At 41.3% G+C, this 72,089-nt stretch overlaps 1 long non-coding RNA gene across 1 annotated transcript; it reads left to right on the forward strand.

Moving 5' to 3' along the window:
• Positions 1-19,948: 19,948 nt before the first annotated feature.
• Positions 19,949-47,179, forward strand: LOC139187130 (uncharacterized). Its single transcript, XR_011570769.1, has 4 exons — positions 19,949-20,023; positions 20,990-21,058; positions 21,922-22,008; positions 46,961-47,179. It is a non-coding gene; the product is annotated as an uncharacterized lncRNA (long non-coding RNA).
• Positions 47,180-72,089: the final 24,910 nt, after the last annotated feature.

Genomic DNA, 72,089 nt, shown 5'->3' on the forward strand with positions numbered 1-72,089 from the left:
TCTTGTTTTATTGATAGTCTCTATCTACTGTGAGCAAGAATCCCTTAGAAGAAATGGAGTAGACCTCATAGTAAACAAAAGAGTCCAAAATGCAGTACTTGAGTGCAATCTCAAAAATGACAGAATGATCTGTGTTCATTTCAAAGGCAAGCCATTCAATATCACAGTAATCCAAGTCTATGTCCCAACAAGTAATGCTGAGGAAGCTGAAGTTGAATGGTTCTATGAAGACCTACATGAATTTCTAGAACTAACACCAAAAAAAAAGATGTCCTTTTCATCATAGGGTCTGGAATGCAAAAGTAGGAAGTCAAGAGATACTTGGAGTAACAAGCAAGTTTGGCCTTTGAGTACAAAATAAAGCAGGGTAAAGGCTAACAGAGTTTTGCCAACAGCACGCACTGGTCATAGCAAATGCTCTTTCAGCAACACAAAAGAAGATTCTACACATGGACACCACCAGATGGTCAATACTGAAATCAGATTGATTACACTTTTTGCAGCTGAAGATGGAGAAGCTCTATAAAGTCAGCAAAAACAAGACTGGAAGCTTACCGTGGCTCAGATCATGAACTCCTTATTGCCAAATCCATACTTAAACTGAAGAAAGTAGGGAAGACCAGTAGACCACTCAGGTATGACCTAGATCAGATCCCTTACAATTATACAGTGGAAGTGACAAATAGATTCAAGGGATTAGATCTGATAGAATGCCTGAAGAACTATGGATGGAGGTTCATAACATTGTACAGGAGGAAGTGATCAAATCATCCCCAAGGAGGGAAAAAATGTAAAAAGGCAAAATGGTTGTTTGAGGAGGCCTTACAAATAGCTGAGAAAAGACAAGAAGCTAAAGGCAAAGGAGACAAGAAAAGATATACCAATCTGAATGCAGAGTTTCAAAGAATAGCAGATAAGAAAGCCTTCCTAAGTGATCAATGCAAAGAAATATAAAAAAACCAACAGAATGGGAAAGACTAGAGATCTTTTCAAGAAAATTAGAGATACCAAAGGAATGTTTCATGCAAAGATGGGCACAATAAAGGACAGAAATGGTATGGACCTAGCAGAAGCAGAAGATATTAAGAAAAGGTGGCAAGAATACACAGAAGAACTATACAGAAAAAGATCTTCTTGACCCGGATAACCATGATGGTATGATCACTACCTAGAGCCAGACATTCTGGAATGTGAAGTCAGATGGGCCTTAGGAAGCATCACTATGAACAAAGTTAGTGGAGGTGATGTAATTCCAGGTGAGCTATTTCAAATCCTAAAAGATGATGCTGAGAAAGTGCTGCACTCAATATGCCAGTGAATTTGGAAAACTCAGCAGTGACCACAGGACTGGAAAAGGTCAGTTTTCGTTCCAATCCCAAAGAAAGGCAATGACAAATAACGTTCAAACTACTGCACAGTTGCACTCATTTCACACAACTAGCAAAGTAATGCTCAAAATTCTCCAAGCTAGGTTTCAAAAGTACGTGAACCAAGAACTTCCAGGTGTTCAAGCTGGACTTAGAAAAGGCAGAGGAACCAGAGGTCAAATTGCCAACATCTGTTGGATCATAGAAAATGAAGAGAATTTCAGAAAAACATCTACTTCTCCTTTATTGATTATACCAAAGCCTTTGACTGTGTGTATCACAATGAATTGTGGAAAACTTTTAAAGTGATGGGAATACCAGACCATCTTACCTGCTTCCTGAGAAACTTGTATGCAGGTCAAGAAGCAACAGTTAGAACCAGACATGGAACAATGGAGTGGTTCAAAACTGGGAAAGAAGTACGTCAAAACTGGATATTGTCACCCTGCTTATTTAACTTCTATGCAGAGTATATCATGGGAAATGTCGGACAAGATGAAGCAGAAGCTGGAATCAAGATTCCCAGGAGAAATATCAATAACTTTAGATATGCAGATGACAACACCTTTATGGGTGTTGAAGTGAAGAGGAATTTCACTTCAGTGAGGAGGAACTAAAGAGCCTCTTGATGAAAGTGAAAGAGGAGAGTCAAAAAGTTGGCTTAAAACTCAACGTTCAAAAATGAAGATCATGGCATCCCATCATTTCATGACAAATAAATGGGGAAACAATGGAAACAGTGACAGACTTTAGACTCTGACTTTATGTCCACTCTTTGAGACCCCATGGACTGTAACCTTCCAGATTCCTCTATCCATGGGGATTCTCGGGCAAGAATACTGGAGTGGGTTTCTGTGCCCTCCTCCAGAGGATCTTCCCAACTGAGGGATCAAACTCAGGTCTCCCGCATTGCAGTCGGGTGGGTTCTTTACAGTCTGAGCCACCAGGGAAGATATATCATACAGAATACTTGATGTGTACTTGAAAAGAATGTGTATTCTGCTTTTTTTGGATGGGATGTCGTATAAATAACAACTAAGTTCAACTGGTCTATTTTGTCATTTAAGACCGTCGTTACTTTAATAATTTTCTTTTTGGATGATCTTTTTGTGTGCCATCAACTCATCATTGATGTCAAAGTGGTATTAAAGTCCCCTATTATTATTGTATTATTATCAGTTTCTCCCTTACGTCTGTTAGTATTTGCTTTATATACTTAGGTGCTCCTGTATCGGGTGTATATGTGTTCAGTTCAGTCGCTCAGTCATGTCCGACTCTTTGCAACTCCATGAATCGCAGCACACCACACCTCCCTGTTCATCACCAACTTCTGGAGGTCACTCAAACTCATGTCTATCGAGTCGGTGATGCCATCCAGCCATCTCACATCCTCTGTCGTCCCCTTCTCCTCCTGCCCTCAATCCCTCCCAGTATCAGGGTATTTTCCAATGAATCAACTCTTCGCGTGAGGTGGCCAAAGTATTGGAGTTTCAGTCTCAGCATCAGTCCTTCCAATGAACACCCAGGACTGGTCTCCTTTAGGATGGACTGGTTGGATCTCCTTGCAGTCCAAGGGACTCTCAAGAATCTTCTCCAACACCACAGTTCAAAAGCATCAATTCTTTGGCGCTCAGCTTTCTTCACAGTCCAACTCTCACATCCATACATGACTACTGGAAAAACCATAGCCTTGACTAGACAGAACTTTGTTGGCAAAGTAATATCTCTGCTTTTGAATATGCTATCTAGGTTGGTTATAACTTTCCTTCCAAGGAGTAAGCATCTTTTAATTTCATGGCTGCAATCACCATCTGCTGTCATTTTGGAGCCCAGAAAAATAAAGTCTGACACTATTTCCCCATCTATTTCCCATGAAATGATGGGACCAGATGCCATGATCTTCGTTTTCTGAATGTTGAGCTTTAAGCCAACTTTTTCACTCTCCTCTTTCACTTTCATCAAGAGGCTTTTTAGTTCCTCTTCACTTTCTGCCATAAGAGTGGTGTCATCTGCATATTTGAGGTTATTGATATTTCTCCCAGCGATCTTGATTCCAGCTGTGCTTCTTCCAGCCCAGTGTTTCTCATGATGTAGTCTGCATAGAAGTTAAATAAGCAGGGTGACAATATACAGCCTTGACTTACTCCTTTTCCTATTTGGAACCAGTCTATCGTTCCATGTCCAGTTCTAACTGTTGATTCCTGACCTGCATATAGGTTCCTCAAGAGGCAGGTCAGGTGGTCTGGTATTCCCATCTCTTTCAGAATTTTCCACAGTTTATTGTGTTCCACACAGTCAAAGGCTTTGTCATAGTCAATAAAGCAGAAATAGATGTTTTTCTGGAACTCTCTTGCTTTTTCTATGATCCAGCGGATGCTGGCAATTTGATCTCTGGTTTTTCTGCCTTTTCTAAAACCAGCTTGAACATCTGGAATTTTACGGTTCATGTATTGCTGAAGCCTGGCTTGGAGAATTTTGAGCATTACTTTACTAGCGTATAAGATGACATTCTTTGGCATTGCCTGTCTTTGGGATTGGAATGAAAACTGACCTTTTCCAGTCCTGTGGCCACTGCTGAGTTTTCCAAATTTGCTGGCATATTGAGTGCAGCACTTTCATAGCATCACCTTCCAGGATTTGAAATACCTCAACTGTTTATGTGTTAATGAGTTTTAAATCCTCTTCTTGTATTTTTCCCTTTATCATTATATAATACTTATCTTTGATTTTGTTTTAAAGCCTGTTTTGTTTGATAAGAGTATCGCTACCCCTGTTTTCTTGCCATTTTCATTTGCTTGAATTATCTCTTTCCCTTTCCTCACTTTCATTCTGTTTGTTTCCTTTACACTTAGATGTGTATCTTATAGGCAGTATAAACAGGAATCTTGTGTTTTTAATCCAAATTACTACTGTGTCTTTTGATTGGAGCATTTAGTTCAGTGACATTTAAAGTAACTATTGATAGTATGTACTTACTGCCATTTTATCACTTTTTTGTAGTTCTCTGTTCCTATCTTTTTCTTTTTTGCTTCTTCCCTTGTGGCTTTAAGATTTTCTTTAGTAGTATGCTTGTGTTCTTTTCTTTTTAGTTTTTGTATATCTGTTGTTGATTTTTGATTTGTGGTTACCGTTGCATCTATATATCTTTACTACAACTATATCTGCTTGTTTTAAACTAGTAATCATTTAAGTTCAAACATATTCCAAAATATCTACATTTTTTACTTGCCTCCCTCACATTTTGTGTTTTTGAAGTCATGTTTTATGTCTTCATGTTTATCCCTTAGTTTTTGTTATAGTTACATTTGCTTTTATAGTTTTTTCATTTTTAATCTTTAACTGGCTTAAGTGATTCAGGTTTGGTCCTTACTATATATTTACTTTCTCTAGTGAGATTTTTCCCTTTCCTATAGAGTCTTTTTTTTTTTTAACCTCTTAGAGAACATTTTTTTTACATTTCTTTCAGTGTAGTTTTCATATTGATTAACTCTTTTCATTTTTATTTATCTGCTGCTGCTAAGTCACTTCAGTCGTGTCCTACTCTGTGTGACCCCATAGACGGCAGCCCACCAGGCTCCCCCGTCCCTGGGATTCTCCAGGCAAGAACACTGGAGTGGGTTGCCATTTCCTTCTCCAATGCATAAAAGTGAAAAGTGAAAGTAAAGTCACTCAGTCATGTCCGACCCTCAGCGACCCCATTGACCGCAGCCTTCCAGGCTCCTCCATCCACAGGATTCTCCAGGCAGGAGTACCGGAGTGGGGTGCCATTTATTTATCTGAGAAGTCCCTTATTTCTTTTGCTATTCTAAATGATAGACTTGCTCAGTAGAGTATCTAGGTTGTAGGTTTTTCCCTTTCAACACTTCAGGTATATCATGCCACTTCCTTCTAGCCTACAAAGTTTCTGCAGAGAAATCTTTTGATAGCCTTATGAAGATGCACTTGTATATACTCTTTGTTTTCCTCTTGCTGCCTTTAAAATTCTGTTTCTTTAACTTTTGCCATTTAAACTATGATACATCTTAGTGTGCTTTTCTTTGAATTCATCTTGTTTGCACCCTCTGTGCTTCCTTTACCTAGATATCTGTTTCTGCCTTCAAGCCTGTGACATTTTCAGCCATAATTTCTTCAAATATATTTTTGATCCCTTTTTTCCCTCTTCTCCTTCTGGGACCACTATAATATGAATATTGGTACATGTAATGTTATCCCAAAGATCTATACCATTATTATTATTATTTGCTATTCTGATTGGGTGAATTCCAATATTCTCTCTTCCAGATCACTTAGGCATTCTTCTGTGTCACTTAGTCTGCTATTCATTCTTTCTAATGTGCTTTACTTTTAGCTATTGAATTCTTCATGAATGATTTTTTTAAATATATTTTCCAGTTCCTTGTTAAAATATTCACTGTGTATATCTGTGCTTTCCCTTTATTCAGTTAACATTTTTATTAACAATGTTTTTAATTCTTTGTCTTATACATAATTTTTTCTGTTTCATATTTCTCTTTTAAGGGTTTTTTTCTGTTCATTTTTCAATTAAGGCTAGGTTCTCTGTCTTATTTTGCCTAACCTTCTTTGCCTCTTAAATTTTAGGCGAAAAAGTTAACTATGATGCTCTTAAAATGGTATACTTATGTTGGAGCATTCTTATACAGAATCCAAGTGCCCAATGCCTTTGGTGGAAGAGCTGGACTTGAAGTCGATGCAAGCATGCCTTTCCTCAGGATGTGCTGGCAGCTACCATTTTGGTAGAGGGTGGATCCAGAGATGGAGGGCAAGAGCTGGAGCCAGCTGAGAAGTGGGACTCACCCTGCTCAGTGGCTGTCATTGCCTAATCAGGGGGAACACCCGCCCCCAGGTTGCTGGAGTAGCAGCTTTGAGGTCTGGGCGCCAGCTGACTCCATTCCCTTTAAGTGTATGCTTTCCATCTCCCTGCACCTGGTCCTTGGCCTTAGCAGGAGGAGAGTACTGAAGCAAGCGCACCTCGTACAGGCTCTCAGCTTGTATCTGCCAAGGACAGTTGTCTGTCCAAGTTGCCTCCAATGCACTGCTTGTGCAGGTAACAGCAATTGTTTTCCTCACTCCAATCAAATGCAGACCTGTGTGCAACTCTCCTTTGCCCCTCGTAGCCAATCACACCACCAAGCCTCTGCCACCCCTGCCCTCTTGTGGAGCCACACTGCAAGGTAGTCAGGGTTGCTTGGATCTTTGATGTGTGTAGGGAGGTGAGCTGTAATGGAACTGCCTCTGTCAGAGATCTGGGCTGCTTCTGATGTGCTTCTTGAATAAGTGCTAACAATGGCCACCACTGCCCACCTTGGCTTTACCCAGGAAAGAGGTAATCTCTGCATCCCAGGGTCTAGTTTTCCCCTTGATCATGGCCACTCCAGATCCAGTGATGCACTGTGATATTAAGTGAGTGGGGCTAGAACGTTTTCTCAGTTAGGTCTGGGATGTGTGCTAGGTCTGTGGTTATAGGAAACCTAGCATCTGCGGGAGCAGACCCCTCTCTTCCCTGCCTTGTAGGGAGGGCTGGCACCTGCTTGCTCCTCCCAAGTGGTGTCCAAGCTTCCCACGGTCCTCATGTTAGTGCCAGCTGTCCTCCAACCAGCAGATGGGCTCATCTTCCCCCACATGACACCCTGGGGCTGGGTCACCCAAACTGTGGCTCGCACCACTCTCTCCCCAGGGTAGGTGTCTGTTCATGTAATCTCTGTTTTCCTCTGAGCCCCCTCCCAGTGGCAAAGGTCCTGACCTATCTACTCTTCTTACAGCCTTGGTGGTACCGGAGTCCTTCCACAGTTTCCAGTTTGTTTTCAGTGAGAATTGCTCCGCAGGTAGATGTATTTTTATGTCTTTTTTAGGGGAAGGTGAGCACCGTGTTCTCTTACTCTGCCATCATCATTGATCTCTGTAAGACAGTTTTAGCTTAAAAGAAGAGATACGAAAGCAGTGCACAGACTTCCAATATATCCTTCACTCAGCTTCCTCTTACATTAACATCTTATATAACCAAAGTGCAATTATCAAAATTAAGTTATTAGTCTCAGTACTAAACTCAACTTTATTAAGATTTCACCAGGGTTGTTTTTTTTTTTTTTTTCCCCCATTAAGGTCTATTTCTAGATCCCTGATCTTATCGAGATCTCACATTGCATTAGTTGTCCTATATCCTTAGTATATTCTCCAATCAGTGACAGTCCTTCAGCCTTTCTTATTCTTTGTTGACTGACACTTTTGAAGAGTACTGTTCAGTTATTTTAATAACAATCTTTTTCTCTCAAAATAAAGTTATTTTCTTTTAAATCAGTAGCATGTCATTGTTTTTCATTTTCTCAGCGGGTGACTGGTTGACACATAGAGCTAAAAGCACCGCTGGATTTTCCTAACTGAAGGAGATTGGATTCCAGAGTCCCAGCTCCTATTATTTATGCACTTTGGTTCCTAAATGTCAAAATAAAAGGAAAGCTAAAAGCCTCAAGATGTCTTCTAAAATTTAAAAGAAAAGGAAGGAAAATGATGTAACCCTCTGCTCCTCTTCCTCGACACAACTATAAAGGGTTAGCTTGAATTAGGACCATGGAAGTCAGAGTGAAACCTCTACATTTTCTCTAATTTCACACATTATGCATAGTTACTGTTAGCACATATGCTTTCAATCATCCCTTGTCTTAAGAACAGTGCAAATGTGGGTGTTAAGAGAATTGAACCTGCCAAAGATATTTGACATCACAATGCCCTTGAAAGAGCTATCAACTCAACCCAGATATATACAGATGTACATCTCAGCAGTTCTATTTTATTAAACTCACAACATTTCCACCCAATTTAAACTCACTCTGATAGCACACGTTGTGATGGATTTGGGTGGTGGTTTCCTTTCCAGTTGGCTCTGAAAATGTCCTATTAAGCCAGACCACAATCAGATGCCAAGTTCATAATTAGCTTTCTCCTTCCACTTGGGTCTCTTTTGTTTTTTGAGCTGACATGCAGGGATGAGGTGAGAATAAGATCTGCTAGAAGAAATGTGACAATGGCTGTGCAAATCCATTTTAAGAACAGTGGCTCTTGTTACTTTAAATGTTAGCTGTGGATTTCCAGCTAAAGGCTGTATTTCTACAACAGTGATTGAAAACCGGTGGCCTCTGGGTCAAATATGGCTCACAGATGTGTTTTATTTGGCTAGTCCAATGTTATGAAAGCATCTGAATTTGTGGCCAACATTTACATATTAAGAGAGTCTACAGAAAATATGGATTTCTGGAATCTTGTGAAATGATGTGTCCACATTGGGCCTACTTTTCCACATGGCAACAGTTGGCTGGGGCTGAAGAGCAGCTGGCCTTTGGAGATGAAGTATGTACCATCTGGTTAACATAATTTCTACCCATCTCACTTCTCCTGTTTATGTAACTTGCCTCATCTCTGTGGGTGTTTGGATTTTCAACACTAGCTTATAATCAAGGATAAAGAGAACTTTGATTATTTAAGCTTCTGGTTCCACCAAGGTGATAAAAAACTGGAGTGAGGAAAGACAATCTGTGACTTAGTCTAGGATCCTTCAGAAGTAGACCTTGAGATAAGGGCTTTGTTCATTGTTCAGTCGCTAAGTTGTGCCCAACATCTTTTGACCCCATCGACTGCAGAACACCAGGCTTCCCTCCTGCACTGTCTCCTGGAGTTTGCTCAAACTCATGCCCATTGAATAGGTGATGTCATCCAACCATCTCATCCTCTGTCAATCCCTGCTTTTCCTGCCCTCAATCTTTCCCAGCACCAGGGTCTTTTCCAATGAGTCGGATCTTCATATCAGGTGGCCAAAGTATTGAAGCTTCAGCTTCAGCATCAGTCCAATATTCAAGGCTGATTTCCTTTAAGACTGTTTGGTTTAATCTCATTGCTGTCCCAGCACCACAATTCGAAAGCTTCAATTCTTCGATGCTCAGCTTTTCTTATGGTCCAACTCTCACATCCATACATGACTATTAGAAAACCATGGCTTGGACTCTATGGATCTTTGTTGGAAAAATGTTGTCTCTTTTGTAGTATTCTAAGTTTGTCATAACTTTTCTTCAAAAGAGTGAGTGTCTTTGAATTTCATGGCTGCAATGACCATCAAGGATTTAAGTGTGAGTGATTTATTTGAGAGATGACCCCAACTGGCAGTATAATAGAGAAGTAATTTAAAGAGAAAGCAACCTATAACAAATGCATTATCAATTAGGTAACTGCTGTGGGAAGGAATTTAATCCTTCTTGTGTCTGGAGGACAGTGTGAAGTATGAATGTTGGAGTTACCCAATCCAAGAGGCAAGAGAGCAGTTATTTCCAGCAATTATTGATAGATGGCTGCTTCCAGACACAGAGAACCCCCAGCATTTCCCAATTTGCCATTCCTATGAGTAGATCATGCTTGGAGGTCAGAGAAAACCCTTAGGCAAAGAAGCAGGTGACAAAAGTTGGAAACTAGTGCCACAGACCCTGAGATGAAAGCCCAAGAGGACGGGTGCAGGGTGGGGGCAGCAGCAGTAGCCACGCCACGCTTCTGAGGCTGACACAAAGTGGCGAGGTAGAGTTGTGATTTTTTCTCATGGAACAGATGGGGCATTTGATATTTGCTGACCAATAACGTAGAGTTTCTCTTCCTCTTGAGAACTGCTCATCCTTTAAACCAGCTCCAAAAGTTCCCCAAATTAGCCTTTGCTCCCTGCTAAGGTAAAAAATGTGGCTCAGTTGAAGTACCCAAAGCATGAGAGTTGTGAGTATAAAGTGTCCTTTGAAGTCTACCTGGGTTTCAGTTCCCTTATTCATATTTATTCCAAAGCAGGACATGTGAGCACTTCCATCGTTAGCCCACAGTCAGAATTCAGATGTGAGTAGAGGCCACATTTGTGGTTTATTGCTAATGATGATGACTCACATGAGAACTGGATGTGACTCAGACATGAGCCTGGTGCACGTGAGCACTTTAGTCATATCAATGTTTCCTTTGGTGAGAATCCTCCTCAAGCACTGTGATGTGTTTACAGGGACTTTAACAAGAACAGCACAAAATTACAAATTGTGTAATTATTTACATGGAGTTTCAAATCACTAATTGATCCAGTCCTGCTGGTATGACAGCTGGCATCACTCAGCTACCCAGTGAAAACTGACAGAATCTCCTGAAGAAAAAGGACAACATCATCAGCAAAATAGGATCAAAACTAATGAGGGGATGTTATAGGAAAACACTCTGCAAAGAATCACTTTCTAGCCATCACAGCACTCAAATATGGTGTTGGGATCTCATAGTCCTTCTGTCGCTGAGGCTTTCAGATAGAGGTAGGACTCCTCACGTTGGTATAGAGAGAATTCTTACCATAACTAAGGCATTGGGTAGGGATATTTGAAGTTTATATTTCAAACAGCTGTGTGTGTGTGTGTGTGTGTGTGTGTGTGTGTGTGTGTGTGTGTGTGTGTGAAGTAGTAGTAATAGTAGTCAGAGAAAGAGAGAGGGGACACAGACACAGCTTTGGAGGAAGGTAGAGAAGAGACTGGAAGTTTCTGGTGTATGAGTTGCCATCCGAAGGCTGGGTCTGGCTGTGACAGTATAGAAAAAGATTCAGGCTAGGATGGGGAGGAAAAAAGGGTTATGACTTAGCATAATAAGGAAGAGCAAAAGACCAGGAACAAAAGCCTGGCTCTGGGACTAGACAGACCTGGGTTCAGATCCCATCTTGCCATCTTTTAGCATGATGTGCTAAATAAAGCACATGAGTTTCACTTCAGAGTCTCCGTTTTTTCATTCATAAAATGAAATAATATTTCCTTCCTCAAGTGGTTATTGACAGAATTAAGTGATATGGAGTTATACACACACACACACACACACACACACACACACACACACACACATATAGCACCTAAGTACAGTAGCAAGGATATAGGTTGTTTGATAAATGATTATTATTGTCAGATTCTTACCATGAACAGTAATTTCCCCTGGGGTCAGTCCTCTTCTTGACTTATCTTGGCTGGATTGCTTCTAAAGATAAAATATCACTATCAAGGTCTTTTAAACTTGGGGAAATCACTTCTCTTCTATAAACTCGATTTTTCCCCTGATAAATGAAAAGACTGGATTAGATGCTTCTAGAACTTTCCTCTCAACCCCACTCCTTGTATTCTATTTCATTATCACTGATAAGCACACCTCACTCTCATTATTGCCCTCACAGGACCCTGGCTCCCTGCTCTCACTACCCCTACAGCATAAGCACATGCGTGCACACACAGACACACACACATGAGCACACATAACCAATTACTTCTGCTACTCCCTTTCTAGATAAATCTGGCATCTCTGGTTGAGTCATGTTTTTCTATGAAATAAATGAGGCATAAAATTCCACTTGGAAGGAAGCCAGGATTCTCTAAGCCTCAGGGGGGAAAGTGTCTCTTGCTGAGGGGGCACCGGTGCTGGGGAGGCTGCTGCAGACATGGGCTTTCCTACTGGCCCGAGGGACCCAGCGAGAGAAGGAGTGCTGCCAAGTTATGGGTTCATTGGAAAGGCCACAACTCCAAAATATCCCAGATTCACAAGAGGAGCAAATCCTATCTCTCCTGTGATCATTCTCATCTAGAGGATTATTGTCATCTCTAAGAACCAGAGGTTATACTTCTTCACAACCCTTAAAATTCATAGTATGTGGCCTCCAGACACACAGTTTTTAAGAAGTCTTAACACACTCCTGTAGGCTTTCTGGTGTGTGTGAGAGAGAGAGAGAGTGTGTGTGTGTTTGAAGGAGAACACTCGACTCATTGCTGTGATCAGTTGGGAAGCTTAGAGTTAACCTTCGCACATCAGCACTCACATAGCAAACCCGGCCTCAGCCTCAGCATTCCTGGGCTGCCATCATCTGTCTTAGGGCTTCAGTGTGCCTCAAGTTCTGTTTCCTGTTTAAGTCTGCCCCGCATCTAACACCTCGTGAGACCCGGTGCAGCTTTGCTGTTTATTAAAGAATGGTTACTATCTAAAGAGGGTGGGTGCCCTTACCACACACCCCCAGGGGAGATGTGGAGATGCAGAGGTAAGGATCAGTTTCATGGAGAAAACCCACGCAGGCACAAACACCAGAAACTGGTATTTAAACCCCAGATTCATAAGGGATCCCATGTTTTCACTAGCTGGCCTTGTCTGTTTCATGTCATCAGCAAACATATGTTCACCATGGAAGCAGCCCCGAGCCCATCTGAATCAGTTGCTATTTCTGTAAGAAGTGGGAGGGGAGGAGAAAGGGAGGAGAGACTGTTGCACGGCAGGCCTGTGAGGTGGTATAAATAGTTGCCGTAGAAAGCTCTGGGTTGTCATTTGCATGAAGGATACCAGGAAGGCCAACGTGGTTCTCTGAGCAGATGCAACTCTTAATCCACCCTCAGAGCACTGCCAGGTACTGGGCCGGTTCTAGGGGAAGAGTGATTTGGTTTGAATCCCAGATGTGCAACACAATCTTGTGCGCCTTTGGAAACAGAAATTGCTTCCATCATCCAGTTTCAGCTCTCCCACTCTGACCACCATCTTCTACCTTTCCAATACCGCACCTCCATCAACACTTCAACTCCGTCAGCTCTTTGACTCCCATCAGGACCTCGGGTTCATTGATCTACTAGTGTTTCACCATCCCCCACCACCTTCATGACTTCGTCTCACTCATTGCCCATCTTAAAATTCCATGGTCATTCAGTCATTATTCCCTTGCAAATATCCTTCATTTCCTTGTTCCTCTCTTTCTTTGACACACTTGTTGGGATAAAGCAAAAATGTAGTTGTATTCTCTTCTTTGCCTTCTCCACGCCTGCAGCTATGGGTTCCCAGGTAGTTCAGTGGTAAAGCCAATGCAGGAAATCCATGTTCAATCCCTGGGTTGTGAAGATCCTCTGGAGAAGGGAATGGCAGTCCATCCAGTATTCTTGCCTGGGAAATCCGATGGACAGAGAAGACTGGTGGGCTACAGTCTATGGGGATGCAGAGAGCCTGACACGACTTAGTAACTGACCACACACACCTTCAACTGGACCATTTTCCCTGGCCCATTCATGATCTACTTTCCTAACTATCTTGCGCTTTTTGTTTTTTTTTTCGCTCTCTTCAAATCTCTTCACCCATCTTTTCTCTCAGTTTCTGGCTTCCTTTCCACTTTTCTGAGAAAATTAAGGAATCAGAAGAAAAGTGCCACAAATTCCCACCTCCACACCCACCCATCTTCCTATATCTGATTTCTGTTACAATGGACAAAATCTCTCCATTCTCAGTTAAGGAAATTCCAGCATGCTGCTATACCATCTTATTGTTCTGACCTCCCACTTTCCTGTATAGGTATAGCTCCATTTATCTCTTAACCTTTACACAAAATTCTTTAAGATACTGACCTGGGCAATAATCACCATTTCCAAAAGTTTTTTTCTTTTTTTTTAATTCTTTCTTTTACTCATTTTAATCAAGTTTTTGCTCCAATGAAAACACTCTTATTAAGGCCACTGGCAATTCCCATCCTGCTAAATGCAGTAGAAGGCCCTCAGCTGATATTTACAGAGTGAATGAATGAAACATTCTAAGCCTCATTTTCTTCATGTGTAAAATGAGATAATAACACATAGTTTTATGGTATTGTTATGAATATTAATCAACATTCTATAAGCAAAAGATTTAGCAAAGTAAGTGCTAAGTTAAATATTGAGCAAAGGAAGTTTTGCTACATTTAGAGAGAAAATATTTACCTGCAAAGCCTGTGAAGCTTCCCCCAATACTTAACCTATAAGGAAAGGTGTTGATCATATAAGGTAGCTACCTCTGGCCCAGATGGTAAGGTTTCTTCCAGTTCCAGCAAAGAGGACAGATTTCATTTTTATAACTTGGTTATTAAATGTTTCATTGATATACTGAAAGATGAGAATTTATATTGTTTTTTAATGAGATGGTAGAACTTCTTTCCAGAGAGGGCAAAGTTAAGATCTGGGTAAATGAGATATCAGTACATTGAGTTTGTTCAAATAATGCATATCAGAATATAAAGAATATGTGTGAAACCATCAGAGAATAAGTGACTCCTGAGAGAGAGAGAGGAAGAAAGAGAGAGAGGTGGGAAAAAGGGGAGGGAGGGAGGCAGTAAAAAGAAGTGGCTAAGAACTGAGCTATAGCTCTTTGGTTGGAAACACTGGAAAGATGGTCTGGCCAAACCACAGATAAATAGGTGAGCCATGGAAAGGATTCTAGGGGATGCAGCATTTCTCTGTAAGACTCCCATCATATCCTTTTGGAGGGAATATACATTTCTGAAAACTTTGAGGGCAATTTGGCAATGTGTGTGTGTGTGTGTGTGTTTACTATTAAATGCTTTTTAATTTTTAATTATGATCAGGAAAAGATGGCAGAGTACTTTTAATTGGAGGACAATTTTTAATTGGAGGATAATTGCTTTACAATGTTGTGTTGGTTTTATTTCACTATTCATGGGGCTAGACAAAACAATCAATGGAAAGGAATAAAGATCCCTGAAAAAGGCTTATGCATATTGTTGTTGTTCAGTTGCTCAGCTGTGTCTGACTCCTTGTGACCCCATGGACTGTAACACGTCAGGTTTCCCTGTCCTTCACCAACTCCTGGAGTTTGCACAAATTCATGTCCATTAAGTCCATGATGCCATCCAACCATCTCATCCTCAATTGTCTCCTTCTCCTCCTGCCTTCTATCTTTCCCAGCATCAGGGTCTTTTCTAATGAGTCAGCTCTTCGCATCAGGTGGCCAAAGTATTGGAGCTTCAGCATTAGTCCTTCCAATGAATATTCAGGACTGATTTCCTTTAGGAATGTGTGTTTTAAAATTTGAAGCAAAACTGTCCTTTGATCTAATCACTCCATTTGTAGAAACTTATGCTAAAGAATGCCAACAAAAGTCTGTATAGTCAAAGCTATGGTTTTTCCAGTAGTCATGTATGGATGTGAGAGTTGGACTAGAAAGAAAGTTGAGCATGAAGAACTGATGCTTTTGAACTGTGGTGCTGGAGAAGACTCTTGAGAGTCCCTTGGATTGCAAGGAGATCTAACCAGTTAATCCTAAAGGAAATCAGTCCTCAATATTCACTGGAAGGACTGATGCTGGACCTGAAGCTCCCATATTTTGGTCACCTGATATGAAGAACTGACTCATTGGAAAAGAACTTGATTCTGGTGAAGCCTGAAGGCAGGAGGAGAAGGGGACGACAGAGAGTGAGATGGTTGGATGAGATCACTGACTCAATGGACATGAGTTGAGCAAGCTCTGGGAGTCAATGATGGACAGGGAAGTCTGGAGTGCTACAGTCCATGGGGTCACAAAGAGTTGGACACGACTGAGTGATTGAACTAACTGATGCTAAAAATGTTAATGGATGTTCATAGAGATTTAGTTACAAGACAGTTCCCTGTAACACAAGTCCATCGTATATTAAACAAAAAAGTCTAAATGTCCACCAATAAGAAATTGGTTAAATAAATTGTATAATGTATCTATATAATGGCATTCAGTGCAACCATTACAGAATGTACCAGAAATTATATTCTTACATTGAAATATGTTCACAATATACTAATATTGTTAAGTTAAAAATCAGGTTATAAAATAATATGTAAAGAACAAGTTATACTTTTGTAAATGTATAGGGAGCAAAGTTTGAAAGAATGTACAGCTAAATATTCATAGTTGTGGAATGGCAATGATTTTCATTTTCTTCTTTTTATTATGTTTTACAATTTTTCTACAAGTATGTATTATTTACATAATAAAAGTTAAATGCAGGGATGTCCCTGGTGATCCAATGGCTAAGACTTCTCACTCCCAATGCAGGGGGCCCAGGTTAGACCTCTGGACAGGGAACTAGATCTCATATGCTGCAATTAAGACCCGCCACAACCAAACAAATAAATAATTTTTTTTAAAAAAATTAGGGGACTTCCCTACTGGTCCAATGGTAAAGAATCTTCCTTGCAGTGCAGGGGCCGCAGGTTCCAACCCTAGTCAAGGAACTGAGATCCCACATGCCACGGAGCAACTAAGCCTGCATGCCACAACTACGAAGACTGCACACTCTGGAGTTGACACGTCAAAGCCCAAGGCACATAAACAAATAAATATTTTTAAAAGTTAAATACAGAAAGCAAAGTTAGTCCACCATTTAGTTTAGAATTCACCATTTTTCCCCTTTCTCTTGGTCCATAGTGACCATATACAAATAAAGTTGGAAAATAGTGACATACACATTAATAAATGTACACCAGGAGGTAAGATATTTGAGAAGAATATCTCTCCATTCATTCATTAAATAGTTATAAGTATGACCCGTGGCCTGGACACTGTACCATTATCCAGCCAAGAATGAGAGTGATGTGTACTCCCCTGCTCCATGTAATTTTTCATCCACTGGAGAAAACAGATGTTAGGTAACTAATTATGTAAGTACAAGGATTGTTACAGAAGTTCAAAATGGGAAGGAAATCAAAAAAAGAGGGGATATATGTAAATGTATAGTTGATTCACTTTGCTGTACAGCAGAAAATACATTTGTAAAGCAACTATACTCCAATAAAATCTAAAAAACAAAAATAACTTCAGGTGTGATGGGAGCACGCAAAGTCTTGAATCCAGTCTCAGTTCAGTTCAGTTGCTCAGCCGTGTCCAACTCTTTGCGACCCCATGAATTGTAGCATGCCAGGCCTCCCTGTCCATCACCAACTCCTGGAGTTCACTCAAACTCACGTCCATCAAGTCGGTGATGCCATCCAGCCATCTCATCCTCTGTCGTCCCCTTCTCCTCCTGCCCCCAATCCCTCTCAGCATCAGGGTCTTTTCCAATGAGTCAACACGTCACATGAGGTGGCCAAAGTATTGGAGTTTCAGCTTTTTTTTTTTTTATTTAACTTTACAAAGGAGTTTCAGCTTTAACATCATTCCTTTCAAAGAACACCCAGGACCGATCTCCTTTAGAATGGACTGGTTGGATCTCCTTGCAGTCCAAGGGACTCTCAGGAGTCTTTTCCAACACCACAGTTCAAAAACATCAATTCTTTGGTGCTCAGCTTTCTTCATAGTCCAACTCTCACATCCATAAATGACCACTGGAAAAACCATAGCCTTGACTAGATGAACCTTTGTTGGCAAAGTAATGTCTCTGCTTTTGAATATGCTATCTAGGTTGGTCATAACTTTCCTTCCAAGGAGTAAGTGTCTTTCAATTTCATGGCTGCAATCACCATCTGCAGTGATTTTGGAGCCCCCAAAATAGTCTGACACTGTTTCCCCTGTTTCCCCATCTATGTCCCATGAAGTGATGGGACCAGATGCCATGATCTTCGTTTTCTGAATGTTGAGCCTTAAGCCAACTTTTTCACTCTCCTCTTTCACTTTCATCAAGAGGCTTTTGAGTTCCTCTTCACTTTCTGCCATAAGGGTAGTGTCATCTGCATATCTGAGGTTATTCATATTTCTCTTGGCAATCTTGATCCCAGCTTGTGCTTCTTCCAGCCCAGCGTTTCTCATGATATACTCTGCATAGAAGTTAAATAAGCAGGGTAACAATATACAGCCTTGACATACTCCTTTTCCTATTTGGAACCAGTCTGTTGTTCCATGTCCAGTTCTAACTGTTGCTTCCTGACCTGCATACAAATTTCTCAAGAGGCATATCAGGTGGTCTGGTATTCCCATCTCTTTCAGAATTTTCCACAGTTTGTTGTGATCCACACAGTCAAAGGCTTTGGCATAGTCAATAAAGCAGAAATAGATGTTTTTCTGGCATTCTCTTGCTTTTTCCATGATCCAGCAGATGTTGGCAATTTGGCCTCTGGTTCCTCTGCCTTTTCTAAAACCAGCTTGAGCATCTGGAAGTTCATGGTTCACGTATTGCTGAAGCCGGGCTTGGAGAATTTTGAGCATTGCTTTACTAGCGTGTGAGTCTAGGTGCATGCAAAAAGGTTCCTCTGGGTGAGTAATATTGAAGCTAAGACCTGAGGCTTAGTAAACTTGGCCACACATAGAGGAGGGAAGAGAATTCAGTGCAGAGGGAGGGAAGAAAGTTCTCAGCAGATAAATGAGCATGTGCAAAAGGCCCCTGAGTCAACAATAAAATAATACATTTGAGACAATGAAAGAACATGAGGGCCCTGAGAACCCTTGGGGAATGGGGAGAGACAGGTGTGCCTCTGGGCAGAGTTCCTGGAGCTTTAGCACTAGAAACAGCGTTCTTGATGGGAAAGCTGACCATGCCCATGTGAATGGAATGAATGAGCCACATCTAAACCAGATGGACACTGCAGAGTTTCAGAGGGTGTTGGCCCTAATGTTCTTTAATACCACACCTGCATGACCTCACTTCACTTTGCCCACCATTCTACGAGGTGAGTCCTCTTACCACCCCAGTTTTACATATGAAGAAACTAATGCTTGGAGAGGTTAAGTGTCCCAAATTAAAAGACAAGTGAATAACAGAAAGGGAGTTCAAACCCAAGAAAGTCCATGTTGGCCCCTAAATGGGTAGAGTGAGGGAAAGGAAATTTAGGACTGGACGTGTACCATCAGTCTCTAGATGCAGATGTGCAGGGGAAATTCCATTTCTTTCATTCCTTGCACAAAGTTTGAAGCCTTTGGTTTAATGAGCTGGTAAGAAACTTGAACTCAGCCTTATCAAAATCTCCTGCTCTTGCTGGGGCTGTGGTCTGGCTGTGGGGTTTCAGGCAGAACCATGGTTCTGGGGCATCCCCTCTCTGTGGTGCCTGCTGCTGAGTCCTCTCTCCTGGGCCTCCTCAGTCCCAAGACATGGGGTACAGGAGCCCTTCGTGAGGCTGGGGGTCTCAGGCCTGGAACTTGGTCTTCCTGGTGCCACATGCTGAGGTCCTGACCCAACCTATAGGGGCTGCAAGGACCTACAGCCCTCGCTTCCCTCCCGACCCCTTGCTCTTCTAGGCTGAGGGGGTCTCTCCTCCATGCCATCCTCAGAGACCCTAGACTCTGGCTCCCAGACTCTGGCCTGCTTCCTGGATTATGCCTTTGGAAAGAAATCTATAAAGAAAAATGCCTCGATAGACAGGTCAGAGGCAGCTTGACTCCCAAGTTATTCCCAGAAAGTCACTTCATATCCTTGGGATGATTTCCTTCTCAGAAGCCCTTCTGTGGGTTTCCTCTGAGCCCTCTGAGCACATCCTCTATGAGGACCTGCACCCTGACCTCCAGGTCCCATTGTCTTTCCCGGTTTCAGATCCATTGGAAGGAACATACCAGCACTGAGCTTGGCCTGATTTCTGCCTACCTGATCTCCATTGTGAGTGTCTCTGGGAAATTGCCAGTGTGCTTTGGCTCCACATTGGTCTACTTCTGGTCTCTAGAGTTATAATGACCTTGCAGACTCAGTTATGAACCAGGAGTCAGGAGTCCTGGTTCTAGCTGTGTGACCTTATACAAGTTACTTCATGTCTGGTTTTACTCTCAGCGTTTGCAAAATGATCTGGCTGGATGACTGTTGATGATTCAACAAAGGCCCTCTGGTACTGCATCAACCTGAGGGGCCAGGAAGATTGAGAGTGGCTACAAGAGAAGCTGACATGGAAATTGGTCGAAGGAGTGAGTAGCTGGCCTTGGTTAAGGTAAGGTAGGGGCAAGTTAGAGAAGATTCCCAGAGGGGGAAGACGCAGGTCTTTAAAGATGTACAGGAGGTTTTGAGAGATAAGCGAGGCAGGCATTTGGGAAGCAGGAATGAACAAAGGCTTAGAGGTGTCACCAGGTGGGTGTGGGTGGGGGCCTGTGAGTGTCCGTGTGGCAGGAGACAAGGCTAGTGTAATCAAGGAGAAGACACAGAATGTGAGCCTGGAGCGTGAGCGAGATCAGATGGTGAGGGGCTATGTGTGACTAAGGAGCTGGGACTGTGTTCTAAGGACAAGCAGAACTGTGGAAGGCTTTAAGTCAGAGAACTAGTAGATTCAAATGTTTAGAAAGTTCACCCTGATAGCAGTGTTGAGGATATTAGGGAGGGCCAGACAGGAAACAGGGAGTCCAGTGAGAAGGTGCCGTTATAATCCCAAGAAAGAGTGAGGTGTAAGAGGGGGAGGTTAGAGGATAATCCAACATGGAATGTGCAGACAGAGTGGTCCAGACTCGGTGACTGACTGACTGAATCCAGGAAGCAGGGATGCCTGGCCTGGCCAACTGGGTAGACTCACTGAGATCAGGAGGAAAGGCAGGCTTAGATGGGGAAATCATGGATTCCACATTGGCCATGTACAGTTTGAGTTGCTATTCACATGCTAAAGGGAATTTTCCAACAGGCAGTTAGGTATAACATTTCTAATGCTCAGGAAGTAGGTCTGGGTGAAAGATGTGCTTGAGAGCTATTGCTTATTAGCACTCACTGAAATCATGGGTGTGGATGGGACCACCAGTGAGGAAATGTAGATGAAAGGGAAAAAGAGGACCAAGGCTGGATGTTAGGGCACCAGCACTTAAGACACACATGGGAAAGAAGGAGGCAGCAGGAGAGAAACCAGAAACAACAGCCAGAGAAGGGAAGACAAAAATCGAGTTGCTTTTCTATTTCATATCTTCCTTTCTTACAGGTGAAGGACCGGGTGGAACATCACATTTGGTCATTTGGGAAGGAGAAGAATCTCTTTGACTATATCCAGGTAGAAATGGAGTGGGTGGGAGGTGACATGTGAAAGTGGGGGGTGGGGATTAGATTCCCAGTGTGAATTGGGAAGTAAAGGGAAAATACTATGTAATCCCTCACCCTACTGCAAAGAGACATGTGCAACACTTCACACCTAGACCTGTACTGAAATGTCTGCCATTTAGCATGTGACATAGGTGAAATCATCATTAATCCCGGGGACACAGAATCATCTCTTTTTAGCAGACTTACCTTGAGGCCATTTCAAATATATGTCTGGAAGGGAAAAAGTTGGAATTAGCCAGATATTTTTTGGCTCAGTAGAGTCAGAAGCAAAGTATTTTTAGTGATGAGCCAGAGAGCACCACAAACATGCCAGCAGTAGTCACCCTCCAGGCGGGGTGCATGCTCAGCTCTGCCCTGCATACATGCCAGGGACACTGGCAGCATGCCAGCTGCAGAGAAGGGTGGCGTTTACTTGAGCTTTTGTTTCTGTGCTTTAGAGTCTAGAGGTTCAAGGAGTGCTAGGCTAAGTCCCCGTGCCCATCTGGCAGAGGCTGTGGGCAGCTGGCAACACTCAGCACACAGTAGGTGCTTGGTAAATCTGACAGGGTGAAGGGAAAGATGAGGACCTGATTAGCCCCCCTCATTGGGTAAGTTCGACCTCACTGGGATGTTTGACGACATAGAGTCTCCAGTCAGAGAGCATGACAGGAGTGTGGAGTATCGCTGTTTTCCACAGCCCAGGTAGGGGTGGGACCAAGCAGGATGGTGTCAGGATGGCAGGACATTAGATGCTTTTTGCTTTAGCACTTCCTCAGAAAGCAATGTGTCTGGACAGGCCCAGGCGGAGTAAATGTGTTCTCAATTCTCCTTCAGTGGCTCCAGACCAATTGCATGATGGTGTTTGGCTGGGAATGATTTTCAGAAAAGCATAATGGACATCATTTATATACCTGAATCAGGGTAAGCTCACTAAAGTGTTGTTTTTGTTTTTGTTTTTTTTTTTCTGCTGTTGGAATTTGAGCATCTTCATTCGGTAACACTGCTTACTCTATCCTTCTCACATCTTGGCTGAAGCCTGACTTCAGAATAAGATAGTGCATGCATTCACCACTGATTGGCTGGGTGATCTCAAACAGGGTACTTAATCCCTCTGAGCCTCTATGTCTTGAGCTGAAAAGTAGAGAGAAGGCCATGACCAGTTGACAGAATTACCGTGGCGATAAATGAGAGTGTGAGAAGTACCTAAGCAGAGCTTTGGTCACAGAGGGAGCTCCCGATGAGGGATGGTTCCTCCGGCTGAACAAATAACAGAGAAATGAATGATTGCTTCTCATGCTTTCAAATTGCTGCAGTATGCACACGCACCTGTGCACAGGGCTTCGGACACAAGAGGGCACACCTCACTCTGTCTGAGGGGGTGGAAGGGCCTCAGGCTGGAGGTGACAAGTGAGCAGAGAACTGATGGGTGTGGGGCAGAGGTGGGGCAAGTGGAAAGAAGCAGAAAGCACTTTTAGGCAAAGGGAGCACCACCCAGAACAGGCAGGCAACTTGAAAGTACTTTACAGACTCTGTATGTAAAGGGATGTTTTACATGACTGAGATAAAAGTAGGCAGTGGGTGGTGAAGCTGGAAAGGGGGGCGAGACCTCCCGAGATGTGGGGCTGGATCCTGAGCTGGCCACTGGCCTGGCCAGGTCTGTGTTCAGAGAGGGAACTGGCAGGTGCAGAGGATGGAGTGGGGAGAGGCTGGAGACTGGGAGATTTATTACAATTATTTAACTTTGTCACTAGCAGCAACAGTTACTTTTTATGGAGCACCTGTAATCTTTCAGGCAGAGCATTTACACAGCTTTCCTGTTTCATCCCTGACCCCCTGCTCTGTGTGATAGACACATTTATTCCCAACTACAACTGAGACAGCTAGATGCAAAGAGGTTAAGGAACTTGCCAGGTCACATGATGAGTAATTTCTGAAGCTGGAATTCTACCTCAGGTGTGTGTCCGACTCCCAGGCCTGTGCCATCCTGCTGCCCCTGGTCAATGAACAGGTGGAGAAGAGAGTCCTACCCTTGAGACCCAGGTCAGTGGTGGGGTCTCTGCTGCCCTTTGAGAGCTCTGATGACAAGGGCCTTCCTGCCTGATCCTCAACCACATTCTTGGCTACAGGGACCTACCCACCTGGGGTGGCCTTGCCACCTCACTCTCTACCCATTCCATAAACACACACACACACACACACACAGTCACAGTATTTTGACCTGAGATACTGTTTTTGCTTAAACTACGTCCTAATTTGGCCTCACTTCTTGGATACTATGCTTTTTCTGAATCTTCCCTCAGTGTCTGCTGTTTGGACTGTCCCCTCTCTACCTGCTCCAGCTTAGTAAAGACCCAGATTTTTGGTCCTCAGCCCTCTTAGTCTGACTGTCCTGAAATAATGGTCAGGCTATACCCATTCCAGTTCCAAGATGTGAAACAACTGTTGTGTATTTAGTTCACCTCAAGTTTAAAGGAGAGGTCACAAAACTGAGAGTCAGAATGTCTTGGTTCAAATGCCAGCTCTGCCACTTCCTAGCAGTGTACCTTGAGCAGTTTCCAGAATTTCCATGAATGTGCTAAATAGAGCAAGCAACAAAAACCTATTCTTGTGTATGTAAACAAAAGAATAGAATTCATGGGGAGGACACAAATCACTCACAGAAGCAAGTAGTCAAATCACCTGGCCTTGGGAAGGACAGGAAGCAAGAGCCCTCTAGGGGTCACAGAAGCAGTGACCTACGGGCTCTCCCGGGCTGGCCAATAGGACCTGCTTCCTGTGTTGTGATGATCATCTAGATTCTGGGCTCCAGGGGATTGCTTGCCTTGGGTCAGTTGCCCATGTTCCTTGATGTCATTATGACTGACAAAACACTAGAATAATAAGGCAGGAAGCCGGAATATTTTCCCTGAGGAACAGCAGAATACTACTGCCAGCAGGGTAGTACTTCCAGCTCAGAAGGAAAGAAATCTGAGCATGCGTGAACAATCACTGTCCTCTACTCTGAGACTCAGCTGCCATGTAAAAAGGGCCAAGGTGTGATGTGGGAATGTTGTGCCTATTCAAAAGATTGCTGTTTTCAGGATCACATCAACTGAGAATAATCCTTCCAACTACAAGACAATATACAGTGTAGAGGCTGATTTTTTTCTTCCACATTAAAAAACAGAGATAGATTTTAAGGCACTCTCATCTTAAAATATTAAAGGACACTGTACTCTCTTCCCCTCCTTGAAGTTAATTAAAAGCTGCAAAAAAAAAAAAAAAAAGAGAAATCACCATCTTTGAAAAAATTAGAGAAAAAACACCTGTAAGTCCCCAAACAAAAACACTCAATAAAAATATAATTTTTCAAGCAAAAACATATCTTTAAATATAGTGGGCAGAATACCGAGTTCTCAAATGGTAGTTGGCACAAAGTTTCATCCAATGATGGCTGGCACACATTTTCAATGCCTGTGAGTGTGAGAGGGCCCCAGGAGCATCCCTGACTCCATTCCCTATTCCAGGACAGCAGAAGAGACAGGGAAAGATGCACTACAGATGTGTAACCTCTCAAAGACATCTACTGGAAGGGTGGCAGGAAGAGGAGAGAAAGCAGCAATAGCAGGTTTGTTCTTGTTGTTATCAAGACAAATCACCCGTTACATAGAAGGCTTCATTGTAAATACATCATCCTTATCTTAATGTTACCCTAAAGGAACAACACCTAAAGCTGAATACATGTATCCTAGGCAGAGGAGGCAGCATATTAAGAAAGAAGGCATTGTGAAACAATGCACCCAAATTGCAGTTGCCAACCAGCCCATTCCTCTGCTTTCTGCCCCTTTCAGCATCATTCTGTAGTAAATGGCTCTCCCAGATGGATTGGTGCCCTTCAGTAATGAATAATTACCAGAAACAATCCAGCATGAGATCTATACTTCAGTTCAGTCGCTCAGTCGTGTCCGACTCTTTACGACCCCATGAATCACAGCACGCCAGGCCTCCCTGTCCATCACCAACACCCAGAGTTCACTCAAACTCATGTCCATCAAGTCGGTGATGCCATCCAGCCATCCCTTTGTTGAAAGGACTGATGCTGAAGCTGAAGTTCCAATACTTTGGCCATCTGATGCGAAGAGCCAACTCATTGGAAAAGAACCTGATGCTGGGAAAGATTGAGGGCAGCGGGAGAAGAGGGCAGCAGAGGATGAGATGGTTAGATAGCATCACTGACTCAAGGGACATAAATCTAATCAAACTTCAGTAGACAGTGAGGGACAGGGCAGCCTGGCGTGCTGTAGTCCATGGGGTCACAGAGGATCAGACACGACTTAAGAATTAAAGAACATCAACAATTATGGAAAAAGAGAATTAGTCAATAATAAGCAGGTAAAGTTCAGAAGAGAGGTTCAAGAAGGAAATAAAGCCATCACCAAAATGAAATGAAATTTTAATTACAATATACCACTTTCACCTATCAGACCGAGAGAGATTCAATCATCAGATAGTCCACACTGTTACCAGAGTTATAAGTGGATAGATAACAGTTCTAAACGAATAGGTAGCAGATTCCCACAGTACGTGAAGTGGGAATGTCAGAGGCCAAATTTGGCATTATTAACATTAGAACGCTACAGGCACAAAAATAGTCTTGCGGCATTCTTTTTAACAGTAAAAATTTGCAAGGAACCTAAATGTGGACCAAAAGGAGACTGGCTGAAGTTTGATAAATTCGAACAAAATAATTTGACATAGTTATTAAAAGAATAAGGTGCTTATGAGCAAATATCTCTTAAATTGTTAATCAGGTTTAGAAGAGGAGCTGCAGAATAGCATATATAAAATAAATTCATTTGTGTAAAATGAAAAAGGATATATATTATATCCATTTTTATGTTTAAATGCATGCACATGCATACAAGTTTCTGGAGGATTACACAAGAAACCGTTACTTATAAAACAGATAATAAATGGGAAACTACTTTATAGCTCAGGGAACTCTACTCAGTACTCTGTGGTGATCTAAATAGGAAGGAAATCCAAAAAGGATATGTATATGGATACATATAACTGATTCACTTTGTTGTACAGGAGAAACTAACACAACATTGTACAGCAACTGTACTCCAATAAAAATTAATTTAAAAAATACATACTGCTATATATGCAAAATAAATAACAAGGACCTACTATGTAGCACAGGGAATTATATTCAGTATTTGGAAGGAATGATGCTAAAGCTGAAACTCCAGTCCTTTGGCCACCTCTTGCGAAGAGTTGACTCATTGGAAAAGACTCTGATGCTGGGAGGGATTGGGGGCAGGAGGAGAAGGGGACGACAGAGGATGAGATGGCTGGATGGCATCACCGACTCGATGGACGTGAGTCTGAGTGAACTCCGGGAGTTGGTGATGGACAGGGAGGCCTGGCGTGCTGCGATTCATGGGGTCGCAAAGAGTTGGACACGACTGAGTGACTGATCTGATCTGATCTTATAAGAGAAAAGAATCTGAAAAAGATCAGATATATGTATATATAATTGAATCAGTGTTCTGTACACCTGAAACTTACACAATATAGTAAATCAACTACAGGTCAATTTAACAAAAGAAACTGTTACTAGTGTTCATCTGTGGTGAGTGGGCTTGGGGACTGCGTTGGAAGGAAACCTCTTTTCAATGAATAGACCTTTGTACTTTAAAAAAAAGTACTATGTAATTATCAATTTTTAATTTAAGTAATTACTTAAAAAAGAAACAGAGAGGAAATAGGGGAGGGAAGGGGTGGTGGCTTGTTCTTAGGTCTTGTTCTTCCTCTGGCTTCTGTCCAGTTTCAGTGATCTGAGGAATTGTAAACTTCTCTAGGGATGGAGGAGGGGAAAGAAAATTCCATTGGTATATGAAAGTAGAGTAAGCAATTGTAGAAGGGGGTGGGTGGTGAAGGGGAGTGGCTTGAGATAATCAAAAGTTTAAAGATGTAATCAATATTTGTGAAATGCTTGCAGGTAGCAAAGCCCTTCATATGCATTATCTCCATCATGTCTCTGAGCATTGCTATAAGTTATGTGCTTGTGAGACCCACCTTATAAACAAAGGCCTAAGTGAATATAAGACCTCTCAGAGAAGGCACTGGCGACCCACTCCAGCACTCTTGCCTGGAAACTCCCACAGACGGAGGAGCCTGGTGGGCTGCAGTCCATGGGATCACCAAGAGTTGTACACGACTGAACAACTTCACTTTCACTTTTCACTTTCATGCATTGGGGAAGGAAATGGCGACCCACTCCAGTGTTCTTACCTGGAGAATCCCACGGACGGAGGAGCCTGGTGGGCTGCAGTCCATGGGATCACCAAGAGTTGTACACGACTGAACAACTTCACTTTCACTTTTCACTTTCATGCATTGGGGAAGGAAATGGCGACCCACTCCAGTGTTCTTACCTGGAGAATCCCAGGGACAGAGGGGCCTGGTGGGCTGCCGTCTCTGGGGTTGAGCAGAGTTGGACACAACTGACGTGACCTAGCAGTAGCAAAAACACTCAACTAGTAAATGGCTGAGCTGGGATCGAAACCAGGCCGTGCCCTCCAGAGCTACTGTTCTTTGCCCACACTGCGCTTCCCAGCACGCGAGCTGAGGGTCCTGAGAGGCAACGAGAGGGATTGTATGGATGAGGAAGTCAGAAATTGGGTGGTGAGGCAGTTTCTCTGTATGTTTTCTCAGGACAGGCTCTGAGGAGGGCTGCCAACTCTATGTGTCTGAGAAGACAAAACCAGCCAAGAGTGAAAATTCATCCCACTGAGGAGTTTAAAAAATAATTTCCAGCTGGAAATTGCATTTCATCATTTCATCCTCTAAAGTTCAGCATTCAACTCCCCATGGTTGACTTGACTTTAAAAAAAAAAATGATTCCAGCATCTCAATTCAATACACAGTGAGTCGGAAGTCCTGTGCATCCATGCTGAGAAAGGCTGACTGACTTGGCACGTCCTGGCAAATAAGACAGGAGACTGCACACCCGTCAGGCATCTGAACCCATTTTCATCATTCATTATTACTAAAGAAGATAGATTTGTGCTCGTGTGGAGACAGTGGATAATACTAATCTGCAGTGAGATATTCAGAGACTAGGAGGTTCTTTATCACTAGTTTCCTGGGAAATGGTTTTTCTAAATCTAAGAGCCAACCAGACAAAGAAGAAAGTCCAAAAAAAGAGGAGATATGTGTATCCATATAGCTGATTCACTTTGCTATACAGTAGAACTCAATACAACATTGTAAAGCAACTATATGCCAATAAAAATTTTTAAAAACCAAAAGGAAAAAAAGACAATGACTAAGAGATTTTCTGAGCTCTGTTTCTGCCCAGAGAGCCGCAAACCTGAACAGAGAGGAAATCAGTTAAAAGGGAGCATTGGGTTGGAGTCAGCCAGATTGGGTTTAAGCCCTACCTCTTCCCATTCACAAGTAATATGACCTTTGGCAAGTTCTTTCCTTTCCCTAAGCTTCAATACAGCCCTGAAGTTTGATTTGCTCACTTCCTAGGTTTTATTGTAAGGATCAAACAAAATAGCCTATGTAATCAATAGCAACTTAAACTTATGTGTTCAATCAACTACGTTTACTTTAATCAAAGTAGTAGTTCAGAGGAAATGAAAGACCTTGATTGGGGCAAATCAGTCAGTTCAGTTCAATCGCTTAGTCATGTCTGACTTTTTGCCACCCCATGAACTGCAGCACACCAGGCCTCCCTGTCCATCACCAACTGCTGGAGTCTACCCAAACCCATGTCCATTGAGTCGGTGATGCCATCCAGCCATCTCATCCTCTGTCGTCTCCTTCTCCTGCCTTCAATCTTTCCCAGCATCAGGGTCTTTTCAAATGAGTCAGTTCTTCACATCAGGTGGCCAAAGTATTGGAGTTTCAGCTTCAACATCATTCCTTCCAATGAACACCCAGGACTGATATCCTTTTGGATGTACTGGTTGGATCTCCTTGCAGTCCAAGGGACTCTCAAGAGTCTTCTCCAACACCACAGTTCAAAAGCATCAATTCTTCGGTGCTCAGCCTTCTTCACAGTCCAACTCTCGCATCCATACATGACCACTGGAAAAACCTTAGCCTTGACTAGACGGACCTTTGTTAACAAAGTAATGTCTCTTCTTTTTAATATGCTCTCTAGGTTAGTCATAACTTTCCTCCAAAGGAGTAAGTGTCTTTTAATTTCATGGCTGCAATCTCCATCTGCAGTGATTTTGGAACCCAGAAAAATAAAGTCAGCCATTGTTTCCACATCTATTTTCCATGAAGTGATGGGACTGGATGCCATGATCTTAATTTTCTGAATGTTGAGCTTTAAACCAATTTTTTCACTCTCCTCTTTCACCTTCATCAAGAGGCTCTTTAGTTCTTCTTCACTTTCTGCCATAAGGGTGGTGTCATCTGCATATCTGAGGACACTGATAATTCTGCCAGCAATCTTGATTCCAGCTTGTGTTTCTTCCAGTCCAGCGTTTCTCATGATGTACTCTGCATATAAGTTAAATAAGCAGGGTGACAATATGCAGCCTTGACGTACTCCTTTTCCTATTTGGAACCAGTCTGTTCCATGTCCAGTTCTAACTGTTGCTTCCTGACCTGCATACAGATTTCTCAAGAGACAGGTCAGGTGGTCTGGTATTCCCATCTTTTCAGAATTTTCCAAAGTTTATTGTGATCCACACAGTCAAAGTCTTTGGCATAGTCAATAAAGCAGAAATAGATGTTTATGTTTTTCTGGAACTCCCTGGCTTTTTCGATGATCCAGCAGATGTTGGCAATTTGATCTCTGGTTCCTCTGCCTTTTCTAAAACCAGCTTGAACATCTGGAAGTTCACAGTTCACATACTGCTGAAGCCTGGCTTGGAGAATTTTGAGCATTACTTTACTAGCGTGTGAGATGAGTGCAATTGTGTGGTAGTTTGAGCATTCTTTGGCATTGCAAATAGACCCACTTCTATCCAGGAGACATTCTGATCAGAAAGAGCCTAAAGCAGAAGGTGAGAAGCAGCAGAAGGAAGTAGAACCTGGGATCTCTAAGATAAGCCTTTGCCCCAGAAGCGAAGGTGCAAGGAGGAGCCAGCAGGGCTGGAGCCAGGTCAGGGCGAGAGGCTGACTCACCCTTGGTCACGTGCCAGCTCCAGCAGGGACTATTGACAGAGTAAACTGGTCAAGGAGACAGGCTGAAGTGGATACCATTCTCCCCTGGGGCTGGCCAGAAACACGTCCTAAAGCCTATGATACAGAGTGAAGTAAGTCAGAAAGAGAAAGACAGATATCATATATTAATGCATACATATGGAATCTCGAAAGATGGTACCAACAATCCTACGTGTGGGGCAGTAAAGGAGACACAGACATAAAGAACAGACTTTTGGACTCAGTGGGAGAAGGGGAGCGTGGGAGGAGTTGATAGACTAGCATTGAAACATATACCCTACCATATGTAAAACAGATAGCCAGTGGGAGTTTTATGTATGATACAAGACACCCAAAGCTGGTGCTCTGTGACAACCTGGAGCAGTGGGGTGGAGAGGGAATTGGGAGGGGTGTTCAGGAGGGAGGGGACACATGTGTGCCTATAGCCAATTCATATTGATACATGACAAAACCCATCACAACATTGCATAGTAACTATCCTTCAATTAAAATAAATAAATAAATTTTTAAAGGGAAAAGAAATAAATCATAGGCTCTTGTCAGGGCTCACAATGGCTAGCAGGAGACTGTTGCCAAGGATGTGAAAACTGCAAGCAAAACAAAGAGGCAGCCTGGGGATGGGCTGCTGTGGGGTGGAGAAGAGACTTTTTTTAACCTCACTTTTCACTTTCACGCATTGGAGAAGGAAATGGCAACCCACTCCAGTGTTCTTGCCTGGAGAATCCCAGGGACGGGGGAGCCTATTGGGCTGCCATCTATGGGGTTGCACAGAGTCGGACACGATTGAAACGACTTAGCAGAAGCAGCAGCAGCAGCAGCAGCATGAACCATCCAAGGTTACTGAGGATGAGCTGTTTCTATTAGGAAATCACCTTTCTTGCTGCTGTGATCAGGCCAACTAAGCTATTACTGATATTACAAAACATCCCTGTGATTAGCCAGGATTAGAATGGGTAGAAGCAGGTGGAGGGGCCAATTCTCCATGTACATTAACTTAGATCCTTAGAGAGCCTGGCCCTTACAGAAATGGTTTCCCTGAGTCATGGTCTAATGTTCATCTCTAGGCTCTTATTGTGAGTCTATGAAATAGCCCCAGGAAGGCTATTTCCTACACTATTCATTATGTCATTCAAATTCTTTAATATAAAAAAACAAAATTTCCATTTGGCAAATTCCTTTTAGAATTGACAGAAACAGTAGACAGGGCATAGAGTTTTTGATTAAAGAGACTTTTAATTGGAATGGTAGCTCTTCTATACACTACTGACACTCTTGACAAATGGTGTAGCTTGCTTCTTAAATGGAGATAGTAACTCTACCTGGAGATGCTGTAGGAATCGCAGGTGCTATTTGTTGGATGTTTACAATGTGCAAAGCATTCTGCAAGCGCCTAATAAGCAGCTCAGTGAATTCTCACAGCAAATGTGTGAGTGTGGAATCATCTTCTCCCCAGCTCACAGATAAAGAGATCGCAGCCCTGAGGCAGAAGGTACTTGCCTGGTGTCTCCCAGTCAGCAAGGACAAAGGTGATGCATGTGAAAGTTCTTGCAGTCATTCAGTGGGTGCTGAGCCAATGTCAGCTGCCTTGTCCTGTTTCCTGAAAAACCTGAAATATTACCTTTTCAATGACTGAAAGACCGAGTTCTAATCTTCCCTGTTTTTCCCTCAAGAGCAATTCAAACCAGTAACTCTGATTCAGGAGTATTTAATCCCCACCCAAGTCACTAACGGAGAAGGCAATGGCACCCCGCTCCAGTACTCTTGCCTGGAGAATCCCATGGACGGAGGAGTCTGGTAGGCTACAGTCCATGGGGTCGCGAAGAGTCGGACATGACTGAGCGACTTCACTTTGACTTTTCACTTTCATGCACTGGAGAAGGAAATGGCAACCCACTCCAGTATTCTTGCCTGGAGAATCCCAGGGACAGAGAAGCCTGTTGGGCTGCCGTCTATGGGGTCGCACAGAGTCGGACACGACTGACGCGACTTAGCAGCAGGAAGTCACTAATGGCTTTGAAGTTTCTATTATAATAGCTCTATTATACGTGTATTTATTGAAAGCCATTTTACATTCTTTTTGAAATAGATTATAAATCCAGTGTCCTTAGATGAGTAACTAACTGCAAGATGACTGCATCCCTGAGTATAAAATAAGTCATTTTTTAAGAAATTCAAACATATTAGAATTCCTGAATCCAAATAAGGACTGTCCTTCAAAAGGGAAACATCCAGAGGCTAAAGACATAATTCAGTGATAAATAATTAAAAATGTTAAAATGACTCCTCTTTGGGAATTGCCTTTAGTATCTATGGCATAATTTTCACATCCCCCAAATAATGGCAAATTCATGTTGCAAGTGGGGGGTTTAATTTTTAGAAACATAGCAGTCGTTCAGAACTAAAACTCTAGACAGAGAAGAGTGATTAAACTTGGAAAAGTAGACTGTGGTCCAAAGCCAAATGACTACGTAAAATATGTCACACCTAAGCTTTCTAATGAAGGTTATGAATCAGCTGTAAAGACTTTGTCAAATCCTAATCTGCAGACAGATGCTTCAGAGGAATTTGCCTACAAAGCCACTAAGAAGATGGTCACTTGTGAAGGTGGGGACCACCCTTCCAGCTGCAATGATGACTGGAGGTGGGAAGGTCCCAGTGAGGGAGACCAGGGGTCTCACGTGACTGCTATGAGAAGATGGGCTCAACGTAGCCAGAAAGCATTTGAATTAGGCATCTCAGACAAGGGAACGTGGAGAGGATGATGCTAAAAGTCATCAGACCCCTGCTTTCTCATTTAGTACAGATCAGATTGCTGTGAAGAGAAATACCAGGAACTTTCATTTAAAGGGCCGAGCTTGAGTGAAAGATGTGAAAGAGGAAGGAAGTTCAACCTTGAGGCCACAAGTGCAAAGACAGGAAGAAGAATCTCAGGCTAATCTCAGGAGTCACTGCACCTGAGCTAAATGTCACAGAACCTTCACATATCATGACTCTGAGACACTGCGTTTATCATGCCCAGACCTAGTTGAGCAGTAACCTTCATCGTTCAAAGGACTTTTATATTCCTGTTTCAGTGAACCCTTAAATACCCTTGTGAAATGGATGGGGTGAGTAATGTTATGAAGCCCACTTGATAGTAAAAAGGATGAGACTTAGATAAATTAGTTAACGAATTCTTCAGAGTCACTCAACTTATAACTAAACTGTTACCAGGACCTTGATCTGCTGTCCTCGACTTCTGAATTTAACTAAATTTCTCTTCTCTTTATTGGTAAAGACAAATTTTGAGTTATTTTCTACAAAGAAATGATCATAGTGACTTTAGCAGTCTTGATTAGCATCTCAGAAATTATATCTAAAAATTGCTTCAAAAATTAGGGAAGCCTCTGCCTGACACCTTGTGTCTGAAAATCTAAGAAAACATGCACACCAAAACATTAAATTGTATGTCACCATCTTCCTCTTGAACGAAGCAAAAAAGTCACAAATAACATTCCTAGTGGTTATAAGCTGTACCCCCTTTTCTAAAATACCATCTTCAATAAGCAGTCAGCTAGTCTTCCTAAAATGTACCCTATGGGAGAGATCCCATGAGTCAGACTTGTCAGCCCAATCTAGCTAATTACCCACAAGATGCAGAGCCCAGGGTCAAGCTCAGGCTCTCCCAGCTGCCTTCCGGCTCACCTCACAGCCATCCAAACAAGAGCCCAGTATTTGAGCTCTGGCAGCTTTGATGCTCAAAGCAAGTCATTTTACTCCTAAATCTGAATTTGAGCCAAATTCCTAAAAAATGCAAGGAAAGTTTCAAGTGTGTACTCCTCAAGAAAGAGATTTCTCACTAATTTCTTTATCCTCAACATCAGTGGGATATCTGCAACAAAGCTGGTATTTAGGAAGAACCTGAAATAGATGAAGGGAAAAAAAGGGGGGGGAAAGATGAAAGCAAGGAGACAGGTGGGGAAGGAAAGGCAAAAGGAAGGAGCAGGAGAAGGAGAGTGAGTCAGAAGGAAAACATGCGTCCCGCACCAAGTGCAGCTGGGTCAGTTCAGCAGTCCCTGTTCCTGGACTTCGTGGCAAGGCAAAGAAGTAGCCGCGTCAGCTCCAGCCTACTCTCCAGTTTTCAGCCCTCAAGGATTTTTAATGAAAAACAGTTATACAAACACATGGTCTCTGTTCACAAACACAGCCGAGGAATAAAGAAAAATGAAGACCGGGAGTTGATTCTACCCAAGAGGCATTTCACCAGGAATTCTTGGCTTACTTTCTCTCTGTGAGCTATGCCCACCTCAGGAGACATCATCATGGCAAAACAGAGATCCAAAAAAGGGAAAAAAAGGAAACCCACCAGGCCTTGTGGAGTCCGGTTTCCAGTTGCACTCTGTCTTTTTGGGTCATGTTTACTAAGGAGATGGTGGAGGTCCTGATTCTTCCAGGGACAAGCATATCCTCTCTGTAAGTTCTTCTGCCAATCTGCCCCCATGACTATGTTGATGCTGTCATCCATAGCCAAATAGATCCCAGGAGATACTTTCTCTACTATGGCTTACGCAGATTTTTTTGCCTCACACATTCATTTTGCAATTATTTCTTGATTGTTTGCCATCCGGCAGGCACTGTGCATTATTACTCATCCTTTGCTGTGCAACAGCATCATGGGGGAAAGCAGAAGTCTATGGCTGTGAGTGACGCATCCCAATGACCTTTTGCTCATTTACAATCTCCTTGGACTTCTCCCCAGGTACCTGTGGAGGGCAGCAGAACCCTTGAACCCACTGGAAACAAGTTCTACAATGGCTCCTAATAACTAATATACAAAGTCAAAAGTCTTCCCTGGCTTTCAAGATTTATGTCATTCAGCAGCACAAGCCTAGCCCTCCCTTGCTGCACAGGAATGCCAAGTCCCTCTCAGTCTTCTGGACCTTCTTTTCATGTCAAGATCACTGATATCCCATATGGTGGCTTTGTAAGAATTTAGAAACAAATATTCCTTCCTGTCTTCCCTAGTGGCTCAGAGGTTAAAGCGTCTGCCCGCAATGCGGGAGACCTGGGTTCGATCCCTGGGTCAGGAAGTTCCCCTGGAGAAGGAAATGGCAACCCACTCCAGTACTCTTGCCTGGAGAAGCCCATGGACAGAGGAGCCTGGTGGGCTACAGTCCACAGGGTCGAAAAGAGTTGTGCACGACTGAGCAACCTTACTTACTTACTTACTATTCCTTCATGAAGACTTTTTTTCCATCTGATGCAAGATTGGTCAGAATAGATAATTTTGCTAGAACAAAACATTTAACTCTTATCTTCCAGAAAAGTCTCATAATAGTATACACATGCCCTCCACCATGTGAATGTTCCTCTTTAGATTTTGTGTCTTTGTGTATGTGTGACAGTGCACAGTGGCACTATGCATTGCCTTTCGGTTGAGTGGCTCCATCTCTCATTCTTTCCATACAATTTCTCTGATTCACATCGCAAGTCTTCCACAACTATTTCCCTAATTGCTTATTCATACATTCCACAATTATTACTAGGCCCTGGGAATACAGCTGTAAACATGATGGGTGAGGTCTCTGCTCTCATAGGGAGGGACTATACACAAATATTTGTGAACAAATAATTACAGAAAGGGAAAGGGCAAAAAAGAAGATAAGTGTGATGGGCTTGCATGCAATAGGGGGACTTCATAGGAGGGTTCAGAAAGTTCATTCTGAACAGCTGTTGCTTGAGTGATGAGAAGTCAGTCATGCAAGGATTTGGGGATGAATATTCCCTGGTGGCTCAGGGGACACAGGAGACACAGATTCAATCCCTGAGTCGGGAAGATCCCCTGGAGGAGGGCATGGCAACCCACTCCAGTATTCTTGCCTGGAAAATCCCATGGACAGAGGAGCCTGGCAGGTTTTAGTCCTGGGGGCTGCAAATTGTCAGACGTGACTGAGCATCTGAGCGTGAGCATCCCAGTTAAAAGAAAGAGCAAGGATAAAGGCTGTGGGGCAGGACTATGTTTGGCAAGTTCAGGGCCCAGAAAGGATGACCACTATAGGGAGAGTGGTAAAAGTGATAGGAAATAAAGTCAAGAGGTAGGCAGGGCCTAGGGCATATGAGGTTTCATAGCTGTATGAAGGAGTTTGGATTTTATTCTAGGATTTAAACAGAATTTAAACAAAGTGGTATCATCTGATTTAACTGTTTTAGAAATCCTTCCGTCTGTTCTGTAGAAAATGAATTGTAGGAGCTAGAATGGATCAGGAAAACTAGTTAGGTGTGGAGAAGTCTGTCTAATGTATAAGGATTCTTTCTGACTCTGCCTCACCAGTGGTCCTCACCATGCATATGGTTCTGTGTTCCTAGTTGCAAATGGCAGGCTCCATTTTAAGCAGAAAGGGGATTAATTTTAGATTTTAAGTAACTCCCAGAATATAGAAAGAGGCTGAAGAAGCGGTCTTGAGGTCAAGCTTCTTGGAGGTCTGTCCCAAACCATACAGGAGGACCAAGTGGGGAAGGACACTGCAGTAACTGCTTTGCTGAACTCTGAAAGCTGGAGCTCAACTAACCTGTAGCCTCTGGCAGTGAGGCCACTCCTGTGTCAAGGCAGCCATGGGACACTGCTGTCCTTGCTGTCTCCATTGCACAGGTAGGGGCCCAGTGGTTAGAGGTGGGAATTGGGCTCCACCAGTAACTAAGGTGGAGCAGGCAGTTTCTTCCCAAGACTTTAGAAGGCCTGGGAGTCAGAGGTGGGAGGTCAGCCAGAGCTTGTATAAGCAAGCATAAGTCCATATACCATGAAGATCAAGGCTGGATGCCAAGACTAAGGAAACCACGGGTATGGGACAAGTCTTTGGTCATAACCCTAAGTGGTTGGGCTGAGAATGTGACATCCAATTGACAGGACAAGGCCAAGCTAAGACACTGCCACAGACACATTCTGAACTGGAATGGCCTCTTCTTTACAGATTTTCTGCCCGTGGGTACACAGTTCATTTTTTACTATTTATTTATTTGGCTGCATTGGATCTTAGCTGCAACATGTAGCATCTTCGGTCTTCGGTGCAGCGTATGAGTTCTTCTTCTTTTCTTTTATTTTTTTTTTAAGTTGCTACATGCAGGATCTTTCTTAAAAAAAAGTTGCAGTATGAAAACTCCTAGTTGTGGCATGTAGGATCTAGTTCCTTGACCAGGGATCAAACCCAGGTCACCTGCATGGAGAGTGCAGAGTTTTAGCCACTGGACCACCAGGGACGTCCTGCCTCACACAGTTCTTACTCCCTTCATTCCAATGCAAATATTCTTCAGCCTCACCAGGATCTTCTATGTTGATATGACTCTACTTTCTCCCATTTTGTTTCCTATTCAACACAGACCCTTAGACCATCAGTCTTTACTCATTTACCCACGTTTTTCTTTGAAACACTCATCTCTGGATATTTCCTTCAAGCATACTTAAATTGAAAAGAATCTCAGAGATTCTTTTATCTAGTATCTAGATATCTAGTGTCTAGAATCTAGTATCTCAAATGATGGCTCCCCAACTTTCCTCTGGGGAGTTTCCCCTGCCACCCGTTTGTCTATGAAGCCACAGGGCTCAAGCCTTCAATGTACTACATTCACTCTGACCCCGGAGATAGATTCAGGAATAGATACATGACTCAAGCCAATCAGGCCCAATCAGAGTGGGTGCCAGGGCTTTTGTTGAAAGGATCAGGAATAGTGAGGACTTTCCGGCTGGAGTCAGAATGGTCTGTTTCAAAATGGATCCAACCCACAGGGAACAGAGCTGAGAAACAACAGATCCTAATGACATCATTTGGTTCCTGTACCAGATTTATTGATGACAGCCTTGTATTTGTATTTTCAGTTCTTCAGCTAACAACACAGCCACTATTTAAGCCAATTTGGGTTGGGTTGTTTGTCACTTGCAATCAGATAAATTCATTCTTAATTAAGTCTCCTGGATCATTCTTGCCATTTTGCTTCTCTGCTTTCAGGATGGTTAATGAGTGTACATGTATTCTCAGTCGCTTCAGTCGTGTCCGACTCTGTGTGGCCCTATGGACTGTAGCCCTCCAGGCTCTCTGTCCATGGGATTCTCCAGGCAAGAATACTGGAGTGGGTTGCTACTTCCTCCTCAGAGGGATATTCCCAACCGAGGGATTGAGCTCACATCTCCTGCATTTGCTGTACTGCAGACCAATTCGTTACTGCTGAGCCACTGGGGAAGCCCAGTTAATGAATACCTTGCTCTAAATACGTGATCTCTAATTACTATTCTAAACCCACCTCACAATTCCACCTCACATTCTCAGTAACATAGTCACTTTTGTATAAATGATTGCTCCCAACTTTAACTACTCTCCTCAAGCATCCACATTATTCTTCTCTTTATAACTACCAAAGGGCTTGCCTGCTGACCCAGTAACCAAATTGAAGCTTTCTTTATTTTCCCAGTCTTGCATTTACAAAGGCCACCAGCAACTAATAACAATTGTTGTGGTACTCTATAAATGTTACTTAAAAAAGACTCTCTTTCTCCCTTGTATCTAAGAAGCTGTATTAACTTTATTTTATAACCCAAGACCTAGTATAGCATCTGGAATATCATGACATCTGGTCCCATCACTTCATGGTAAATAGATGGGGAAAAAATGGAAACAGTGATAGATTTTATTTTATTGGGCTCCTAAATCACTGAGGAGTGTGACTGCAGCCATGAAATTAAAAGATGCTTTCTCGGAAGAAAAACTATGACAAATCTAGACAGCATATTAGGAAGCAGAGACATCCCTTTGCCAACAAAAGTCCATATAGTCAAAGCAATGGTTTTTTTCAGTAGTCCTGTACAGATGTGGGAGTTGGACCATAAAGAAGGCTGAGCACCGAAGAATTGATACTTTTGAACTGTGGTGCTGGAGAAGACTCTTGATAGTCCCTTGGACAGCAAAGAAATCAAATCAGTCAATTCTAGTCAATTCTAAAGGAAATCAACCCTGAATATTCATTGGAAGGACTGATCCTGAAGCTGAAGCTCCAATACTCTGGTCACATGATGTGAAGACTGACTCATTGGAAAAGACCCTGGTGCTGGGAAAGATTGAAGGCAAAAGGAGAAGAGGGCAGCAGAGGATGAGATGGTTAGGTAGCATCACCAGCTCAATGGGCATGAATGTGAGCAAACCCGGAAAGATAGTGAAGAACAGGGAAGCCTGGTGTGTTTCATGACTGCAACACACCAGGGAAAGAAAGGAAATGGGGCCTCAAAGAGTTGGACACAACTGAGCAACTGAACTGGACTTTGAAACTATGACATCGTTATGGCTGAAAATGATGGAAAGAAAGGAAACATAGGGCAGTTTCAATTGCTGTGTGCTGCAATATATATACCTGGAAATGTGGGAAGAAGGTCTCTGATGGGGAATGGGGCTCAGTTGAATCACTTTGGTTTAAAGGATAGCAAGGCACAGAAGTGGAGTCAGTATTACTCCCGCTTTAGGAAGGAGGGAACGGAAACTGCCCTGGCTGAGAGAACCCGTGGCCGTGGTGAACTCTGGTTACAGCTACCAATTACTAACTGCTCTGCAGAACTGGACAGCCCCTACCAAACCTTTGCAGGAACTGCTGACACATCGCTTCATTTCTAAGGTTTTTACATCTACATATGCCTTCGATCTTACAACAATTAAACAAAAAGGGTACTTTCATTTACTTTACTTCAATTGGAGGTTATTTCCCAAAATGTTAATGAAAAAAGCAAACAGAAACAACCCAAACTTTGCAGGACTGGGGAATGTAGTTTTTACCGGAGGTGTCGACTTTGGGAATGTGAGGATAGATGTATTTTAGAGGGTTTTGGGGAATTTTCAACCATAATGATGTCATAGTTTCAAAGTCCAGTTCAGTTGCTCAGTCGTGTCCAACTCTTTGAGGCCCCATGGACTGCAGCACTCCAGGCTTCCCTGTCCATCACCAAATCCTGGAGTTTACTCAAATTCATGTCCATCGAGACAGTGATATCATCCAACCATCTCATCCTCTGTCACCCCCTACTCTTCCTGCCTTCAATCTTCCCCAGAATCAGGGTCTTTTCCAATGAGTCAGTTCTTTGCATCAGGTGGCCAAAGCATTGGAGCTTCAGCTTCAGCATAAGTCCTTCCAAAGAGTATTCAGGACTGATTTCCTTTAGGATTGACTGGCTTGATCTCCCTGCAGTCCAAGGGACTCTCTAGAGTCTTCTCTAACACCACAGCTAAAAAGCATCAATTCTGTTAAGCTTTCTTTATGGTCCAACTCTCACATCCATATATGATCACTGGAAAAACCATAGCTTTGACTACATGGACCTTTGTCAGCAAAGTAATGTCTCTGCTTTTAATATGCTGTCTAGGTTGGTCACAGTTTTATTCCAAGGAGCAAGTGTCTTTTAATTTCATGGCTGCAGTCACAATCTGCAGAGATTTTGAAGCCCAAGAATATAAAGTCTGTCCCTGTTTTCATTGTTTCCCCATATATTTTCCATGAAGTGATGGGACTAGATGCCATGATCTTAGTTTTTTGAATGTTGAGTTTTAAGCCATCTTTTTGACTCTCCTCTTTCACCTTCATCAAGAGGCTGTTTGGTTCCTCTTCACTTTCTGCCATAAGGGTGGTGTCATCTGCATATCTGAGGTTATTGATATTTCTCCTGGCAGTCTTGATTCCAGCTTGTGCTTCATCCAGTCTGGTACTTTGCATGATGTGTTCTGCATTGAAGTTAAATAAGCGGGGTGACATATACATCCTTGATGTACTCCTTTCCCAGTTTGGAACCATTCGGATGTCAGCACATGGCAGAGCAGACAACAGCCTTTGTTGTAAGGTTCTACAGAGTGGAATCTCACCTCTCCTGGAAAAACAGAAAGCAGGGGAATATTCATGTTCCTGCAGGCACACTCTGTGGCCATTCACCCTGCCCACCTTCTCTTCACTGCTTATAAAATTAGACCAGCCCTCCCTTGCAGTGTGGACAGTACAGATTGCCACATGATGGAGGACACCCATGTAGGCTGTGAGAAATTCATGCCAGCCTCCTCCGGAACAACTGTAACAACTAATATTCAAACTCACTGAACACATGAAAAACAGAACAGACCACTCACTTCTGAAGAGGGAAATACCAATAACCAAACTCAATGCTAATTTCACATGAATAAATAATAGTGACTATGTACCATTTTCATAATGGTCCTCCCAGGAGAAAGTTATTCCTCCAAGGTGGCTTGTGCTGAATCTTAAAAAGTTTCCTGGTATTTTATCCTTTAGACACAGTTGTTCCTTCTTTTTGCTGACAAAAACCTATGACATACTTAAAAATAGAGCAAGGCATAGTTTTTTTTCTGATCAAAGACTAAAATTCATTGCATTTGCATTTATTGCATTCACAAACAACAGACATAAATTTGTTTTGAATATGTCAATAGTGCCTGAAATACTCATATAGATTTAAAGTAAACAACAATACTCTATGAAAAATGTAAAAAACCAAAATTATTTTCCACACTATGAAACTAAATATGCTTGAAAAGAAAAAGAGAATGTTATAAATGGTGCTGCTGTGAACATTGGGGTGCATTTGTCTTTTCAAGTTGGAGTTTTCATTTTTTCTGGATGTATGCCCAGAAATAGGATTTCTGGATCATATGCTAGCTCTATTTTTAGTTTTTTGAGAAACCCCCATGCTGTTTCCAATGGAGGCCTTCACCAATTTACACTTCCACCAACAGTGTATGGGGTTCCCTTTTCTCAACACCCTCTCCAGAACTTATTATTAGTGTTCATAGTGAGTGTGTACTCCGTCATGTCCAACTCTTTGTGATCCCATGGACTGTAGCCTGCCAGACTTCTCTATCCATGGGATTCTCCAGGCAAGAGTACTGGAGTGGGTTGCCACTTCATACTTCAGGGGATATTCCTGACCCAGGAATCAAATTCACATTTCCTGTGTCTCCTGCATTGATTGGCAGGTGGATTCTTTACTGCTGAGCCACCCAGGAAGCCCATTAGTGTTCATAGCAGCACTATTTACAATAATCAAGATATAAAAGTAAACTAAGTGTTCATCAACAAATGAATGGATAAATAAATGATAAATGGTAGATGAATTGATGTGGTACGTATTTACAATGGAATATTCTTGGCCATAAGAAAGAATGAATCTATGTTGCTGTTTGCAGCAACATAGATGAACCTAGAGATTATCATACTAAGTGAAGTAAGAGAGAAATAAAAATCTATATGGTATCACTTTTATGTGGCATCTAAAAAAATAATACAAATGAATTTACTTACAAAACAGAAATAGATTCACAGATGTAGAAGATACACTTATGGTTACCAAAGGGGAAAGGTTTAGAAGGAGATTTAAAAAAAAAGAAAAAAAATATGTTTATCTGTTCATGTTACGAAGAAAAAAATATCCTTTGGAACTGAAAACAAATTTTTAAAAAACTGACTCAGGAAAAGGAGGAAGAACAAGAACTATGCAAACACCATTTGGTGATACTACTTCAAGCATATAACCTTAGAAACAACTTTCAGCTTAGTAATTTTATTACATGCCAACTAAATGCCTGGGATTATGCCAGGCCCCAAGACTAGAGAGATGACTAAGACAGGACCTTTGCTCTCAATAAGCTTCTACAAGACTCCCCCTTTCTTCCTACTCCTGGGTCTCATTAAAGCCAGTAACCACTCCTTCCTCTATTCCCTCCTATATCCTGTCATATTTCCATTTTAGCTTCAATAATTTTTTTTTTTTTTTTTTTGGCAACTGTGGTTAGCTTTTCTTATCAGGCTAAAGAGCTCTTCTCTAGTTTGAAATTTACCAGGATATTCCTTGCCTGGTGATGTATGTCATTCTATTTATATCCCAAATCTTTCTCTGTTTCTCCATCTGACTTCCTCTAGTCATGACCACTTTTTTCCTAAATCTGAATGCCCTCCCCGATCAGAATTCACCTTCTTTGTCTCCTTTCCACCATATCTATGAACATAAAGCTAATGTACTCAGTGGCCTGGTTTTCTTTTTTCCATTCCCAAAGCCCACCCTTTCCTTCTGTGCTACCAAAGTTTGGAATTACTGCATGCTCCACATCTCCCAGACTTCTATTCTCTTGTTTCAGAGTCTCCTCCCTGCAGTCAGCAGAAGGGAGAAATTACCCACCACCTGGATCCAAGAGAAATACCCTTTCCTTGCCAAATGAGTTGAAAAGCAAATACCTCCAAACAAAATCAAATCATTTTAGGGGCAGGATTTAACCAAGGGGGAGCACCCATTCTTCATTCCTGCTCCTAAAATCAGGCATATAACTCAGGAGGCATAGACTTTCCCTGTCTCTGTTGTATCACCTGAGTGCCCTAAGCCCTCACTTCCCCATGACTACAGTGAGAATATAGCAATTAAACAAAGATACTCTCACTCTCAATCTTCAAGAAAGTTGAGGTACTTGAGATTCTTCCCATATAGCTGTGAGAAGACACAAGCTTTGGCTAACACATGCCTGCCCTGCCCTTCCCTTTTCTGTTCTGCTCTGAACCACAGTAATGCTGATTTTCATTGCTGTCATTAATAGAGGAGCAGTTATGCTGATGGCTTATGGCATCCCTGTCAGGGCCTCTGCCTTGGCCATCGACTGTCCAGGGCAGGTCTCCGTACCCAAGGCCCTGGTGCTCCGTTTCTGACATGCATGACACTTGCTGAAGTCGGGAGAGAGAGCTGATTCTGATCAACATCCACCCTGCGTCTGTTTACTCTTCCCTACCCATCCTCCTACCACTTCAGGGACACGTATGTCAGCAACAAGAGAGCTGTCTCCTGTTTCTGCTCGCACTGTTCTGCTGATATCTTGGGCTCTCAATAGCCCATGGAGATTCTAGCAAACCAATCTTTCTGGTTGTTTTTTACTTTAATTGCAGCTCCCTAAACCTAGGACTCATATGTGAATCGATAGTTGATGGATCATTGACAACTGAGTGATAAACACTTGAATTTAAAACTTCTATTCCATTTCTGCACTTCTCCAGCCCACCCTTTAGCTAAACCCTTTCTGCTAGATTCTCTTTTTCCTTAGAGTGAATTCTGCATCTCACATAAACAGAACTTTGGCAGACCTGTCCTGCCATTCCTCCCAACCATGTCTAAAGGAAATACTAAAAGTCCATTAAAAAGTGCAGGGGAGAACCTAGCTATGGATGAGTGACCGGGAATCAGCACATGAGTCCAGAAAAAAGACATCCTCTGATAACATCTTTCAGATGCATTTGGCCTAACAGTGATTCTCAACTGATGAGCTGCTTCAGAAGAAAATAAGTTAGAAAAGTCACTAATGAGAACCCTGTTTGTTCTTCCAGCTGTTTGTTTCTTCTGAATAAGAGCTTTATGCCTTAATTACAGCTCGTAGTGACTGCCAGTGACTATTATTGCACAATTTCTTAGAATTCACCCTCCTGTGATTGTAAACAGTCAATATTTCCACAGAACCAAAGTTCTCAGTGTTGGTTAGAGGCTTATTTAAAGTTAATAACTGAGCTTCACGACGGCACCACAAGCTCAATATGCAATCTGACTTCCTAGTGCCTATTCTTTCAGGTAGATATTTGCAAGAGAGACAAACCCTTACATAATTTGCAGATCCTTAGGAGTTCTGGGATTCTTCCAAGGTGCTTACCTACTATGTTCATTCACATACCGCTTTCTCTCTTTCCTAGGAGAATTTATTTCCCCTGAAGATTTTCTCAAAAGATGTATTTCTTTCTTATGGGGAGTCCTGTTGCTTATGTAAACCATCTTCACTTTTCTTTGGTCAAGCTGTGTAAAGCAGGCTGTATCTGTTTCTAATTGTTTTCTTACTCTTGGCTTTGAACTCCATACACTTTCAGCTGGTGCACTCTTTAAATCCCTTCTGCCCTAGGAGTGCAGCATTGCTAATGCAAACCATGACCAGCCCTTTGGGCCAGTTTTTATCTGCTCGGGAATATCTTGATCAAAGATTGCAATTCTTATATCCCACTTGTGTAACCTTGGATATAATTTGATTTGATTCTATTAGACCAAGTTCATGGTAGACTGTCTTCTTTTCTTTGCTAACCTGATTTTATTACATTTTTCATGTGCCAGTGGTTCCCAACAGCACCACACCTAACCTTTCCTCTGAGGACATCTCTTTGGTAATTTATCATAAAATTGCACATGGACTTTGCTTGGGTATCTTTGTTCAGCTTTCTCCTTATCATGATTACTACCCCAATCTGCAGACATCCAAATCAAGAGAACGAATAGAAGGGGAAAACCCACAGAACTAGGAATTAAGAGTCTTTTATAAATATTGTTTATGAGAAAAAGTTAAAGGTAAATTTAATTCTCCCCCCAAAATTTTATTTGAATGTAGGTAGGTGTGAGGACTCTTCAAGTTTTATATTTCAACCATATAAAGGCTTTTAATTTCTCTGGGCTTTAGCTTCCTTCTGTGGAAAATCAGAATGGTACTATCTTCCCTAAGATCTCTTAGGATTAGAATTATAAGAGATGATTGCATGAAGATAATTTCAAAATGTATAGAACACCACTCACATGTAATTTGATAATATTGTCACTAAAAGGACAGAAATAACATTGCTAGGAGAAAAAGTTTATTTTCTCATTACATGATTTCCACTTAATTCTCAGGATCAGACTTCTGATAAACAGAATAGACAATTCCTGTGTGGTGAAATTCTGAGAGACTTGGACAGCATCTCAGACTGAAAAGATGTGTTGGCCACCTGCTCATCGATATTTGAAATTCAATCAATCACCAAGGACACATTTGTTAGAGATGAGGCTGGCAAAGAGGAACTTTTGAAAGAGAGAAACTGACATGGATTCAAAACTATGATGTTAATTAAAAACCAGTTCTAGAACACATCCTAGGAGCAGGTTTTGATGTTAAGGAGTGGGCTGATCCTTGCTTGGTATACCAGTCTTCTAAAGAATATGTATCCTGGCTTTCTCTGGGCAGTTTCTCACCTCCTGGTCATTAGTTCATTATTAAAATGGCAGAGAAAGGTGGTAAAACACAATTATCTCCCATGATCAGAGTTGACCATTGGCCCAAATAAGTACCCCCATCCAATACCTCCAGTACATCCAATACAGGGGATGTAGGTCCACAAGCTGGGTGGGGATATTCAAAGTGCTCTTGCCAAGATCACTGTGAATCACAGAATGCCAGAAACAGAAAGTCATTTGAGAGACTATAATGAAGGACTCAGCAACACAGATATCTACAGGGGTTACATAGGTAATATAGAGATGTAAATCAGGTGGTATAAAGTAACAGGGAGTGATAGGGTCTGTGGCAAAACAAAGAGAGAATGTCATGTGTCTTATAGCATTTAAATTCCCATTTAATTAAAAGTTGTGTTGATCAAACCAACCATCTCCACAGAGTGATGTGTTTGTCCCCAGCTGCCAGTCCTGACCCAACTCGCTTGTGATAAAGGTGACCCAATGGCAGTCACATGAGCACATGAGGCATGAGTTACCATGGTTGAGCCTGATGGGTAAACTTCAAACTTATACCCCTCCCAGGGAACCCCGGTTGTTCCTGGGGTGCTTCACAACTTTCTGTCTTTAGAAAGCCTGTGCTGTCTGCTCTGCTCTTAACCTCTTTCTCACTTCTCTATCTCCTCATAGACTGCTGACCTCAAACCTGGTGAAGAAATATTACTATGGCTAATGCGGAACCTACTCTTGTGGAAACACCATTGTCTGTTCCAAGGAAGTTACCCTAGTGCCCTCAACGCCACCATTTCCCAGGCTGCAGAGAGAGGAGGATACTTCTCTATCCAACTCAATGCTGCACTTTAGCAAATGGACCCCAAAGCCACACTGGGTGAGCCCAGAATAGCAGAAGGCCTCCTATGAAAACAGCCCCATTGCCTTCTTTTCTCTGCGTGCATCTCTCATGCTCAACTCTGAAACAAATACACAAACACCATCTATCTCTGTCAGAAAGAGCCACAGTACAGGCACAGTGCAAACAGTGCCAAGAAACATTTTCCCCACCCAGCCCACTACGAAATAAGGGCAAATCTGCAAAGACATTGTTTTGACTAAAACATACACAAGAGTTTACGTTAACTAAAAGAACCCAGCTTCTTTGTTTAAAGCCTCATCATTAAGAAAACTGTCAAGTCAGTGTAGTGAATCAAGATTTGATTTACAACTGTGCAGCTCAAGGGCCTATTTAATTGATCCTGCCAGAGCAGAGGAATAGGCTTCTCTAGGAAGTATTGAGTAATCTTCAGTAAGACAGACAAATTCTGGCAGTTTTCAAGTGAATTGTTTCAGCTTCTACCCATAACACCTTAAAAAAATCTTGAGGTTGAGTTTTAATCAGCATATTTGATATATTTCTATGAAGATATTGAGACTCCAGGAGATGCGTCTGCAAATGATACCACCAACAGAGTGAAAAGACAACCCAAAAAATGAGAGAAGATACTTGCAAATGATATATCTGAGAAAGGATTTCTATCCAGAATATGTAAAGAAATCTTGCAACTCAATGATAAAAATATAACTAACTCAGGAGAACAAGATGGCAGAGGAGTAGGTGGACATGGAGTACATCTCTCTCCGTGAATAGGTCAGGAACACACCTTCAGACACAAGTGCGTGCAGAACACCAGTGGAGAACGGACAGGAGTACCTGACCAGCAGAAAAGAATACGTAGAACCACGTAAAAACCGGTAAGACAAGGAACCAGGGGGGAAAACAGGAGTGTTAGTTGGGCTTCTCTGGTGGCTCAGAGGGTAAAGCATCTGCCTGCAATGCGGGAGACTCAAGTTCGATCCCTGGGTCGGGAAGATCCCTTGGAGAAGGAAATGGTAACCCACTCCAGTACTCTTGCCTGGAAATCCCATGGACAGAGAAGCCTGGTAGGCTACAGTCCATGGGGTCACAAAGAGTCGGACATGACTGAGTGACTTCACTTCACTTTAGTGGGACTGGACCTGCCCTCGGCCAGTGGGGGAACTGAAGCAGAGGTCCAATCCCCACATCAGGGCAATTGTCTGAGTCAGAGGAGAAACATTTAAGGCTGAGAGTGAAACAGGTGATCTGTGGCAGCTTAAGTGGAATGAGATTCAGGCAGCCCTTGCTACAGCCATACATCCCTAGACAGGGATGCAGGTCCCCTGGAAGGCACAGTGGTTGGGAGCTGGAGTTAGGGATTGTGGAGCAATCCCAGGGCAAGGGGTGCTGTTGACTGCAGAAAGATGGATCAAGGGGATGGGAGGGAGGAGATTGTGGTGGGAAATGCCTGTGGAGAAAAGCCAGACAGCCATGGAAGCAAGGCAATACTGCTGAGGCATGCGTAGAGCATGGAGCCATCACCATAGCTCTCTTCCCCCACACACCAACATCGGCAGCTGAACAATAGAGAGGCTGGCCCATCAAATGCCTGAGGCACTGACCTACAGAGTTGGACCCCAGCCAAGGGGACTCCTCAATGTGTCTGATGTGCCAAATAACAGAGAAGGACCACAGGTGAGGGAGCCCTCTAAGTGTCTGAATGGGTGGAGCTATGGACAAAGACTGGCCAAAGAAGCCTTCTGATCACCAGCTACAAGAGGCTTGAAAAAAGACTCTGAGAGGGCTGTAATTCCTGCGATGGAGACAGTCTGTGTCCCTGACACTTGGTTCTGCCAGGGTCCCTGCAAGCCAAGCAGCTACGCCATCTTCATGCTCAACTCTCCCTGGGGCAGAGCTGCCACAAGTAAAGGAAAGTCTTGTGTCTGTGTGTGCAGGGTTGCTTTGGTAGTGTCCAACTCTTTGCAACTCTGTAGACTGTTGCCTGTCAGGCTTCTCTGTCAGGGAAGGGGTTCTCCAGGCAAGAATACTGGAGTGTATTGGCCAATACTGGTTTCCATACCCTTCTAGAGCACTATATTTCCTGCTGCCTTAGCTGCCAACTCCCCTGAGCACCTGGTGCTGCCAGAACCCCTGCAATTCACGCAAATGCACCACCTCCACATCTGGCCCTCACAGGGGCAAACCCAAGTCCTCCAGGGCAGCCTCAGGAGCAAACCCCAGTGGACAACCCACATGCAGAGGTGGAATAAAACCACAATTGAAACCCAGGGGCAGTATGGCTAAGGAAGAAGACCCAAAACCTTCCCAGTAGCTGTATAAGCTGCAGATTAAATTCACACATTTAACTAGGGAGATGCTGTGTCTATGGAATATATAAAAGGTCATTGAGACCGCCCACAAAAGAAAACGCACTGCTTCCAATAGCTGTGGACATTGGAGGCAAGAACATACATGAGTAGGAGCGGATTAAAATCTGAGCTTCCCCTGCAGCAGGTCCAGAGATAAGCACAGTGTTGGAGGACATCCTAGGGAGGTGAGGTGGACTGTGACTCCCAGGGAGGGAAAGGACTGTGACAGCAGTGACTCAAGAAAAACATTTATTATTCTTATGTTTTGACTTGTTCTGTAGATTCTTTTGGATTATTTTCTTTTTTTTTTTTTCCTTTTCTCCCCGCTCTGTTGTAGTTGTTGGTTTTATTGGCACTATGAAATCTTAAGCTTTTGAGTTTTTTGTTGTTGTTGTTAATCAGTCACATTTTTATTGTTGTTAAAAACTCTGCCTCTATGTTGGGCTTTTGCAGTTCTGTGGAGTTCTCCTTTTTTTTTCTTTATTTCTTTCTTCCATTTTTTTTTTCTTAACTCTTTTTAAAATATTTAATTTTTAATTTTCTCAAGCTTATTATATTTTTGTACATTTATTCCTTTGTTTGCCTTTCCTACTGTTCTTTTTCCCTTGCAGTTAATCTTTAATGTATATAAATCTTCTTCATCTACCTTTATTTAAATTTTCATACCTATTCTTTCTTTCTTTTCTTTCTTTCCTTTCCACTCAACATATTTGTTAGTTTTGTTTTCATTCTTTATTCCTCACTTGGCACCTTGCTCTAGTTTTGTTTTACAGTTTGTGCTTTAGTTAGTTTTATTCTTAACTGGTAAAGATAATTTTTTATTTCCTTTTTTTGCCAGGTCAATCTATTTACTTTTTGTTGTTGTTGTTGTTGGACTGTTTTGACTTTGCTCGTGGATGTATATATGTATATTCCATTATTTTAATTCTTGTTTGCCTGATTCTGTAGCTGTCATTTCTCTGAAGTTCATCTTTGGTTTCTCATTTTTGGATATTTGTTTTAGTCTCACTTAATGCCATAACAAACCACTTGCAGAATCTTTGTTCCTGACCAGAGATCAAGCCCTGAGCCTTTGGAGTGGGAGCACTGACTCCAAGACCCTAGACTACCAGACAACTCGCCCTCTAAGTTATCAACTAGTGAGAATTCACAGAAAGGAAACCACTTGAATACAAGACTCAGCATCACCCAACCACCAGTAGCACTCTGCAGGATGCCTCATCTAAGCCACAAACGAAATAAAAATCCAATCATCAGCAGACAGGATTACCCCCTCATTAAGCCTTGCCCATCAGAGGAAAAACAAACAAATAAACAAAAACTCAACACAAATCTTACCCTGTAAAATATTTACCCAAACCACTGTACCAAGATTAGGAGGGCAGAAACCAAAAGGAAAAAAGAATTCAATTTTGAAGCCTGGGCAAAGGAGACCTCAAACAAAATAATTTAAAAAAAAAAAAAAGAAAGAAAGAAAAGGCAGAGAAATACTACACAAATGAAGGAGAAAACTTAGAAACACAGAAGTCCAAACAGATGAAGAAGAAATAGGCAAAGTACCTGAAAAAGGATTCAGAATAATGATAATAGATGATCAGAAACCTTGAAAACAAAATGGAAAAATGTGAGAATCAATTACCAAAGACCTACAAGAATTAAAGAATAAACACACAGAGACAAAAAACACGATTACTAAAATTAGAAATACTCTAGAAGGAATCAATAGCAGAATATCTGAAGCAGAAGAATGAATCAGTAAGCTGGAAGATAAAATGGTGGAAATAACTCCTGAAGATCAGAGTAAACTAAAAAGAATGAAAAAAACTGAGGATAGTCTCAGAGACCTCTTGGACAATATTGAACTCACCAACATTCAAATTATAGGGGTCCCGAAGAAGAAGAAGAGAAAAAGAAAGTGTATGAGAAATTTTTTGAGGAGATTATAGTTGAACATTTCCCCAATATGGAAAAGGAAATAGTCAATCAAGTCCAAGAGGCACAAAGAGTCCCATACAGGATAAACCCAAGGAGAAACACACCAAGACACATATTAATCAAACTGACAAAGACTAAACACAAAGGAAGAATATTAAAAAAGCAAGGGAGAAGCAACAAGTAACATACAAGGAAAACCCTATATGCTTAACAGCTGATCTTTCAGCAGAAACTCTGCAGACCAGAAGGGAATGGCAGGATATATTTAAAGTACGGAAAGGGAAAAATCTACAACCAAGATTATTGTACTCAGCAAGGATTTCATTCAAAATTGATGGAGAAATAAACAGCTTTTCAGACAAGTAAAAGTTAAGAGAATTCAGTACCACCAAACCAGCTTTACAACAAATGTTAAAGGGACTTATATAGTCAAGAAATACAAGAGATGAACAAATATCTCCAAAATCAATCCCCAACAATTAAGAAAATGGAAATAGGAACATATATATCAATAATTATTTTAAATGTAAATGGATTAAATGCTCCAACCGAAAGACACAGACTGGCCAAATGGATACAAAAACAAGACCCATATATATGCTGTCTACAAGAAACCCACTTCAGACCTCAAGACACATATAGACTGAAAGTGAGAGGATTGAAAAATATATTCCATGCAAATAGGAAGCAAAAGAAAGCTGGAGTAGCAATCCTCATATCAGACAAAATAGATATGCAATAAAGAATATTACAAGAGATAAGGAAGGACACTATGTAATGGTCAATGTGTCAATCCAAGAGGAAGACATAACAACTGTAAGTATCTATGCACCCAACATAGGAGCACCTCAATACATAAGACAAACACTAACAGACATAAAAGAGGAAATTGATAGTAACACAATTATAGTAGGAGACTTTAACACCCCATTCACACCAATGGACAGAGCATTAAAACATAATTAATAAGGAAACATAAGTCTTAAATGAAGCATTAGATGAGATGGATCTCATTGATTTCTTCAGGACATTCCATCCAAATTCAGAAGAATACCCCTTCTTCTCAAGTGCATATGGAACATTCTCCAGGATAGACCACATCTTGGGTCATAAATCAAACCTCAATAAATTTAAGGAAATTGAAATCATATCAAGCATCTTCCCTGACCATAACACTATGAGACTAGATATCAATTACAAAAAAAAAAAAAAATCTGTAAGAAACACAAACACGTGGAGATTAAACAATGTGTTTCTAAATAACCAATAGGATACTGAAGAAACCAAAAGGGAAATCAAAACATTTCTAGAAATAGTGACAATGCAAACAGAACAACTCAAACCCTGTGGGTTTCAGCAAAAGCAGTTCTAAGAGAGAAGTTTATAGCAATACAATCCTACCTCAAGGAACAATAAAAGCATCAAATAGACAACCTAACTTTACACCTAAAGCAACTGGAAAAAGAATAACAACAACAAAAAAAATTAGTAGAAGGAAAGAAATCATAAAGTTCCAAGCAGAAATAAATGAAAAAGAAATGAAAGAAACAATAGTAAATATTAATAAAACCAAAAGCTGGCTCTTTGAGAAGATAAACAAAATTGACAAACTTTTTGCCAGACTCATCAAGAAAAAAAAAGAAAAGAATCATATCAACAAAATTAGAAATGAAAAAGGTGAGGTTACAACAGACAATGCAGAAATACAAAGGATTATAAGAGTCTGTTATAAACAATTATATGGCAATAAAATGGATAACCTGAAAGAAATGGACAGATTCTTAGAAAAGTTCAGTCATCCAAGACTGAACCAGGAAGAAACAGAAATTATGAACAACCCAATTATAAGCACTGAAATTGAAGCTGTGATCAAAAATCTCCCAAAAAACAAAAGCCCAAGACTAGATGGCTTCACAGGAGAGTTCTATCAAACATTTACAGAAGAGCTAATGCCTATCTTTCTAAAACTCTTTCAAAAAATTGCAGAGGAAGCAATATTTCCAAACTCATTCTATGAGGCCACCATCACCCTGATAACAAAGCCAGACAAAGACAACACAAAAAAATAAAACTATAGGCCAATATCACTGATGAGCATAGATGCAAAAATCCTCAACAAAATTTTAGCAAACAGAATCCAGCAACACATCAAAAAGCTCATACACCATGATTAAGTTGTGTTTATACCAGGAATGCAAGGATTCTTCAATATATGCAAATCAATCAATGTGATATTAACCAATTGAAAGATTCGGGATGGGGAACACATGTATACCTGTGGCAGATTCATGTTAATGTATGGAAAACCAATACAATATTGTAAAGTAATTAACCTCCAATTAAAATAAATAAATTTATATTAAAAAATAAAATAATAAAAAAAGAACACTTAAAAAAATCGTATGATAATCTCAATCAGATCAGATCAGTCGCTCAGTCATGCCTGACTCTTTGTGACCCCATGAATCGCAGCACGCCAGGCCTCCCTGTCCATCACCATCTCCCGGAGTTCACTGAGACTCACGTCCATCGAGTCAGTGATGCCATCCAGCCATCTCATCCTCTGTCGTCCCCTTCTCCTCCTGCCTCCAATCCCTCCCAGCATCAGAGTCTTTTCCAATGAGTCAACACTTCGCATGAGGTGGCCAAAGTACTGGAGTTTCAGCTTTAGCATCATTCCTTCCAAAGAAATCCCAGGGCTGATCTCTTTCAGAATGGACTGGTTGGATCTCCTTGCAGTCCAAGGGACTCTCAAGAGTCTTCTCCAACACCACAGTTCAAAAGCATCAATTCTTCGGCGCTCAGCCTTCTTCACAGTCCAACTCTCACATCCATACATGACCACAGGAAAAACCATAGCCTTGACTAGATGGACCTTTGTTGGCAAAGTAATGTCTCTGCTTTTGAATATGCTATCTAGGTTGGTCATAACTTTCCTTCCAAGCAGTAAGTGTCTTTTAATTTCATGGCTGCAGTCACCATCTGTAGTGATTTTGGAGCCCAGAAAAATAAAGTCTGACACTGTTTCCCCTGTTTCCCCGTCTATTTCCCATGAAGTGGCGGGACCGGGTGCCATGATCTTCGTTTTCTGAATGTTGAGCTTTAAGCCAACTTTTTCACTCTCCACTTTCACTTTCATCAAGAGACTCTTGAGTTCCTCTTCACTTTCTGCCACAAGGGTGGTGTCATCTGCATATCTGAGGTTATTGATATTTCTCCCGGCAATCTTGATTCCAGTTTGTGTTTCTTCCAGTCCAGCGTTTCTCATGATGTACTCTGCATATAAGTTAAATAAATAGGGTGACAATATAGATACAGTAAAAACCTTTGACAAAATTCAGCACCCATTTATAATTAAAACTCTTAAAAAAATTGGGCCTAAAAAGGAACCTACCTCAACATAGTAAAGGCCATATATGATAAACCTACAGCAAACCTTATTCTCAATGGTGAAAAACTGAAAACATTCCCCCTAAGATGAGGAACAAGACAATGGTGTCCACCTTAACCACTATTTGTCAACATAGTTTTGGAACTCCTAACTACGGCAATCAGAGAAGAAAAAGAAATAAAAGGAATGCAGATTGGGAAAGAAGATGCAGAGCTCTCACTGTTTGCAGATGACATGATACTGCACGTAAAAAACCCTAAAGATAGTATCAGAAAACTACTAGAGTTAATCAATGAATTTAGCAAAGTTTCAGCATACAAAATCAATGCACAGAAATCACTTGCATTTCTATATACTAACAACAAAAAATCAGAAAGAGAATTTAAGGAATTAATCCCATTCACCATTGCAACAATAAGAATTAAATATCTAGGAATAAACTTACCTAAGGAGACAAAAGAACTGTACACAGAAAATTATAAGACATTATAAGATTTTATATAAGATATTATAAAATTATAAAGAAAGAAACCAAAGATGACATAAATAGATGGAGAGATATTCCATGATCCTGGGTAGGAAGAATCAATATTGTGAAAATGACTATACTACCAAACACAATATACAGATTCATTGTGATCCCTATCAAATTACCAATGGCATTTTTCACAGAACTAGAACAAAAAATTTCACAATTCATATGGAAATACAAAAGACCCCGAATAGCCAAAGCAGTATTGAGGAAGAAGAATGGAACTAGAGGAATTAAGCTTCCTGACTTCAGATTATACTACAAAGCTACAGTCATCAAGACAGTATGGTCCTGGCACAAAAACAGAAATATAGACCAATGGAACAAGATAGAAAGGCCAGAAATAAAGCCATACCCCTTTGGGTACCTTATTTTTGGCAAAGGAGGCAAGAATATACAGTGGGGCAAAGACAACCTCTTCAATAATTGGTGCTGGGAAAACTGGACAACTACATGTAAAAGAATGAAATTAGAACACTTCCTAACACCATACACAAAGGTAAACTTACTAAATGTAAGATCAGAAACTATAAAACCCTTAGAGGAAAATGTAGGAAGAATACTCAATGACATAAGTCAAAGCAAGATCCTCTATGACCCACCTCCTAGAGTAATGGAAATAAAAACAAAAGTAAACAAGTGGGACCTGATTAAACTTAAAAGCTTTTGCACAGCAAAGAAAACTATAAGCAAGGTGAAAAGACAACCCTCAGAATTGGAGAAAATAACAGCAAATGAAACAACTGACAAAGGATTAATTTCCAAAATATACAAGCAGCTCATACAACTCAATGCCAGAAAAACAAATAACCCAATCAAAAAGTGGGGGAAAAAACCCAAACAGTCATTTTTCAAAAGAAGACATACAGATGGCTAATAAACACATGAAAAGATGCTCAACACCGCTCTTTATTAAGAAATACAAATCAAAACTACAATGATATATCACCTCATACTGGTCAGGAAGGACCTCATCAAAAAGTCTACAAACAATAAATGATGGGAAGCGTGTGGAGAAAAGAGAACACTCTTGCACTGTTGGTGGGAGTGTAAATTGATACAGCCACTATGGAAGACAGTATGGAGATTCCTTTAAAAAACTAGGAATAAAACCACCATATGACCCAGCAATCCCACTCCTAGGCATATACCCTGAGGAAACCAAAATTGAAAGAGACACATGTATCCCATTGTTCACTCCAGCACTATTTACAATAGTTAGAACATGGAAGCAACCTAGATGCCCATCGACAGATGAATGGATAAAGAACATATGTGGTACATATACACAATGGAATATTACTCAGCCATAAAAAGGAATGCATTTGAGTCAGTTCTAATGATGTAGATGAACCTAGAACCTATTATACAGAGTAAAGTGAGTCAGAAAGAGAAAGATAAATATCATAATCTAACACATATATATGGACTCTAGAAGAATGGTACTGAAGATCTTATTTACAGGGCAGCAATAGAGAAACAGACATAGAGAATAGACTTATGGACATGGGGAGAGGGGAGGAGAGGGTGAGATGTATGGAAAGGGTAACATGGAAACTTACATTACCATGTGTAAAATACATAGCCAAAGGGAATTTGCTGTATGGCTCAGGATACTCAAAACAGGGGCTCTGTATCAACCTAGAGGGGTGGGATGGGCAGGGAGATGAGAGAGATATTCAAAAGGGAGGGGGGATATATGTATACCTATGGAGAAAGCTGAGTGTCGAAAAATTGATGCTTTTGAACTGTGGTGTTGGAGAAGACTCTTGAGAGTCCCTTGGACTGCAAGGAGATCCAACCAGTCCATCCTAAAGGAGATCAGTCCTGGATGTTCATTGGAAGGACTGATGCTGAAGCTGAAACTCCAATACTTTGGCCACCTGATGCAAAGAGCTGAATCATCTGAAAGACCCTAATGCTGGGAGGGATTGGGGGCAGGAGGAAAAGGGGACGACAGAAGATGAGATGGCTAGATGGCATCACCAACTCGATGGACATGAGTATGGGTAGACTTCGGGAGTTGGTGATGGACAGGGAGGCCTGGCATGCTGCGATTCATGGGGCCGCAAAGAGTCAGACATGACTGAGCGACTGAACTGAACTGAACTGAACTAAATGGCTAATTCATATTGGTGAGGTTTGACAGAAAACAGTAAAATTCTACAAAGCAATTATCTTTCAATAAAAAAAATAATTAAAGAGAAAAAGTATAACTAACTCAATTTAAAAATAGACAAAAGATCTGACTAGACTTTATTCCAGTGAAGACAGCCAAATGATCAATAAGCACAGTGGTGAATAGTTTGGCAGTTCCTCAAAATGTTAAACATAGAGTTACCATATGATCCAAAAATTCCACTCAGCTATTTACCCAAAAGAAACAGGAACATAGGTCACACAAAACATGTGCAAGAATATTCACTGAAGCGCTTTTCATAATAGCCAAAAAGTGAAAACAGCCAAAATGCCTATCACCTAATAAACGGATAAATAAAATGAGATACATCCATACCATGGAATATTACTCAGTAATAAAAAGGAATGAAGTACTGATACATTCTACAACATAGATGAACCTTGAAAACAGTCAAAGAAGCCACTCACAGCAGATCATTTATTATATAATTCCATTTATATGAGATATCTAAGATAGGCAAAAGTGAAGTCGCTCAGTCGTGTCCGACTCTTTACAACCCCATGGACTGTAACCTACCAGGCTCCTCCGTCCATGGGATTTTCCAGCCATGGGGTACTGGGGTGGGTTGCCATTTCCTTTTCCAAGATAGAAAAATCCATAGGAAAAGAAAGATTGGTGGCTATCTAGGACTTGGGGAGAGTGAATAGGGAAGAAAAGTACTACTAATGAGTCAGTACTTCTTTGGGGGGCGGTAGTCATACAGCTCTTGTACATATGCTCTATACCACTGAAATGTACACTTAAAATCAGTGAATTGCATGAAATGTGAATTATGTCTCAAAAAGTTGTTTTAAAAATACATATTTTTAAACATGGAGAATGTGACATGTGGGCAATTCAAAGCCACAGAGTACTCAGTGGCATAACCATGTTGGCTCCTACCAATTTGCAATTATAAATAAGTAGCAAGATCTGTAGTAAAATTGGTATAGACAGGGATATGGCTATAGCTCCAAATGTAAACACATCTTTTAACATGTTTTAAATTATTATTACCTTCTATACTGAAATAGTGTGACTCACAGAAAATTTCAGGGATAGTACAGAGAATTCCCATATACCTTTCTCCCAGCTTCTTCTAATGATTATGGTATATGATTAATACCATATCTAATGATTAAGATATGGTATCTTACATTACCATTTACGTTATAAACACAAGTTTTTAAATCATCTCCTAGTGCTTTTCTCCTGTTCTTTGTGACACATTTCTTTGTGTTTGAGAGTCTTCCATCTGTTTTATCCCTGCCTCCAAGTTTGCTTAACAAGACAAAACCTTCTTTACCACCAATACTGCAAACTAAACAAACATTGCTTGAAATTCCTGAGTTTTTCTCCAAAGCTCATAAAAAATTAATATTGCCATCTTATGCCCAGTCTCCTTGGAAATGTCCCTCAGGAAGGCACAGCCCTGTGGCCGGATGCACCACTGGCTGCAGAGCACAGCCTCAGGCTGGGGGCCCAAGTGGAAGAGGGTCTCCTGAGTCCATAACTGACATCTGAGCTGTGCTCACAATCTTCAGAAGTAGGGGGAGAGAGAATAAGTGTGAATGAGACTGTGAAAAGCTGCACTTGACATTCATCCCAAGAGTGGGAAGTGAGAAATGAGGCTGATGAAATGTCAAGTGAGGAAAGAGTAAGTCAGTAACAATGGATGGGCCATGGCAGCTGAACTAGATCCTGGGAGCAAACAGTGAGAGAACGCAATCCTCAAATGGCGGAATGCCAACGTGAGAAAAATGAAGTATTGGCTCAGTGCCAAAGGTAACATCGAACCAATTTCAAACTAAAGTAAAATGCATTAAGTACAGGAAGCACTGCCAGTCAAGTTGATTTGAATAGGAGAATACAGAATATGAGTGGCCTCCTCAAGACTTTTCAGAGTTCTCTTGTCAAGCTCTCCTGGGACCACTGCTCAACCATCATCTCTTAGATACTTTTTAAGTTCAGCTAGAAAGCTGGCAACATAGTGAAAGTGTTAGTCACTCAGTCACGTCCAGCTCTTTATAATGGCGTGGAATGTAGCCCGCCATATTCCTCTGTCCATGGGGATTCTCCAGCCTAGAATATTGGAGTGAGTTGCCATGCCCTCCTCCAGGGGATCTGCCCAACCCAAGGATCAAACTCAGGTCTCTTGCATTGTAGGCAGATTCTTTACCATCTGAGCCACCAGGCAAAATAAAGTAGTGGCTACACCGGGCCTTAGAGCCGCATCTATTTCAGCTTTATTGACTTGAACTAGTTACTTCCCTGCTGTGAATGGCCTCTCACCTGTAAATCGAGAACACTAGCAATAATAGCACCTACCTCACAAAGTGGTTGTGAGGATATACAAGAATAAGCAGGAAGTGCACTCAGCATAACACTAGCTGAAAATGTGCCCAAATAGTGGCTGCCATTAACATAAGCATTGCTTTGCAGTGGAGAACCAAATCTATGCATGGCCCTGGAAGAGCTCAGTCTCTCCAGCTGAGGATATCCCCCATGAACCCATCTTGATTGCTCTCCCACTGTGTCATTGAGACAGGAGAGGTGAGTTCAAGCTTAGAAGCTTTCACTTTTCTACTGGTCTGTCCCCATCCATTTCTGAACTATAAAGGGCAGATGAAAGGTCTTTGAAGGCATTGCAAGTATAATCTACAACAGCCAGGACCTCTGGGAACCAGAAAGAACAGAGACCCTTTCCCTTTACCCCTCCCATGCCATCCCTCTTGGAAATAGCCTCTAGGAAAGGGTTGGAACTGTTTAGATATAATGTTGCAGAGATGGCATTTAAAGTGGCCTCAGGAGAGAGATTCCTGCAAATCACTGTAAGTGCAAATATTTCAACTACAGAGAATGGAATGAGCATGAGGCTGGACTTTTAGTTATGTGGTTCCACATCCCTCTCTGCTATTGCCTTATTTCTGTGTTTCCCTTACAAACAAACAGTACAATTCCATTTATATGAAATACCCTGAATAGATATATCCATAGAGACAGAAGTAGATTGGTGTTTGCCCCAAGGACCAGAGAGAGTGGGGAATAGAGAAAAACGGCTTAATGGGTATTAGGCTTTATTCTGAGGTGATGAAAATAGTTCTGGAACTAGCTAGTGGTGTGGTTTTTTCACAATACTGTGAATGTAGGAAGTGCCATAGAATTTTCACTCTATAAAGGTTAATTTTATATAAATTTTATCTCAATAAATTACTTTTTTAAAAAACCTGTAAAGAGTTATTTCCACATTCTGCTCTAATTGTTCATCTCTCAATTTCTCTGGACCTCATGCAAATCAGGCTTTCACTGTCACCATTTCACCCAAGCTACTATTGTTATGGTCATCATCACCTCCAGGATACTAAACCCCATGGTCACTTGAAGTGACATGTAGCTGCAAGGAAAGCTGAAAAGTGTAGTCTTCATTCAAGGGAGCCACATCCCAACTAAAATCAGTCCATTGCTAAAAAAGAAGGGGGAGATGAATAAGGAAAAACTAGGGGGCTTAAAGCTCAGCATTCAGAAAACTAAGATCGTGGCATCTGGTCCCACCACTTCATGGGAAATAGATGGGAAAACAGTGGAAACAGTGTCAGACTTTATTTTTGGGGGCTCCACAATCACTGCAGATGGTGATTGCAGCCATGAAATTAAAGGACTCTTACTCCTTGGAAGGAAAGTTATGACCAACCTAGATAGCATATTCAAAAGCAGAGAAATTACTTTGCCAACAAAGGTCTGTCTAGTCAAGGCTATGGTTTTTCCAGTAGTCATGTATGGATGTGAGAGTTGAACTGTGAAGAAAGCTGAGCACCGAAGAATTGATGCTTCCCCCCCCACCCCCCGCCCCACCATGAGGAATTTTTTTTTTTTTTTAACTTTAAAATATTGTATTGGTTTTGCCATACATCAACATGAGTCCACCACGGGTGTACACGTGTTCCCCATCCTGAACCCCCCTCCCACCTCCCTCCCCATAACATCCCTCTGGGTCATCCCAGTGCACCAGCCCCAAGCATCCTATATCCTGCATCGAACTTGGACTGGCGATTCGTTTCTTATATGACATTATACATGTTTTAATGCCATGCTCCTAAATCATCCCCACCCCCTCTCCCACAGAGTCCAAAAGACTGTTCTATACATCTGTGTCTCTTTTGCTGTCTTGCATACAGGGTTGTCATTACCATCTTTCTAAATTCCATACATATGCGTTAGTATACTGTACTGGTGTTTTTCTTTCTGGCTTACTTCACTCTGTATAATAGGCTCCAGTTTCATCCACCTCATTAGAACTGATTCAAATGTATTCTTTTTAATGGCTGAGTAATACTCCATTGTGTATATGTACCTCATCTTTCTTATCCATTCATCTGCTGATGGACGTCTAGGTTGCTTCCATGTCCTGGCTAGTATAAACAGTGCTGCGATGAACATTGGGGTACACGTGTCTCTTTCAATTCTGGTTTCCTCAGTGTGTATGCCCAGCAGTGGGATTGCTGGGTCATAAGGCAGTTCTATTTCCAGTTTTTGAAGGAATCTCCACACTGTTCTCCATAGTGGCTGTACTAGTTTGCATTTCCACCAACAGTGTAAGAGAGTTCCCTTTTCTCCACATCCTCTCCAGCATTTATTGCTTGTAGACTTTTGGAGAAGGCAATTGCAACCCACTCCAGTACTCTTGCCTGGAAAATCCCATGGGCTGAGGAGCCTGGTAGGCTTCAGTCCATGGGGTCACTAAGAGTCAGACACGACTGAGCGACTTCACTTTTAATTTTGACTTTCATGCATTGGAGAAGGAAATGGCAACCCACTCCAGTGTTCTTGCCTGGAGAATCTCAGGGACGGGGGAGCCTGGTGGCTGCCGTCTGACTGGCGTGAAATGGTACCTCATTGTGGTTTTGATTTGCATTTCTCTGATAATGTGATGTTGAGCATCTTTTCATGTGTTTGTTAGCCATCTGTATGTCTTCTTTGGAGAAATGTCTATGTAGTTCTTTGGCCCATTTTTTGATTGGGTCTTTTATTTCTCTGGAATTGAGCTGCAGGTGTTGCTTGTATATTTTTGAGATTAGTTGTTTGTCAGTTGCTTCATTTGCTATTATTTTCTCCCATTCTTAAGGCTGTCTTTTCACCTTGCTTAGAGTTTCCTTTGTTGTGCAGAAGTTTTTAATTAGGTCCCATTTGTTTATTTTTGCTTTTATTTCCAATATTCTTGGAGGTGGGTCATAGAGGATCCTGCTGTGATGTATGTTGGAGAGTGTTTTGCCCATGTTCTCCTCTAGGAATTTCATAATTTCTGGTCTTATGTTTAGATCTTTAATCCATTTTGAGTTTATTTTTGTGGATGGTGTTAGAAAGTGTTCTAGTTTCATTCTTTTACAAGTGGTTGACCAGTTTTCCCAGCACCACTTGTTAAAGAGATTGTCTTTTCTCCATTGTATGTCCTTGCCTCCTTTGTCCAAGATAGGGTGTCCATATGTGCATGGATTTATCTCTGGGCTTTCTACAAAGATGCCACAATAAAAGAAAACTACAGGCCAATATCACTGATGAACATAGATGCAAAAATCTTTAATAAAATTCTAGCAATCAGAATCCAACAACACATTAAAAAGATCATACACCATGACCAAGTGGGCTGTATCCCAGGGATGCCAGTATTCTTCAATATCTGCAATCAATCAATGTAATACACCACATTAACAAATTGAAAAATAAAAGCCATATGATTATCTCAATAGATGCAGAGAAAGCCTTTGGTAAAATTCAACATCCATTTATGATTAAAAAAAAAAACTCTCCAGAAAGCAGAAATAGAAGGAACATACCTCAACATAATAAAAGCTATATATGACAAACCCACAGCAAACATTATCCTCAATGGTGAAAAATTGAAAATATTCCCCCTAAAGTCAGGAACAAGACATGGGTGCCCACTCTCACCACTACTATTCAACATAGTTTTGGAAGTTTTGGCCACAGCAATCAGAGCAGAAAAAGAAACAAAAGGAATCCAAATTGGAAAAGAAGAAGTAAAACTCTCACTGTTTGCAGATGACATGATCCTCTACATAGAAAACCCTAAAGACTCCACCAGAAAATTACTAGAGCTAATCAATGAATATAGTAAAGTTGCAGGATATAAAATCAACACACAGAAATCCCTTGCATTCCTATACACTAATAATGAGAAAATAGAAAGAAAAATTAAGGAAACAATTCCATTCACCATTGCAACGAAAAGAATAAAATACTTAGGAATATATCTACCTAAAGAAACTAAAGACCTATATACAGAAAACTATAAAACACCGGTGAAAGAAATCAAAGAGGACACTAATAGATGGAGAAATATACCGTGTTCATAGATCGGATGAATCAATATAGTGAAAATGAGTATACTACCCAAAGCAATCTATAGATTCAATGCAATCCCTATCAAACTACCAAAGGTATTTTTCAGAGAGCTAGAATGAATCATTTCACAATTTGTATGGAAATACAAAAAACCTCCAATAGCCAAAGTAATCTTGAGAAAGAAGAATGGAACTGGAGGAATCAACCTGCCTGACTTCAGGCTCCTACAAAGCCACAGTCATCAAGACAGTATGGTACTGGCACAAAGACAGAATTGATGCTTTTGAACTGTGGTGTTGGAGAAGACTCTTGAGAGTCCCTTGGACTGCAAGGAGATCCAACCAGTCCATTCTAAAGATCAGTCCTGGGTGTTCTTTGGAAGGAATGATGCTAAAGCTGAAACTCCAGTACTTTGGCCACCTCATGCAAAGAGTTGACTCATTGGAAAAGACTCTGATGCTGGGAAGGATTGGGGGCAGGAGGAAAAGGGGATGACAGAGGATGAGATGGCTGGATGGCATCACCGACTCAATGGACGTGAGTTTGAGTGAACTCCGGGAGATGGTGATGGACAGGGAGGCCTGGCGTGCTGCAATTCACGGGGTCACAAAGAGTCGGACATGACTAAGCGACTGAATTGAACTGAACTGAACTGAGCAGTCTCTGCCAGTCTCTTTAACAGTAAACCATTTGAACACTTGGAATTAAATGTGTAGCCTCCAAATTTCAGGGGGAGGATGGTTTGAAAAGAAATGCATTAGATTAATTCAATAGAAGATTAAAAAAATAAAAATTTTGATAAACAGAGAACACAAAGTAAGAGAGAGGAAATAAAAAAACAACCATGAAAACAGAGATTGTTTTCATGTAATTGGTATATTTCATCTAAGCTATCAAGCTTGTGGGCCAAGAATTGTTCATAATATCTTTTTACTATCATTTTAATGCACATGGGATCAATAATGATAACCCCTATTTCATTTCTGATATTAATTTGTGTTTTCTCTATCCTTTTCTTACTTAGCCTGGTTAGAAATTTATCAATTTTATGGATCTTTTCAAATAAATAACTTTGTATTTATTGACTTAATTCTGTTCTTGTTTCCCATTTTTTTGGCTTCAGCTCTTATTTTTACTATTTCTTTTCTTCTGCATATTTGGAATGTTATTTTTTTCTAGTTTCTTAAAATGAATGCTTAAATTATTGCATTTAGATCTGTCTTCTTTTCTAACATATATATTCAATGCTATAAGTTTCATTCTAAGTACTGTTTTTGCTGCATCCTGCAAATTTTAAAGTTTTATTTTCATTGACTTCAAAATATTTTCTAATTTCTCTGACACTTCTTTCTTTGACCCAAGTTATAATTAGATGTGTGTTGTTTAATCTCCAGTATTTTGGAGTTACCCAACTACCTTTCTGTTATTGATTTCTAATTTAATTTCACTGTGGTCCAAGAGCATATTTTGTGATTTTTATGTCTATTTTTTTAAAGTCTGTTGGTATATTTTTAATGGCTCAAATTTTGGTTTATCTTGATGAATGTTCCATGTGAATTTAAGAAGAATGCATATTCTGCTGTTGTGAATTTAATAATCTATAAATGTCATTTATATTCAGTTGATTGATGGTGCTATTTATTTCAACTATATTTCTATTGATTTTATGACTTCTGCATCTGTCATTTACTTACAGAGGGGTCATTGGCATCTCCAACTATACATTTGTCTATTTCTCTTTGCAGTTTTATCAGTTTTTACTTCAAGCTGTTGATCTTCTCTTAGGTGCACATACGTTAAGGATTTTTAGGTCTACTTGGAACATTTACCCTTTTGTCATTATGTAATGCCCCTCTTAGAGAAGGCAATGGCACCCCACCCCAGTACTCTTGCCTGGGAAATCCCATGGACAGAGGAGCCTGAGAGGCTGCAGTCCATGGGATCACGAAGACTCGGACATGACTTCACTTTCACTTTTCACTTTCATGTATTGGAGAAGGAAATGGCAGCCCACTCCAGTGTTCTTGCCTGGAGAATCCCAGGGATGGCAGAGCCTGGTGGGCTGCTGTCTATGGGGTCACACAGAGTCGGACATGACTGAAAAGACTTAGCAGCAGCAGCAGCAATGCCCCTCTTGGGCTTCCCTGGTGGCTCAGATGATAAAGAATCTGCCTGCAATTAGGGAAACCTTGGTTCAATCCCAGGGTCAGGAAGATCCCCTGGAGGAGAGTATGGCAACCCACTCCAGTATTCTTGCCTGGAGAATCCCATGGTCAGAGGAGCCTGGTGGGCTACAGTCCATGAGGTCTCAAAGAGTCAGACCCTGAGTGACTAAGCACAATGCCCCTCTTAATCTCTGATGATTTTCCTTGTTATGTAGTTTGTTTTAAGACAGAGGTTTTTGTATTAGAAACAAAATCAAAATAAAATTATTAATTGTTTTTAAAAGAATATACTAAAGAAAAATTTACACAGAAAGGGTAAAAACAAATGGATGGTATTAAAAAAAATTTTGGTGTGGTAACAAGGTAAAACAGAATTTTAAAATGAAAGTATGAAAATAGAATTAAATAGAATTAATAACATTTTCAAATTTAATTAATAGAATATAATTTTATTATTTTAATATAAGTATCTTTACTTATACTATATTATATTATGCTATACAGTAATAATCATGATACAACAAATATATATATGTATGTACCTACCAACTTAATCTTAAAACACACAGTGTAAAACTTAACCTAATTACAAAAAACTGAATAAATCTACATGTATAGTGGAAGATTTTAATATGCTTTTCTAGAAAGAGCAAGAAAACAAGAAAAATATAAGTATGAATAAATTTTTATAATATAATTAATAGATTTAACTTGATGGATATAGACAGAGGATCCTTACTTTAAATAAAGAATATGTTTTTATTTTTCAAAAAGACACAAATAAATTACAAAAAATGGTTACATATTGGTAATTGCTTTTTTCTGCTCAAAGCATATTCGTCTCTAGAATACTGATTTTCTGATTCCACAATATCTTCTTCTAAATAGAACCAAGAAGCCTAAGTAGAGAGGTAAATCAAGTTCAAACATCTAAAGCTGGTCATATAAGTCAGTTGAAGGGAACACGGACCCATCAATGAAGCCTTGCAAAGAAAGTATCAACCTTTACTGGAGAATCAATATCATTTAGAATGTTTTTCCTTACAGTGAATTAATCAAGAAGCATTAAATGTGTTTTTAAGCATAAACATTCCATAAAGAGAAAAAAAACATAAATCACATATTTCCTTATCATTTTCAGGAAATAAGTCTTCAAGTAACTTTCATCTACAAGAAGAGTCATGTTAACAGTTTAAACATCCATTCCTGAACCATAACCATGGAACTCTATATTCTTATCCAGTTGACAACTTTTCCCCTTCTCTAGCTCCAGCCTGCTTCAGCCAAGAAATTACTAGAGAAGCAGGGGATAGCTGGCTTTTTTCTTCTTCTGCATTTTGTTCTCTGCCTCCCTCCCAGGTTGCCTCTGAGCCTGCAGAGTTGGAAGTTGAATGAAAGAGATGCGGGAAGAGAAGAGATAAAAAGCAGGAAACCTCTCACCTGCACAGACCTAACCTGGAAATGGTGTCCTGGGGTGTGGAGGAATGGCCTGATAACTGCTCCTCCCTTGAGGCAATTTGTGGCTTCCTCAGAGACAATCCAAGTGGGATCCTTGGGTTACAACTGCCAGGAAAAGGAAACTGAGGCTCACAGCAGATAGAAAACTGACGCTTCTCAGCCAGAGACATCATAATTCATTCTTCCTGGGCATCAGGTGCACCACACCCACAGGGGTTGTCCTCTTGGAGGAGACTCAAAGGAGCTCAAAGTTTACCCTGCCCCACACAAGTCAAGAACTGTGGTGTTGGAAAAGACTCTTGAGAGTCCCTTGGACTGCAAGAAGATCCAACCAGTCCATCCTAAAGGAAATCAATCCTGAATATTCATTGGAAGGACTGATGCTGAAGCTGAAACTCCAATACTTTGGCCATCTGATGTAAAGAACCGACTCATTTGAAAAGACCCTGATGCTGGGAGGAGAAAGGGATGACAGAGGATGAGGTGGTTGGATAGCATCACTGACTCAATGGACATGAGTTTGTGCAAACACCGGGAGTTGGTTATGGACAGGGAGGCTCCATGTGCTGCAGTCCATGAGCTTGCAAAGAGTCAGACACAACTGAGCGACTGAACTGAACTGAACTGAACACAAGTCAAACCCGGTCGTTGAGAAGCACTCACCCTCACTCCACTGAGAGTGGAGCACATCCCACTCCCAGAACAGCCCTTTCTCTCATTTTACCTGCGTCAGTCTGATCCAGCTAGAGATTCATCAGAGTCCTTATGCTCCCCAATTCTAACAGGGCTATATCAAGATACTTGAGTTTTTCCCATGGGGCACCCTCTTTCTAGCTTAACAAGAAACAGGTCAGAATCACTCCCCTTCTCCACTACCAAAGGTGGGGTTGAAACAAGGAGGTGAAATACACAGCTTTCTGACATCTATCTACTCGTGCTTCTATTGCATTGGCCTCAAACTTGATTCCTCTAAATGATGGGCCAAGGATACTCCAATGAGTTTTGTGCCACTGTCTTTGAAAGACTTGCATAACTGCTCTAAACCCTGTTTTGGAATCTGGGATAGTTGGTCTATTGTTCCAGGTCTTTGAAGCCAGAAAAAGGGCATTTTAAGCATCTGTTATATGACCAACCATGTTATTAAGCAACAGGTCAAATACATCTAGAAGGGTATCTTTGCCTCATTGAGTCTCCACTTCTAGAAATATACATTAAACATCTGCAAGTTATTCTCACCTTAACCTGAAGGCATCAATGTTGCAGATGGCAGGAAGTTGTGGCAGCAGGGAAGGGACATCATGTGAAGGCAAGAGAAGATCAGTCTTCTCAACTTTCCTCAAATTTTGAACACTTGTTTAGCAATGTGAATTTACAAACTGCTGTCTTCTTTTTTCATGTCATGTTCACGGGGACAACTCTGAGTCTGTGTTATTGTCCCAATACTTTTTTTACAAAGTAGCATACTGAAACTCAGAAAACTGACTTCTTGTTTAAGGTCATGCATCTGGTTCACAGCACAGAGGAACTTGAACTCCTGTTCCCACTCTAAGACTCTGTACCCTAGACTGTCTGCATGTGAATTTCACAGTTTTACTTTCTTATTACTAACAGATTGAAGTGAAGTAAATTTTCAAAAGGCAACATTTCAAACAAAGGAGGCTGAATAATCCTGCTAGAAAGCCCATTGTTCAAATTAAGAAATTCTGCTAGGTAATTACGTACGCATTTGGAACTGTGTATTGCAGGGCTTTTCTTAGACATATGGTTTTCTTGGAGCGTGTTTGTCATGTTTAGTGCTCTAGCTCTAAAATTGGAGATAAGTCTTGGAAAAGACTGGTTTAATAAGGAATAAACACTAAGTAAAAGCCTCCAGATAGACAGTGGTCCAAGTTGGAGTGGACAAAGGTTTTGAGTAATTTTGTGATTTACTGCATGTTAATTTTCAGAGAAAATTAAAATATTTCCCTGACTTTTGTGGCCCCCAAATCTTATGTCTGCTTATGACAGTGTCCCTGTCAGCTATAGAAATTTGGAAGAAATAAGTGACCTCTCAGAAGAGTGAAAGAGGGAGTGCAGGATAGTATCGACAGCGTGGGATGAGATTAGTTGGCTCCCAGATGTGTCTCTAGTAAGTGAATTTTCTCAGAGGGCCCATCAACACAATGTATAAAGCAGCCTTTAGGACTGTCACTATTAACCTATTCAGTGTGAATCTTTAACCAAGTAGGACCCTATGGGGCCTTCCAGGAGTAGACTCTTCCCCCATATCCTCTGCTGTAGCTCCTCTCTGAAGTACACAGATATAGGAGTCCATGCATATTTACTCAGTTTTTCAGATGTTAAAACCCACCACACCAAATGGAAGAAATTAACTATTTGATGATCATGAGCACATAGCCTCCAGACCATCTGGCACCTAAGGATTGATTATCATAAACCAGAGACTTGTGCATGAGCTGATCACATACCCTGAGATGCCCCTTTTCCACCTGACTGTTGAAAATGCTTTGCTGAATAGAGATTAGACCCTCAAAAGTATAATACAAAACAAAACAAAATCAAACACAAAAATTAAAAAATATATATTGTGGAGTTAGTTCAGTGTCTGATAATCCCTCATTCACAATTGTACTTGTTCTCAAAGTCTACAGTTGCCCCTAAAATGTAGTCTCAGCTTAACTGCAGGATTTTAATCTGTTGCACCTGCCACTTCTCAAGGCAGTTACCCCACTGGGCATACACCCCAAAGAAACCAGAATGGAAAGAGACACACATACCCCAAATGTTCATTGCAGCACTATTTACAATGGCAAGGACATAGAAGCAATCTAGATGGCCATCAGCAGATGCATGGATAAGGAAGTTGTGGTACTTATACACAATGGAATATTACTCAGCTATGAAAAGTAATAAATTTGAATCAGTACTAATGAGATGGATGAAACTGGAGCCTGTTATACAGAGTGAAGTAAGTCAGAAAGAGAAAGACAAATACTGTATATTAACACATATATATGGAATTAAGCAAGAGAGTTCCAGAAAAACATCTATTTCTGCTTTATTGACTATGCCAAAGCTTTTGACTGTGTGGATCACAATAAACTGTGGGAAATTCTGAAAGAGATAGGAAGCAACAGTTAGAACTGGACATGGAACAACAGACTGGTTCCAAATAGGAAAAGGAGTACGTCAAGGCTATATATTGTCACCCTGCTTATTTAACTTCTATGCAGAGTACATCATGAGAAATGCTGGGCTGGAGGAAGCACAAGCTGGAATCAAGATTGCCAGGAGAAATATCAGTAACCTCAGATATGCATATGACACCACCCTTAAGGCAGAAAGTGAAGAAGAACTAAAGATCCTCTTGATGAAAGTGAAAGAGGAGAGTGAAAAAGTTGGCTTAAAGCTCAACATTCAGAAAACTATGATCATGGCATCCAGTCCCATCACTTCACAGCAGATAGATGGGGAAACAGTGGAAATAGTGGCTGACTTTGTTTTTCTGTTCTCCAAAATCACTGCAGATGGTGATTGCAGCAATGAAATTAAAAGATGCTTACTCCTTGGAAGGAAAGTTATGACCAATCTAGACAGCATATTAAAAAGCAGAGACATTACTTTGCCAATAAAGGTCCGTCTAGTCAAGGCTATGGTTTTTCCAGTGGTCATGTATGGATGTGAGAGTTGGACTATAAAGAAAGCTGGGCACCAAAGAATTGATGCTTTTGAACTGTGGTGTTGGAGAAGACTCTTGAGAGTCCCTTGGACTGCAAGGAGATCCAACCAGTCCATCCTAAAGGAGATCAGTCCTGGGTGTTCATTGGAAGGACTGATGTTGAAGCTTAAACTCCAATACTTTGGCCACCTGATGCGGAGAGCTGACTCATTGGAAAAGACCCTGATGCTGTGAAAGATTGAGGGCAGGAGGAGAAAGGGATGACAGAGGATGAGATGGCTGGATGGCATCACCGACTCAATGGACATGGGTTTGGGTGGATTCCAGGAGTTGGTGATGGACAGGGAGGCCTGGTGTGCTGCAGTTCATGGGGTCACAAAGAGTTGGACACAACTGAGCAACTGAACTGAACTGATGGAATTAAGAAAGACAGCACCAATGATACTACATGCAGGGCAACAAAGAAGACACAGATGTAAAGAACAGGCTTTTGGACTCAGTGGGAAAAGGTGAGGGTGGGATTTGAGAGAATAGCATTGAAACATGTGTATTACCATGTGTAAAATAGACGACCAGTGCAAGTTCAACGTATGAAGCAGGGCACCCAAACCCAGTGCTCTGAAACAACCCAGAGGGTTGGATTGGGAAGGAAGGTGGGAGGGGGGGTTCAGGATGAGGGGGATACATGTATACCTCCCTGTGGTTGGTTCATGTTGATGTATGGCAAAAACCATCACAATATTGTAAAATAATTATCCTCCAATTAAAATTAATTAATTAAAAATACAAATTAAAAAAAAATGCTTTGCTGAAACCCTTCAAGGAGTTCAGGGGGTTTTCTGATCATGAGCCACCCATTTTCCTTGCATGACCCTGCAATAAGCCTTTCTCTACATCA

This window comes from Bos indicus, chromosome 15, assembly GCF_029378745.1.
Source record: "Bos indicus isolate NIAB-ARS_2022 breed Sahiwal x Tharparkar chromosome 15, NIAB-ARS_B.indTharparkar_mat_pri_1.0, whole genome shotgun sequence".
In the NCBI taxonomy this organism is placed as follows: Eukaryota; Metazoa; Chordata; class Mammalia; order Artiodactyla; family Bovidae; genus Bos; species Bos indicus.